A 72089-nucleotide genomic window follows, 5' to 3' on the forward strand; every position below is an offset into this window, starting at 1 on the left:
CATAGAGGAAGAGAAAGAAAAATATAGATGAAAATTGAGAGGGAGGCAAACCATAAGAGACACTAAACTCTAGGAAATAAATAAAGGTTGCTGGAGGGGTGTGGGGGGGGAAGGGATAACTGGGTGATGGGCATTAAGGAGGGCACTTGATGTAATGAGCACTGGGTATTACATGCAACTGATGAATCACTAAATTTTACCTTTGAAGCTAATTACAAAATACCCTCCATTTCAATGAAGATACAGGTCTCTGGATCGCGTTGGCATAGCTGTCTGTTTCCTTTCAGTAACACATCAGTGCCCATGGCAGCCCTGCCATAGCAGAGCCTGCTCAATCCAATATTGTCAAAGGAAGACCAAGTGCCTCAGAAAGGGTGGCATTCTTAATCAGAGAAAATCTCTTTGTTGAATAATCACAAGTCATTTGATTAAGTGCTCTCTCCCCATGACACTAACATTTCAAGTTGAGGTTCAGGGCTGAGTTGTCCCAACACTAATTAGTTGGAAAACAGACTGTGATTAGAGAGCTAAAGAGCCATAGGAGGATAAAACAGAAGTGGCTAGTGGCTAAATTGGTTTCCTACAGAAAGGAATCTTTCTTCAGGAGCCAGCTGTGATGCCCGGAGAGTTATATATCTGATCCCTTCACACAGGAAACTTGAAAGAGTAGCAGATGGGAGAGTCAATTATATAGTCTCCAATAGACTTGGCCAAGGCGAGGCCACTGTGACTCTCCGTGCCAAGGATGTCTAACCACAATAGAGGACATTCCCTCCAAGCATGACTTGTTTCTGTCCTATGCAAACCTAAGTCTAAGAGCTGCCAGATGGGCAGTTTTGCTTACTAATCACTTGAGATTCCAGTCATTAATCAAATGAATTTATTAAGGGTCTTTCAAAAATTAAGACTATTTATTTAAGACCATTGTTTTAGAGTAGTCTTCTATTCAGAACATAATTGATAGGATGGTACAGAGATTTCCCGGACATCCATGTCCCACCACACCCCCAAATAGCATTTTGCGTTATTGGTATCCCCCACTAGAGTGGCACGTTTGTTAAAACTGGTATACCTACATCAACATATCACAATCCCCCAAAGTCTAGAGTTTACATTATGTTTTACTCCTGCTGTTATATATTCTACGCATTTGGACACATGTGTAATGATGTATATCCATAATTATGGTATCATACAGAGTATTTTCCTGCCTGACAAGTCTTCTATGTTTCGCCTAGTTATCCCTCCACTGTTGAACCCCTGACAGTCCCTGAATTTTCTCCTGTGTCTATAGGATTGCCTTCTCCAAAATGTCTTGTAGTTGGAGTAATACCCAATGTACAGTTTTCAGTTTGTAGTGCCAGTCATCCAACTTTCTTCTTCTCCTTCACTATTGTTTGTTATTCTGGGACTTTGGCCTCTCTTTATAAACTTTAGAATAAGTTTGTCAGTATACACAAAAGAAATTGCTGGGATTTTGATTGGAATTGTATTAAAACTATCAATCAAGCTGGGAAGCACTGACACCTTGACAGTACTGAGATTTCCTATCCATGAAGAGAGACATCCCTTCCGTTATTTAGTTCTTTGATTTTGTTCATCAGAGTTTTCATAAATTCTTCTCATACAGATCTTGTACAGATTTTGTTAGATTTAGACCTAAGTATTTCATATTTGTGTCTGCTAATATAAATGGTAATTGTGTTTCAAATGTCAAATTCCACTTGTGCATTACTAGCATATAGGAAATTAATTGATCTTTGTACTTTAGCCTTGTATCTTACAACTTTGGCATAAACACTTATTAGTTCCAGTAGATTTTTTGGTCAATCTTTTAAGATTTTCTATGTAGATAATTGTGTCATCTGTAAACAAAGACAGTTTTATTTCTTCCTTCACAATCTGTATTCCTTTTATTTCTTCTCTTGCCTTACTGCATTAGATAGAACTTCCAGTGCAATGTTGAAAAGGAGTGGAGAGAGGAGATACCCTTGGCCTGTTCCTGATCTTAGGGGAAAGCTTTGAGTTTCTCACCATTACCTATGTTGTTAGTTGTAGGTTTTGATGTAGATATTCTTTATGAAGTTGAGAAAGTTTCCCTCTATTTCTAGTTTACTGGGATTTTTAAATCATGGATGGCATGATAAATTTTGTCAAATGCTTTCCCAAAGGTCAATAGATTTGATGTAATTGTGTGCTTTTTTTCTCTTTTAGCCTATTGATATGATCAATTATTAATGGTCTTTAAAACACATCTTCCAAAACTAAAAATAAAAATAAAGTACGTCTTCCAACTCATCCTCTATATCACTCTTATGGCAATAATTTGAATATGCAAACATAATCATGCTACTTACCATATATTATTCATGAATGATGCCTTATTTCCTACATAATAAAATCAAACATTACTGGCTTGGCAAAGAAGACCTTTCATAATCTGACTTTTGCTGATATCCAGACTTGTACCCTGCCTTTTCTAATATCCTTACATTTTATATTTCAGGTGAACTCAACTCTATATAGTTCATTGAATTCCTGAGCTTAAAATATCTTCTCCAGGGATGCCTGGGTAGCTCAGGCATACCCTTCAGCTCAGGGTATGATCTTGGGGTCCAGAATTGAGTCCCACAGGCATTGGACTCCCCAGAGGGAGCCTGCTTCTCCCTCTGCCTAAGTTTCTGCCTCTCTGTGTGTATCTCTCATGAATAAAAAAATATTTAAAATAAAATAAAATAAAATATCTTCTCCAGACTTGTCCACCTAAAAAAAATTTCTATATAACCCTCAAATCTCAGCTCAAAGTTTTCTCTTCTATAAAAGCTTCCCTGATGCTCCTCAAAAGATTTAGGTTATTTCTCAGTGTTTATAGAACTTATAACAATTGTTACATTGCACTGTAAATATGTTTATTTTCTATTCCCCCTAGTGTACAGAAAATAATTTTATATCTATCTTTCATATTTTGGTATAAAAATACTAGACAACTTATGATTAATATGGAATGCAGAATAGAGGAGGTACCTCATCTACACATAACTAGATACAAAGGAAAAATAAAATAAATGCAAATCTTTGGATCCCATCACATGTATACTGCTTCATTATTTCTACATTAGACCATGTTGTTTATCTTATGTATGACCTTCCTCATTAAATTTGGGTTTCTGTTATATTTGCGTAGCAGTAACAAGAAGAGATAAGTAAGGTTCTAAATCAATCCTTCATTACAATTGAAAACATTTGCCTTTACCCTACTCTCTTTATCCATCAACCACAGACCATTAAAGGTATAAATAAGCTCATGTTTACAGTGACTTGAGTAATTAGTGCTATTTGTCCTTCTCATGTTGGAGCAGAGCAAGAATTCTCTGGATGTTATGACTACTTCACATTTTGATCTTCTTTCAACCTCATATTTTTCCTTTTTTCCTTATCTCTCCCCTTAAATCCAACCTGCTAGTTGGGACAAGATATTCTTTTCCCCTTGCCCAAACTTCTCCCTGAGCCATTTTCACCTGACAGGTAGCATAGCCTGTACCCTGCAGTCAGGGAGCAGGTGGCCAGAAGCAGAGTTGGAAAAAAGGCTCTCAGACTACACCCAGAGTGGAAAAAGTCAATGCATTAGACGTAAGTGATCATCATCAGTTATATTAATCACACATTCTATTAATCTAGAAATCCACAAACTAAATCCATTTACTCATCAATTAATTTGTCACTCATCGGCTTGGTGTCTACTAAGTGTCACACACAAAGTATAGACTGAGCATAAAAACTGAAAACACAGTGCTGAGTCTAGGAGTTAGTGGGTTTTGGTAGCTGCAAAGCAGCTTGTACGGGTCAGACCAGAGGCAAGGAGCTGAAATAAAATTAATTCGTAGATCAGGGTGTCTCTGAGGAGTATCAAGAGAGTAATGAACTTTATAAAACTATATTGCTAAAAACTGTCAGGAAGAATTTGCAGTGATGAGATAAATTATTTCAAAAGGTATTTGGTGTTTATTGGTGCAACTGCATTCCTTCTTTGTCTCACCCCAGTAGCTCCAATGGTCACAGAGTTTTATCTACATAAAAAGATTTTCTTCCCACTGATTGCCACTCTGTCAGTAGATTAACATAAAATAGAATAGAATAAAGTCAAATAAAATAAAAGAGGGAGGACTAAAATGCAGGCCACATAGGCAATTCAATTATCTGAAATTCAAGTATGAACTTTGTTCTCCCCAAGGAGAGAAGAAATGCAAGGATCCTGGTAGGAGTCACCAACAAAGCGACTTAATTGATTTTTTTCATATATATATATATTTTTTCATATATATATATTTCATATATATATATAAATTTTGTGATTCAAAATAGCATTTAGTACTGCAACACTTTAAGTTTTCAAAGCACTTAAATATTTGTTTTATGCTCAATTTCTTAAAATCACTACATGTTTATTTGCTCTAGCCTCTTCCCTCAGGAAGCTCACAGTTCCACGGTACAATGATCGTGCTATCCAGGCTCCTATATAAAGGTGGACTCAGTAATAGTTCTAAAGTACAAAGCAAACAGTGTGGAAGTTTACAGAAAGTGATGAGTAGCACATTGTTAATGGGTTGAATGGTGTCTCCCCCAAATCCCCATGTTGAAGTCCTCACCTGTAGTACCTCAAGCTGTGATCTTATTTGGAAATAAGGTTTTACAGATGTAATTAAAGTGAGGTCATCGCTGTGGACCCTAACCCAGTATTACTAGTGTCCTTGTCAGAAGGGGAAATTTGGACACAGACACAGGTAGATGGAGAATGCCAGGTGAAGATGAGTCAGAGGGGAGTAATCCCTCTGTACCTGAGATTGCCAGCAGACTGCCAGCAGCCAGGGAAGGGGCATGGGACAGGTTCTCCCTTACAGTCTCCGAAGGAACCAACCCTGCCAACATCTGGATGGGACCTCAGACTCTGTCCACCAAACTGTGAGACTGTACATTTTAGTTGTTTAAGCTGCTCAATGTATGGCACTTTGTTACAGTAACCTCAGAAAACCAACACACAGGACGCCTAAGGGGCTCAATGGTTGAGCATCTGCCTTCAGCTCAGGGTGAGATCCAGGGATCCTGGGATTGAGTCCTGCATCAGGCTCCTTACAGGGAGCCTGCATCTATGCCTCTGTGTGTGTGTTTCTCTCAGGAGCAAATAAATAAAAATATTTAAAAGAAAAAGAAAACTAACATTCTTTCTCTCCATATTCTGATCACACTTTTTCTCCTTAACCTCTTGGAGAGTATTTCCATTTCTGCCACTTAACAGTTTTTCAAAGAACCCCAGTAAGGCTCTAATCTTCATACAACTGGGCATGGCCTCTCTCCTCCTCCTTCTGGGCCCTCCGTGGCATATGACTCTGCTTACCATCTGCCCCAGCCCCTGTTAGACAGGTAGGCAGGGGGCCGGTCTCTCTGTGGTGGTGGTGGGGGGGAGGTGCTTAGTGCTCAGGTCCCAATAAATGTCACAATCATGTCTAAAGGTGGCTGCCGAGTTTGAAGAAAATTCCTATGAAAGCATCTTCTTCAGTGAGGGTGGGAAGCCAAGGGTTAAATAGAATAACCTAAGCCTTCTCAATATCAACCTCAGCACTATTAATATTTTTAAGATTTATTTATGAGAGATAGAGATAGAGATGATAGAGATAGAGACAGAGAGACAGAGAGAAAGATAGAGATAGAGATAGAGATAGAGATAGATAGAGATAGAGATAGATAGAGATAGAGATAGAGATGATAGAGATAGAGATAGAGATAGAGATAGAGATAGAGAGATAGAGAATCCTCAAGCAGACTCCTCCCTGAGCATGAAGCCCGTGCTGGACTTGATCCCAGGACTCTGAGATCATGACCTGAGCTGAAATCAAAAGTTGACCACTTAACCAGCTGAGCCACCCGGGAGCCCCATCACTATTAACATTTTGAACTGGATAACTCTCTATATTTTTGCAAAAAAATAAAAAAATATTTGCAACTCTTTACATTTCAAGATGCCCTCCACCATCTAGATACCAGTAACATTTTTTTCTAGTTGTGACAATCAAAAATGTCCAGTGATAAGAGTGGGGGATTAGGGACAAAATCACCCCAAATTGAGAATGGCTTGAATGATAGTACTGAGAGAAACAGACAGGCAGAAGTCAAAGAGCTCCAGCCAAGTTGAGCCAAGAGAGCAGGGTGAAGGGGATAGATACAAGGAGGGCCTAACTGCTTCTGGAGAGCTACGAGGGGACAGTGGATCTGTCAATGCCTCTGGGCCTCTGTTCATATCCTTTCTTCTTCTTGAATACTGTCTTATCAATTGATTCAGTCACTAGCTGTCCTTTGAAGTCCAGATGAAGGCCACCAAGTTTGACCACATCATGGCTCAGAGATCTTTCCCTTTCCTTCTGAGTTCGACCACCCTGGATCATCTCTGTCCCTCTTTGGAAACCCAGCCACTCAGTCTTCTCAAGTTGTTGTTGACTTAAGTATGAAGCTTCCTTTCCAATTACAAGGTAGCTCCAGAAAGGTGGGGTATGGCCCTTGTCTACGGGGCCTTGCACATCAGGGATGTTCCAGACACTGATGAGGAAGGGAGGAATCAGATAATTATGAATGGTTGAATGCTCTCTGATATATATGGGACCTTTTCCAGAGCCACCTCCTTCTGAATTTGCATTGTGCTGCCTTTCAGAAGAGAAAGTAAAAACTACTGGGGTGGAACTCCCCAGCAGTAGTCATCTGAGGATCAGCAATGAGATGTTCAGACTCAAGAGGCCATGGTTCCCCCTTTATCCTATCTAAGTGACAACCCCATCGTGGCAGATTTTGTGCTCCTAGTGTAGCTGAAGACTAGAACATTCTTACAAAGTTCTGTTTCTGAGAGACCTAGTAAATAGGACTACAGGGATCCAGGATCCTCCACCATCTGGTGGCCATTGTTGCTCTGTTCACACAGTTTCCATGCATGGTCATGCACCCATTTACAACAATCTGTCCAAGGCAGATACCTGCATGCCCACACATCTCTATCGGCTATTTGGCATACAGATTTTCTCTGCATCCATAGCACTCCCCCAAAATACCTTTTGACCCACAGCAAGGACTCCTCTATGCCAAACTACTAGTGAACGAGGCACCTGCAGAATTAGTGCCACATTCTTATTATATATTATATGAAGGGCCATTACCATGTGGTCCTTGGGCTTCAGCCCTACCTACTCCTGTTCTGCATCTGAATCCCACTGTATACTTCTTAACCACTTACTGTCCCTCAGACAGACTTGCCCTCTGCCCTCCATTTCTCTCTCCTATTGTTTACTTGGAAAACATCTATCTGCTCACCCTTTGAGACTCAGCCCACTGAAACTTTTCTCAAGCCCCCTAAGCAGAGTAGATTCCTACTGTCTTAGGCCATCTCTTTTCCTCACATCCAACTCCATTATGTATTCATTTTGTCCTATTTTAATTACTTATTTCCCTGGGTCTCTTTCTCATCATTTCTTAACTCAACCAAGTAACATTTTGATTCATCCTCATAAATTTATAGAGATAGGTCAGGCTGTACTAGGGTCTTTTCCTATACCAACTGGCATTTTGTAACTTAAATGGTGATCAATCACTTGAGAACACATTTGACATCTTCTAGATCAAATTAATGGGGGAAATTGACTGACATTAATATAAGGATTTTATTGTCCTTTATTTCTCTATATTTCATGACATCAATAGAACCACTCATGCAAATTTTACATACATAATGTTTACTCAGAAATGATGGATTAACATTCATTTGACTAAAGTGCAAACTGTCTCAATTATATTAAAAATTATTCATTAAAACTGGTATATGTCATATCAATCTTTCCTCAGAAATAGAATTCTGTATTATATAATAAGGGGAAAACTTCTCATTTAGAAGAAATGCATTTAAGCTTTAAAATCTACCTCTAAATGTTCGAGGATTTGGCACTGGCAGTTGAAGTGTTTGTACTTGTCAGGAATTTAATAATTCCCTTTGAAAATGCATTTTTTTCTGATCACAAAATTTTTTTTGACAATTTGTCAAAGTAATAATTGCTAACTTTTATTGAGCAACCCTCAATATTATTATAAACTGCTTTATTTAATTCTCATAGTAGTAGTTTGAGATGGATTGCCCTTCATCTTGCAGATTAAAAATTTACAGCTCAGAGACATAGGTGACTTGTACAAAACCACACAGCTGGGAGGGGTGAAACTGGGATGTGACACCATCTGTCTTGCTCCAGGAGGCCCACTCTTACCCTCTGCTTATGCTGCATTTACCTAGATCAATTTGCAATCCAAGACTTCTGCAATCCAGCTACTAATGATACCTTAATGTACATGATCCTGTACAATTTGCACTTTGGGCACACATGCTAGACAAGTCTGGTAATTCATGTGCTTGTTCTTCCCGTTACAAATAAGTAATCTGTGGCCCAGCTATGTAAAACGACTAAATTTAAAAAGCTAAAAAGTAGCAAAGCTTGGGCATCAGGGCCAGGTAATATTCAGGTATCGTTATTCTCAGGTCAATGCCTAATCCACCCAGCACACCTTGTCCGCATATTTGGACATTTATAAGAATTAGGGAATTATTCACAAGCGGATACACATACACATGCCAGTTTTACCTAATTCTGAGGCCTTTAAAAGTAACATGAAAAAGAGACATTAATGGTAAGAATTCACCACTCATTTAACCCTCCAGCTGGATTAAAACATATGTTAAAAAATTGGCATGAATTCCCCTAACTGCTCCATCCTTCATAGGGATAGGGAGGGTTCATACTTGGCAGCTTGATTGTTGTTAAAAGAATTTGTATAAGGTAATATCAACATATGATTCCTTACATATGATGAAAATGAATCAATAGTTTCTAACTTAAAATTTTTAGAAAGATGCAATTTTCTCTGCAGGTTAGATATGCTCATCATCAAGGTCATTCAAGACTCAAATAGCTCACAGTACAACCAGAACGCTTGCTCAGATTTACTCATAGACTTACAGTCTGTGTTTGCTGGTGAAGAGCATCGGCTGCATACAAATGACTTCACCTCTGCAGCACAGAATTTAAATCAACCAAGCAAGAAGCCAACTAGTCCCTCCACTACATGGTAATCTGCCTCTAGAATAAGGCCACAGACTGACTAAATATTTTGGTTGCATCAGGACTTTACCATATCAAACAGAACTTCATCTAAGGGGACTGCTAAAAGCAATCGATTGTATAAAACTACTCAGCATTTCTTTTTTCTTTCTTTCTAGCATTTCTTATAAGAAGCTCAGCTCTGTTCATCTCTCGTTTACACCCTCACTGAAGAATAATTGACAGCCAACAAAATGCATATATTTAAAGTGTTCAATTTGATATGTTTCACATAAATATACAGGCATGAAACCATCACCACAATCAAGAAAATAAACATATCTGTCACCCCCAAAAGTATCCTGAAGATCCTTTGTAATCACTTGTTCCTGCCTTTCTCTATCTCATTCTTCTCATCCACTGATCTGCTTTCTGTCACTAGAAGTTAATTGGCATTTCCTGAAGTTTTTTTATGAATGGAATCAAACAACATGTACTCTTTTTATCCAACTTCTTCACACAACATAACTGTGTTGTCATATGTGTTTACAGAATACATATTGTCACATGCATTAGTATTTCATTTGTTTTTATCTCTGCATGGTGTCTCATTGAATGAGAACACCACAATTGGTTTAGACATCCATATGTTGATGGACATTTGATTTAGTTCCAGTTTTTTTTGGAGGGGGGGTGTTTGTTTGTTTTTAAGATTTTATTTATTTATTTGAGAGAGAGAGAGAGAGAGAGCAAGACAGAGCATGATCAGGGAGGAGAGGGAGAAGCAGGCTCCCCACTGAGCAGTGAGCCCAATGAGGGGCTCAATCCCAGAACCCTGGGATCATGACCTGACCCGAAGGTAGATGTTTCTGCACCACCCAAGTGCTCCTCCAGTTGTCTTTATAGTTTCTTTCTTTCTTTCTTTCTTTCTTTCTTTCTTCTTTTCTTTGGAGGGGGGAGGGGCTGGAGGGAGGCGGCTTCTTTCTTCTCTTCGGGGGGGATTCTTTCCTTTCCTTCTTTCCCTTGTCTTTCTTTCTTTTATTCTTGTCTTGTTGTCTTTTCTTTTTCTTTTCTTTTGTCTTTTCATGTTCGTTTCTTTTAGTTTTCTTTTCTTTTCTTTTCTTTTCTTTCTTTCTTTTCTTTTTACAAACAAAGCTACAATGAACATTTTCCTGTAAGTTTTCAATGCATGTAGACTTTCTTTCCTCTTAGGAAAATATGGAAAGAGTGGCTGGATCACATTTTGGACATATGTTTACCTTTTTTTAAAGAAACTGCCAAAACATTTACCAAAGGATTTGTATCATCTTAAATTCCCACCAACAGCAGATGAGATTCTTGTTTTCCATATTCTTGCCATCACTTGGTACAGTCTATCTTAAGTTTTAACTGTTCTATTAGAAGTATAGGGCATCTTGTACTTTTAATTTGTATCCCACCAGTGACTGAGAAAGTCAGTTTATACATGCTCATTTTCTATTTATACTTCTTCTTTAGCAAAGCATCTATCCAAATCCTATAAGAAATTTTAACTGGATTGTTTTCTTATTGAGTTCTGAGAAATCTTTATCTAGATACAAGTCTTTCGGCACATCTATGCTTCTAAAATATATTTTCTCTCAAATTGTCTATTGTCTTTTCATTCTCTCAGGAATCCCTCCTGAGAAGCAGCTGTGTTAATTTTGATGTAGTCCAGTTTCCCCATTTTCTCTTTCATGGGTTCAGATTTGGGGAGAAATCATTGCCTAACCCAAGCTCCAAAGATTTCCTACAATTTTTTTCAGAAGTTTTATAGTTTTAGACATTTAGATGTATGATCCATTTTGAGTTAATTTTTGTACGTATATCTGGCACCATTTATTGAAAAGATGATCACTTGTCAGAATGGCTAAAATCAAGAAGACAAGAAACAACAGGTGCTGGAACGGATGTGGAGGAAAAAGAACCCTGGTGCACTGTTGGTGGGAATGCAAACTGGTGCAGCCACTGTGGAGAAAAGATGGAGGTTTCTCAAAAAATTAAAAATAGAAATACCACATGATCCAATAATTCTACTATGAGGTATTTACCCGGGGAAAACAAAACACTAATTCAAAAAGATATATGCATCCCTATGTTTATTGCAGGATTATTTACAATAGCCAAGGCATCAAAGCAATCTAGGTGTCCATCAACAGACAAATGGATAAGAAAAATGTGGTATATATACAATGGGATATTATTACATAGCCATAAAAAAGGATGAGCTTATGCCACTTAAGATGGATGGAACTAGAGGGTATTATACTAAGTGAAATAAGTCAGATAATACCATATGATTCCACTCATAAATAGAATCTAAAAAATGAATAAAACAGGTATGAGGTGATATCTCATTGTGGTTTGGACTTGAGTTCCCTGATGATGAGTGATGTTGAGCATTTTTTTTCATATGCCTGTTAGCCATCTATATGTATTTTTGAAGAAATGTCTGTTCATTCTTCTGTCCACTTTTAATTGGATTGTTTTTTCAGTGTTGAGTTGTATAAATTAATTATATATTTTGGATACTAACCCTTTATTGCATACATCACTTTCAAATCTCTTCTATTCCTTAGGTTGCCTTTTAGTTTTGTTGATTGTTTCCTTCACTATGCAGATTTTTATTTTGATGTAGTCTCAATAGTTTATTTTTGCTTTTGTTTCCTTTGTCTCAAGAGACCTAGAAAAATGCTGATGGATGATGTCAGAGACATAACTGCCTGTGCTCTCTTCTAAAATTTTTATAGTTTTGGGTCTCACATTTAGGTCTTTAATCCATATTTACTTTACTTTTTGTGTATGGTGTAAGAAAGTGGTCCAGTTACATTCTCTTACATGTAGCTGTCCAGTTTTCTTAACACCATTTATTGAAGAGACTATCTCTTTTCCTCCTTTGTCAAACATTAATTGACTATATAATTGTGGGTTTATTTATGGGATCTCTACTTGGTTCTGTTCATCTATTTGTCTACTTTTGTGCCAGTACTATTCTGTTTTCATTTCTTCATCTTTATATTATATCTTGAACACTGGGATTGTGATACTTCCAGTTTTTTTCTTCCTTTTCAAGATTGCTTTGGCTATTTGGGGTCTTTTGTGGTTCCATACAAATTTCAAGATTATTTTTTCTAGTACTGTGAAAAATGCTATTGGTAATTTATATTAGGATTTAATAAGGATTGCATTAAACCTGTAGATTGCTTTGAATAGTATGAAAATTTTAACAATACTTGTTATTCCAATCCATGAGTATGGAATATCTTTCCATTTGCTGAGTCATCTTCAATTTCTTTCATCACTATTTTATAGTTTTCAGAGGTTTCCACCTCCTTGGTTAAGTTTATTCCTAGATATTTTATTATTTTTGGTGCAATTGTAAATGGAATTTGTTTCTTATTTTCCTTCTGCTTCCTCATAGTGTATGGAAATGCAATGGCTTTTCCTTCTGCTTCATAGTGTATGGAAATGCAATGGCTTTTGTATATTGGTTTTGTATCCTGAGACCTTACTGAATTTATGTATCAGTTCTAGAAGTTTTTTGGTGGAGTCTTTAGGGTTTTCTATAGGTAGTATCAGGTCACCTGCTAATAGTGAAAGTTTTGCTTCTTCCTTACTAATTTTGATGCCTTTTATTGCTTTTACCTGTTTGATTGCTATGCCTAGGACTTCCAGTACTATGTTGAATAAAAGTGGAGAAAGTGTTAGTTTCATTTCTACATTTCTAATTTTGTTTTAATCTTTTTTTTTTGATGTCTAGCAAAAGGTTTTTCAATGTTGTTGATCTTTTTAAGAACCAAAAAAATTATCTTGTTTTATTGATCTGTTCTATTGTTTTTTTTAGCTTCTATATCATTTATTTCTGTTTTAATCTTTATTATTTCCTTCATTCTTCTGATTTTCAGTTTTGTTCTTCTTTTTCTAGCTCCACTATGCATAAGGCTAGGTTGTTTGAGATATTCCGGCTTGAGGTAGACCTATATTGCTATAAATCCCTCTTAGAACAGCTTTTACTGCATCCCAGTTGGACTGTTATGTTTTTATTTTCATTTTTCTCCACGTATTTTTTATTTCTTCTTTGATTTCTTCACTGACCCATTTATTATTTAGTAGTATGTTATTTAACTTTCATGTATTTGTGCTCTCTTGAGATTTTTTTTTCTTGTGTTGATTTCTAGTTTCATAGTGTTGTGGTTAGAAGAGATACATGGTATAACTTTGATCTTTTTGAATTTGTTAAGACTTGTTTTCTGTCCTACTATGTTATCTCTTCATGTTCCTTGTGCACTTTAAAGGAATGTGTATTCTGCTCATTTAGGTTGGAATGTTCTGAATATGTCCGTTAGATCCATCAGGTCCAAGGTATCATTCAAAGTCACTGCTGCCTTGTTGATTTTCTGTTTGGATGATTTATCCATTGATTTAAGCAGGGTGTTAAAGTCTCCTACTTTATGTATTACTATGAATTACTTCCTTTATGTTTGTTAATAGCTATTTTATGTATTTTGGTGCTCCCACGTTAGGTCCATAAGTATTTACAATTGGCATATCTTCTCGATGGATTGTTCCCTTTATGATTAGGTAGTGTCCTTCTTTGTCTCTTGTTACAGTCTTTGTTTTAAAAGCCTATTTTGTCTGATAGAAGTATTGCTACCCGGGCTTTTTTCACTTCCATTTGTATGATAAATGCTTTTCCATCCTATCACTTTCAATCCATGTGCCTTTAGTCTAAAATTAATCTCTTATAAGCAGTATATAGATGTATCTTGCTTTTTTTTTAGCCATTCCATCACCCTATGTGTTCTGATTGGCACATTTAGTCCATTTACATTCAAAGTAATTATTGATAGATATGTACTTACTAACATTTTGTTACTTGTTCTATGGTTGTTTTTGTAGTTCTCTGTTCCTTTCTTCTCTTGCTCCCTTCTCTCACAGTTTGCTGGCCCCTTTTAGTGATACAGTTGGATTACTTTCTCTTTATTTTTTTGCAGAGCTATTACTAGTTTTTGATTTGTGGTTATCATTAGGCTTATAACATCTTATGCTTATAGCAGTGTATATTAAGTTGATGGTTGCTTAAGTTTGACCCCGTTTAGAAGCACTATATCTTTACTCCTCTCCCCTCCATGTTTCAGGTAAATGGTGTTATACTTTGCATCCTTTTATTTTGTGATATCCTTGACTGGTTTTTTATAGATATCCTTAATTGCTTTGCTTTTGTGCTTCCAACTGTTCTTAATCCTATGGTCTTTCCACTCAAAGAGTTCCCTTGTTAAAGAAATGTTAATTTCTTGTAAGCCTGGTTTAGTGGTGATGAATTTCTTCAACTTTTGTCTGTGTGGGAGACTCTATCTCTCCTTCTATTCCAAATGATAGGTTTGCTTTATAGAGTATGCTTGGTTACACATTTTTTTTTTCTTTCAGTACTTTGAATATATCATGCCACTCCCTTCTGGCCTGCAGTTTCTGCTAAAAAAAAAAATTATCTGATAGCCTTATGGGGTTTCCCTTAAATGTAACTTTTCTTTTCTGTTGCTGTTTTAAAAATTTCTCTTTATCACCACTTTCTGCCATTTTAATTACTATGTGTCATGGTGTGGACCTCCTTGGGTTGATTTTGTTGGGTGCTCTCTATGACTCCTGGATCTAGATTTCTGCTTTCTTCCCAATATTCAGAAAGATTTCAGATATTATTTCTTCAAATAGATTTTCTGCCTCCCTGAAGATCTCTTCAGGGATCTCTGTGATCCCTATCATGTGAATGTTATTACACCTGATGGTGTTGCTTTGTTCCCTTAATCAAATTTCATGTTTTAATTATTCTTTTATTCTCTCTCCTGTTCCTCTTGTGTGCTTCCTATCACTCTGTCCTCCAGTTCTCTGATCCATTCTTCTTCTTCTTCCTCTGGCTTACTATTTATTCCCTCTAGTGTATTTTTTTATTTCAGTTATTGAGTTCTTCATCTCTGATTGGTTCTTTTTTGTTTTATGTCTCTTTGTTGAGGGTCTCACTGATGTTCTTCCAGTCTTTTTCTGAGTCCAATTTACTTTACTTTAAATTCTCTATCAGATGTATTAATTATCTCCATTTCATTTAGACCTCTTGTTGTGATTTTGTCTTATTCTCTATTAAGGACATAATCCTCTCTCTCTTCTTTTGTCAAGTTCTGTGTCTGTGTCTATGTATTAGGAAAGTCAGCTATGTCCTCTGCAAGATCCTAGGGTGCCCTGTAGTGCAATGTTTCCTGTTCATCAGAACCTGGCAGTTCAGGAAGGTCTTCTTTGCATGCTGCATGTGCCCTACGGTCATGCTGAGCCATGTTTGCCTTCAGTCCAATCATCTGTAATGCTTTCTTTGGTGTGGGCAGGTTTGGTCCCTGTATTGTTAGTGGGCCAGTCAGGCTGTCTTGGACTTGAGGTGAGTCAGACCAGGTATTTGCCAGAGGTATAGTAGCACTGAACCACAGGACACTTTCCCTCTGTTGTCCCCTGAGAAGCTTTTGTTGGTGGGCAGCACCTGCTGTCATACCGGAGGCCCACCCCAGCACATTGCTTGGGCCACAGTCAGACTGGTAGGTGTGGTTATGTTCCCCCCTGGGGCAGGAGTCACTTTGGAGTGGTATTGGTCCCTGTTGAGGCTGTTTGCCTACTGCCAGGCTTGTGGCACTGCTTTAGATGGGCCCAGGCCAAGGCTATATTGGAGGGGGCAAGTCTGCAGGGGAATGTAGGGGCAGAGTACACTCTGTTAGCAAGGTTTACACAGGTCTGCTGTGGGAGGAGACGGATCTGAAGAAGAATATGGGGGTGGGGCACACAGTGTTAGCAAGGTTTTCAGGAATCTGCTGTGGGAGGAGACCTAGAGTGGAGGTCTGGATGGACAGGCATGTCCACAGGAGAATGCCTGTGTGGGGCATACTGTTAGCAAATTAGGTAGAGAGCATTGATGCTGAGCTGGTGCCCAAAGGTGAACCTGTGTTTTAAGTGGAGGTGTGGGAGAGGAAAATGGCACCTCTCAGCTCCTTCATTCCTGGAAAAAATCTAAAGATCCTGGCTCTCTAGCACATGCTCTGAAATTAGTAAATAAACCTTCCTGTATACCCCAGGCATTTCTCAAACTGCTGCTTCTATGTTATGTCTCCTGTTACATCCTGTTATATCTCCTGTTATCTCCAGGCTGTTTGTTGGACTGTTTCTGTAAGGGATGGGACTCAGTTTCCTATTGCTTTCCAGCTCTCCCAGATCCATGCCCACTGATTTTTCAAGTTCCAGGTGTGAAGCCCCACTGACTATAAGAACTTGAAAAGTTAGGCCTCTCTGGTTTTTAAAGTTATGGGTTTAAAGTTACGGGTTTTAAAGTTTTCAAATGTTATGGGGATTCATCTTCCCAATGTAGGTCATTGGTACCAAAGTGCTTGATGTGAGTGTTTGTTTCTCTTCTCTGCTTCCATGGTGTCCCTCCCTCCCAGAGACAGTCCTGTGGGTCAGTTTTGCTTCTGACCAGGTTTCTGCCCTTCCTACCCTCTTTAGTGGGGTCTCCTTACATTTCACTGTGGAGAGTCTGTCCTGACAGGTCTTCAGCTCTTTTTATGGATTTCATGCCAATGTGGGTGTTACCCAGCTATATCCATGGGTTGAGGTGAGCCTAGGATGTTCCTACTCTGCTATTCTCCCCAGAAGTTGATCTTAACTTACCTATCCTGATGTCAGTATCACTCTATCTTGGTGACTCTTGTTTTAACAAGACTTGAAGTCAAGTAGTCACAAACCTTGTCTCACATTTTCAAAGGTGTCTTGGCTATTCTAATTTCTTTGCATTTCAATATAAATTTTACAGTCAACTTGTCAGCCTACCAAAAATTTATAAGAATTTTTATGGCCGTTGAATCTTGAGATAATTTGGAAATAATTAACATCCTAATAATAATGAATCTTCTGCTCTTTGAAAATGTATTTAGGTACATTCTCTTAATCTTTTGTATTTTTCAGTGCACATGTCACTCACACCTTTTGTCAGATTTGACTATAATCATTTCACATAGTTTGACACTATGGTAAATTACATTTTAAAATTTCAACTGAATAATCTTCTAGTCTTTTGGTAGATTCCATTAGATTTTCTAGGTAGATAATAATCTAGTTTAGAAATAATGGCAGTTTAGGAGTACCTGGGTAGCTCAGTGGGTTAAGCATTTGACTCTTGGTTTTGGCTCAGGTTATGATCTCAGGATCATGAGATCAAGTCCCATGTCGGGCCCTCCATGCTGCAAGGAGCTTGCTTAAGATTCTCTCTCTCCCTCTCCTTCTGTCTCTCCTCCCCACCATGTGCTCTCTTTCTCACTCTCAGAAAAAAGGAACAAAGGAAGGATAGAAGAAAAAGAGAAAAAGGAAAGAAAGAAAAAAGAAAGAAGGAAAGAATGAAAAAGGATGAAAGAAAAAAACAGTTTTTTAAATTCTTTCAATCCAAATGCTTTCAATTTACTTTATTCATTTTTCTTGCCTCATTGTATTTAGCGCCTCCAATGTAATGTTGAATAGAATTGATAAAAAGTGGACATCCTTGTCTTATTCCTGACCTTAGGAGAAAGTGTTTAGGCATTAGGTATGATGTTAACTGTAGTGTTTTCCTAGATGCCCTTTATTAGAGTGAGAAAGTTTCCTGATATCCTTAATTCACTGAGAATAGATGTTGGATATTGCCAAACATTTTTTTTTCTGCATTTATTAATATGGTAAATCACATTGCTTGGTTTTTTGAAGGTTAAATCAACCCTGCATTCTTGAGATAGACAACACTTGATCATGATGTATTAAGCTTTGTATAGATTTTTAAAGTCTTGTTTGGAACATTTTCCTCTATGTTCATGACAGATATTTTTCTTTATTGGAACATTTCCTGAAATATGTATGCCTGGCTTGTGTGTCAGATAATGTCAGTCTCATAGAATGAATTAGGAAGTATTTCCTCTTTTTGAATATTCTGGGATACTATGTGTAGAAAATTATAGTTGGTAGAACTTACCAGTGAAACCACTTAGACCTGGGATTTCCCTTCTGGAAAGGTTTGTAACCACATATTTAATTTTCTCAATGCATATAGGTTATCTATTTCTTCTTGAATAAGCTTTTGCAGTTTGTGTTTTTCAAGGAATTTGCCCATTTCATCTGAGTTTTCAAATGTATAGACATATTATCTTTAATAACATTGCCTTTTAATATCTAATAATATAGTGATTTCAGCTCTCTGATTCATAACTCTGGTAAATGATGTCTTCTATCTTCTCTAATCAAACTCTAGAGGCTTATTAATTTTACTGATTTTCTCAAAGATCCAGTTTGAAATCTTGATGTATGGGAAGAAATATTGAAGTATGTGAGGGAGATAAAAGGATAAGTAGAATATTGATAGAGTCTTACAGCCTTAAATAACCTTAAGTCAAAATATTTTTAATATCAAAAGCAAAGAACACCTTTTCAAGGAGCCTTGATCTTAACTAATAGGAGGTGGCTGAGTATAATGGTTACAGGCAATGGATTCTGAAACCAGGCTGCCTGCATTTGTGTCCTGGCTCTGCCTCTTCTTAGCAGTATGAGTTTGCACGAGTTACTTAGCCTCTCCATGCCTCGGTTTTCTTATCCATAAAACACTGGGAATAATAGTACCCATTGCATAAGATTGTTTTGTGAGTCAGTGTAGTGAGTATATGTGAAATGATCCTAAAACTTCTGGAATATGACGAATACTACAGGAATGATAGCTGTTAGGATAAGACAAAAAAATCGAGAAATTATTTGCCATACCTTGGAATTACAAAATGAAAATATTTCATATTACAGATAAACATTTTTTTTTCTTCCAAGGAAGCAAACTAAAAGCCCAAAGAGATAAGCCGGCCCCAAAGGAAAAATTAATATGTGAGAAGAATAAATTCAGATCCTAAATTATGCCTATCTTTTTCTTGGATACATTTGTAGAATGCTTCTGGGCATTGTTTAAAGTTAGAAATTCTTATATCTAGTAGGGTCTGAACATTGTTCTAACTATCCTTCCTAGGCTCACAGAACCAGATATAATTTCAAATGCTATGTCACTATGTTCTCTGTCCTTATAAACCACCAACATGTCTCTCATATGTCAACATTTCAACATCCACAGTGCATTTCCTAGATTGTCATACCACCCAAGATTGGCATCAAAGTCCATGCTCAATTTCTTGGCTCAAAATGTGTGGTTCTCTGGTTCAAAAATCTCGTTACATAGATGATAAAAAAATGAGTCCTCAAGAAGTGACATACTGACAGGTAGACTCTTTCCCTTTCACAAAGTAGAACTTACTAAATTTGAGCTTTCCATGGAACAAATACCCTCTTATAAATAATTAATGGAAATTTAAAAATGGAGTGTTGATCGATTTCACAAAATTCAAAGCATCGAATAAGAAAGCAGTGAATATTATCAATATTTTAGCATTTTCACAGCTATCTAGGTGATAGATGCCAGGCAGGAATGAAGAATATTCACATCTGTAATCCCAAAAAAGCATACCATTCTGATTTTTCAAGGCCTCAGTTTATGTTGGAGAATATCATATACCTTGGACTCTGGCCCTATTTAAGCAGGAGCGGAGATGTACAACATACCAGCTGTCACAAAAGCTCTTTTTTATGAGGTATTTTTACCACTTGAAGTTTAAAGCTATTCAGTAAAAGTGAAAATAAAATACCCAAGGATTAGAAGCCTCTCCTGTTGGTACTTTCCATGTTTAGTGATCCCTTGGATTAAAGTGGACCGTTCAATCTGTCTAGGAAGTTGGAAATCTGAAAAGGAATATAGAAGCTGAGTAGAAGCACATGAAGTTAATAAATAGAACTATCCTTGCTCTCACTTAACTGCTGACACTGAAATCCATTCATTCTGTAAGCACAGGGGAGGTCTACAGGGCAAATCTCCCCAAGGAAGAAAACATATAGGCTTGTTCACACTATTATGATCTTGGGAATTGGAAACAGTCTCCATGAGCTTCTATAAACTTTTATATCACATCTCAAAATATAGTCATCATTTCTTCCTTGTTTCTGAGAAAAAGGAAGTATTTTTTTAATTGCTAGAAGAATGTATAGATTCTACAAACACAATGGCTGAGGTCTATATCCTGAAACTCCCATTTGACACTTAGTTGTCTTAAAGTGAATGCTTTGAGGATATAGTTCTCTCTCTAGTGGATGAGAGTTTTTACATCTAAATGTTATTTTTTTTTAGAGAGTTAAGAGAGAGTGGAGATTAATGACTGACAGGCCAAGTCCTCAAAATTGAAGAGGTACATTCAGTCCAGGTGATTTGCTCAAACTCCCATCAAACATACGTCATTCAAACCTGTTCCCACCTCACCTGCAGATAACCTACCTTCTCTCTCTCCTGCCAAAAACTCAAAACACATCTGTTCTACCCCAAACTTTAATTACATAATCTTTCCCAGAACTACATGTTATTATTTGTCCCTCCCATCTAGGTAAGTATTTTTATGTTACCTGTCTCATCTTCATAACAAGATAAGAAAAAACCCGAGATCTGGTGGTATACCTTCATCATTTGCAATGTCCCAAGACAACTTTCCATTCATTTATTAGTGAATATGCATAATCATTGTCCCTTAATAGGCACTGAGATAAGCCTAGACAATGAAAAATATTATAGGATATCCTCTCCTGGTCAGGGGCTTACATAACAGAGCTCATAATATTATGGGTCAAGTTCGACTCTAGATGCTGGGGAGTTGGCAGTGAACACAAGATATAAAATCCCTACTCTTGTACAGTTTATATCATAGTGAAAAGCTTTAAAAATAAATTATACAGTATTTTAGAAAATATTAAGTTCTATGGAGAAAAAAAAAAGGAGGGAAGCCAGAAGAGTACAAACTTAAATAAGACCTGGAGAATGAAGCTTCATTGATGTGGTCACGTTGAAGCAAATATCTAAAAGGAGAGCAAGCTAAGGGCATCTACAGGTGAAGAGTGTTTTGGGAAGAGAAAACATTGAGTGCAAAGGCCCTGAGGCTGGAGCATAATTAGTGCATTTGATGAACAAAAAGAGAGCCAGTGGGGTTGCATCAGAGTGAGCCAAGGAAGAGAACAGATTATGTATGGTTTTTAGTCATTACAAGTGACTTTTAGACTAAGATGAGGCTTCACTGGGATAATTTGAGCAGAGGAGTAGCAAGATCTGTCTTTGGCTTTGAAAGGCTCACTTTAGTTGCTCTGCTGAGTAGAAACTATAGGGCAGGGGTAAAAGCAGAAAGTGTTAAGGAGAGGATTGCAACAATCTAGGCAAGTGGGGATAAAGGCTAGGATTTGAATTGAATGGAGGTAGAGAGAAATAAATTCTGGATATATTTTGCAGATGGAACCAACATGATTTCAATATAGATTGGATGTGGAGTGTGAGAAGAAAAGGAAGAGTCAAGGATGACTCTGAGCGTTTGGCCTGAGCCAGTAGAAAGATGGTATTTCCGTTTACTGAGATGACACAGCTTGTAAGCAGAGCATCTTGGGTGGGGATGAGGGAAGATCAGGAGTTCCATTTTGGATTTGTTACTCATCCTGATGGAAATGTCAAGTAGGCAATTGGACAGGCTGAGTTCAGGGGAGAGGTCTGGGCTGAAGAGATACATTTAGAAGTTGTTGGCATTTGGATGGAATTTAAGGACGTGAATCTTGATGATATCATGAGAGTGAGCATACTTAGAGAAGAAAGGATTTGTCCAGCTCCAGGAGCTGCACTGCCTCTGAGACGTATATATATATATATATATGTTTGTGTGTGTTTCTATATATATCTTATGTTCTATATATATATGTTTCTAACATATATCTTATGTTCTAATCCATTGCAAACTGGTATTTTGATAAAAACAAATAAAAGAAAATTACTAGAAAAGGGAAACCAAGGAAAAATAAAGGCATACATAAGACAAGCCTATAGTTTTATTATTAAATTCAAAAAACATAAGAGTACATTTCAATAATATAATCAGAAGAAAACGCAATCAATAAAAATTGACCAAAAACTACCCACTGCTCATTGAAATTATGCATATAGTGATTAATAGGAGCATTGCATTTGTAACTTTTTATCCTTTTGCAATTATAGTTAAACAAAACATGAATTAGTGATTCCCCATTTTCAAAGTCTGAACATATGCTGCAGATATGATACCTAACTTTTTAAAATGATAAATGAGCTTGTTTCTTGCTTGCTGATTTATCCACTCTCGGATGGATTGATGACGAGCACTTATTCAGGGTAATGTATACCTAAACTGTTTCTATGTTTTGTTTACATATTACTCATGGTAGATAGGCGGGCTGATGGGAATGGAAAAAGAAATTTTAAAGCACTCTCTGGGTCTCAGAATATTCTTTCTTTTTTTTTTTTTACTTTTACACAAAATGAAATAAAGGACATCATATTTTTAACATTCATCTTCAATCCTTCATTAGTAGTCACTTTCAACAATTTATCTGATGTTTCAAGGATTTAAATTATCTTTCAATAAAAGAAATAAATTCATATTTTATGAAGTTTTCAGTTGACCAATTCAACTTAAAATACCACACGTTGCAATGTGATCCTATTGTTCATACCTAGGATTCAGATTGCATCAGCTGTGACTTACTGCTTGAGACCAACAATGCTGAAACTATCCCCTATTAGGTGGTAAACAATGAGACAAGTCTATGACTGCAGGTGTAGATGTAACAACAATGTCACATTGTTCTAAATGTTTCTAGATGTGTTCTGTCAATATCTGTCCTAATCTTAGCATGAACTAGTAAGAGTGTACAGACCAACATCATCCATTCTATGATCATGCTACAGTACGTACTGGTCTATGTGACTAGCTGGGCACTGCACAACTCCAAGGAGTACTGAGGATACGGAGATCTCTGTGAAAGCGCCCTCTGGTGTTCATCGGTGTAGCACCTAACAAAACTAAGAACCAAACACTGGTGGAGGATATTGTTTAGAGCTCAGGTTGATGAGAAAGAACTCCGTGAAGCAGAGCAACATATGTAGGATGAGTCAATCCAGGAGACTATTGTGTCCTAGAAGGCAAGTAATCTACTAGGTCAAATGCTACTGATAGGTCAAGTAGGACAAGCCCAGAAATGATATATAGAATTTGCATCATGGTCATTGAACCTAATAAAAGATGCACAGCATGATTAGGAAGCTCAGAGAAGGGCACCACCAACAAGATCAGTTCCACACTATCTTCTTCAACAGAAGCTATTTTTATGGACTTTATGAACCTTCACTATTTTGACAATGGAAGGATGAAAAATCTCCCAAAAGGAAGTAACATCATGTCATCATGTCCAAGGCTATAAAGACACAGAACATAGACAGCCTACTCCATCCCTAGTTTGCACTGATCACCAGGCTCAGATTTCACTCTCCATCATTGTCCTCTGCAGTGAGGGTTTTCACTGCCAACATGCCACTGGCTCACAGGTACCCTGCAATGTTCTTATTCTGAGACAATGAGAGTGCTGTTCTATCACTGCACCCAGCATGGAGCTTGGCATCTAACATCTATTTAATTTATATCAACTTCCATGATGATACAACCATATGTATTGTGGGGGGTTGTTTTTGCTTTTAATTATCAGGATAAGGACAACTATTTGAAATGAAATTAATTGGGAGAATACCTCTCTGAAATAGAAACGGCTCTGGGGAATTAAGCTCTTTCAATCACAGTGTTACACCCACCTATTAATCATGTTCAAACATTCCCCCAGCCTGTGTGTAAGCATCCATTGTCTCATCCTGCTACTTCTCCACCCTCTCAAAACTCCTAGCTGCTGCTGCCACTGCCACATGAAAAAAATAAATCCAGAAAACATTTCATTGATTGAGTCAGGTCTCCTAGTTCACTAGAAACACAGTGAAGGCCTTCCTAGAAGAGTGTGCCTGCCTGAAGGGTGCTGCTCTCCACGACCCACTTCAAGATGGCTTTAAACAGCTGTATGTTATCTTGCTACCTCCCACCAGCAAGAAGTGAATTAGGGTGTGTCTGGTTTGACTGGACCCAAGACAGTGTTTCCTCAAGACTCAACATCTTTTCATCTTAGCAGATGGAAGATGTAAGAATATTTCGAAAATAAAACAAATTAAGATTGGCGGTTTCACGAAGATAAGATGTTGGGTATGAGTGCTTATTGGTCCTAGATGTTACCTCATGAGAGGTCATTGGGAGCTGACATATGGAGCCATGCAACCCAGCACTGCTCCCTCTCTGCTCTTCACCTAAGAAAGATGTAGGCTGGACTCCATGGCCCTGGAGGTCCCTTGCAGCATGGGCAGTGGTGATGCCTCATTTCTGTCCTTTACATAATTATTTATGGGGGTGTGGGCTCGATTATCCTGACATTTAAATGCTGAGTAATTTTCTCAAAATACACACACTCTCGGAGGGATGCAGGCAGTTTGTGTTGTGTTCTAGACAGCAGTGTAAATGAGGTGACAACAGCATGTGGGGGCCTGGACTGGGTATGAGGGAGGTCTGGGAGGCCTTTGGGGCCTCAGAAGGCAAAGGTAAATAGCTCCTTTGATAAACTCAAATGTTTTGTGAACCCCAAAGTGAGAAAACTGGAGATCATTCCATGGTGGAAACTGAAGAGAGAATAAGCAGAAAGGTTCTGAAGGGAGCAGGGCTGTCAGGAGAGCCCCCTAGGAAAACCTACCACTACCTTGAATGAAGGAGAAGGAGGGCAAGCAAATCTCTCTCTGTTCTGGATTCTGAGGTTAAATACAAACCCATCTGTTTGACTTGAGAAGTGTGTCTTGTTTTCAAGAAAAAAGTAGAAAACGGCAGTCTCACTGACAAAACTTCTCAGCAGGGGATCCCTGGGTGGTGCAGCGGTTTAGCGCCTGCCTTTGGCCCAGGGCGCGATCCTGGAGACCCGGGATCGAATCCCACGTCGGGCTCCGGTGCATGGAGCCTGCTTCTCCCTCTGCCTGTGTCTCTGCCTCTCTCTCTCTCTCCCTCCCTCTCTGTCGATCATGAATAAATAAATAAAAATATTAAAAAAAAAAAAAAAAAAGACTTCTCAGCAGCCCTAACCCTGGTGCCAGCCCAAGCCTGCTGGAACTAGTGTAAGAGTCAGCGTCAAGGCTGACTGCTAGAAACACAACCCTGAAAGAGCACAGTGTTGGAGGGATGGACGTGTCCTTGCAGCAGCAAGTCTGGACACAGCTATGCTTGGAGTACTCAGGCATCTCATCATCATGCCAGGGCCTAGAAGTGAAGGACAGGAGAAGATAGTGGTGCAGTGCCCTAAGATCACTTTGCATCTGAATCAGGGGGAGGGATTTCAACGAAGTCAGAGTTCTAATCAACAGGGAGCATGGAAAGAAAACAGGCACCAAAAAGTGTCCCACATTGTTGAAGAAATCCTTATCATGCAAGTCTGGGAGTTCACTTTGAAGAGCTCAATGAAATCTAGTGGGAGAGGCTTTAGAAAGAACAAGTCTATTCAACTCAGGGCCCATTGTCAGATCTGGGTTTGTATCACAGGAACCAGCCAACTCTGGGGAACCAAAATGGCATCTAGTGGAATCCAGAGGTTCCTCTTATTTACCCACATAATCTGCCTAGAGGTCCTCACAGGGAAATAGCTACCAGCATTCTCTGTTGATTTCAAAGGTTCTGATTTATTGTGATGCCTTGTGATTCTATTTGAAATGCCTTTGTCAATATAGTTAGACAATAGGACAAATTAATTCCATTATTTTCTTCCAAGTAGGTAAGCACTTTATCTCCCAAACAATGACTCCATAGAAGGCACCAGATCAGACACTAATGACATCAATGACTGAGACTTAGGGATGCCTGTGGAGACTTCAGTCAAGTGCAGGAGAGAGAAACAGATATGAAGATGGTCTTCAGTGTGCATCATGTTAACTACAATGCTAGAGGGATCTACGTGGTACTCTGTGAGATTTGAGGAAGTAATGAACTGTCCTTGAGGAGGACAAGTGTGAAAGAATGCACAGAGAAGGAAATATGTGAGCTGGATCTTGAAGCAAGAGGAAGATTTCACCAGGTCCTGAATTGGGAAAAGAGGGCATAGAGTTGGGAGAAAATTCTATGCATAGAGATTTGAACATGCAAAGTAACATTGGCCTGAGATCTTAATATTTACCTGTGCTCATTAACAAGAAGTAACCACCATGAGCTCAGATTGACCAATTGCCAATCAGCAGGAACCAGGGTTCTAGCTCCTAAGAAATGACAAAACAAAAGGAGTGAATGGGAGCAGCTAGGCTCCAGGCCTAGAATCCACTTGTGTCTTCACTGTCAATCCTCCAGTCCACAAATTCCCCCTTCTGGACAGTAGGGGCAAGAATAGAGAAGTATAAATAACCAAGGACATCAAAAACAGAAACATTTTTCATCCTGATGTAAATTATAGACTGATTACATTCCAGAGGATCTGAATTGCTACTTTGCTTTTGGTAAATCTATAAGAGGAAATGAAACACTTATGGATTGGAGAGATGAGAATAAGAAAAAAAAGAGACTTGGCTTTTCTCAAGCCATAGAGCACACAGCCGAGAGTGAGGGGCTTGGCAGAAAATGAAGTTGGAGGCATAAGCTAAAGCCAGATTAAGGCTGAATGTTCTATGCTAAGGAGCACAGACTTCACACTGTACAACTGAGAGCTTTTGAAGAATTTTAAGCAAGGAATTGGCATTACCACCTTTGTGTTTCAGAAAGATTACCTTGGCTTCAGTGCAGTTGGATGGATATGAGGGCAAAGACTGAAATCAATAAAATGAGACTGCTCAGTGTTGTTTCTATAATCCAGGCAAGGCACAACTGGTAGCTAAAAAAGGAATGGGGACTTCGAAAGGCAAAATTTGGTGCCTGACCTGATGTCTGGGGTGAACATGAAGAAATCATGGATGCCTCTGAGGTTTCTGGACTGAGCAACTGGATACAAGCTGGCGTCATCCACTGAGCTAAGGAGCACAGGGGGAGGAAAAGGTGTGGTAAGCCAATGTGCCATGGACAAGAGCAGGTCAGTCATGTTGATTTGAGAGACCCATGTGGTATTCATGTTGGAAGTCCAGATGTCCAGAGTTAGACACATGTGGCCGGTGCTCAGAAGAGACATGTGGAGTGAACAAAGGAGATTTGGGAGAAGTCAGAAGATGGAATAGTGACAGCACCAAGTGAAGAGGCAATCATGTAAGATATCACGGTAAGGAGAACAGCAGAGAAGAACCCAAAGTGGTGCCCAGAAGTCAAGGAGGAGTTAGGTTTGGGACTCTGGGAGTGGTTCAAAGTATCAAGAGTAGCAGCAAGGATAGGAAGGTTGGAGGTGAAAAGTGCTGTTGGCAAAGCTATGGTTATCTCTGACCTTGGTATGGGACGTCTGAACCAGGCCGTGAGGACAGGAGAGCCAGACTGAAGTGAACTGAGGAGTGACCAGGAGGGGAGGAAGTGACTCTGAGGGAGGGAAGAGATGGAGCTGTGACTAGTGCCAGCTATTGAGCTGCAGGAGACATTGGTGACTATTGTTTCTCTTTTTTTTAAGTGGGAGAGATTTGTCCATATTAACAGATATAACAGACATATTAACATATAAATAGGTCATATTTGTGGACTTTCTTAGGTGGAGCTTTGGACAGATCCAAGTCCTGCAGGAGCATATTCCAGAGTACAGGCAGGGAGACTTCCCTTGTGAGGGAGAGAAGGAAGAGAAGGGTGGCCATGTGTACTGGTAGTTGAGTTTAACAAAGTGGGAGACAGAAGGCTGAGGGATGCCCAGCCTGACTTTCTTGAATTTTTAAATTAGTCACAAATTTGCCATATAACGAAAAGGTTTCATTTCCCACTAACTTTTATTTTTTAAAGATTTTATTTATTTATTCATGAGAGACACAGAGAGAAAGAGGCAGAGACACAGGCAGAGGGAGAAGCAGGCTCCACACAGGGAGCCCAATGTGGGACTCAATCCCAGGACTCTGGGATCACGCCCTAAGCCGAAGGCTGAAGCTCAACCATTGAGCCACCCAGGCGTCCCTTTCCCACTAACTTTTATCCAGATCTTATAAAGGTATCACAAAATGTCACAAAACCCTTGGCAATCTACTTTTTATTTAATTGTATCTGAGGAGGCCTTGTCATGAATAGCAGGTTGGTATGAGTAAGTAAAAGAACTATTTCAGGTATTTGAGAAAGCCAAACTCCATATCCTAATATCAACCCAAAGCAAACACATGCACACACACACAACTCTAAGACACTGCAGAAACTACAGGAATCATAATTAAGTGATAAGAACTACCAACCACTATCAAAAATGAATCTGATCATACCAATGCAGTCCCCATTCACGCAGAGCCTTAGCCTGTGGTTCTCTCAAAAACTCTTCCCGTTAACAGGGAATAAGTAATAATCAAAAAATGAGAAAAGAGTCCAGCAGAGCCTTTCCTATGCCGGAAGTATGTCTTTTCCTTTCCCTCATTCCAGGGGCAACACAACATGAATGTGTTTTTTTGATGTTCATTCACTGAAGAATGAATAATTTATAAAACTGGTTTTCCACCAATGCAGCTAAGAAATGATAAAGTCTATTTACGTGAAGAAGTGGCCACATATTTCAGAAATATTGAAGAGAAGATATATATATATATATATATATATATATATATATATATATATATATAAATGTAGGCTCCACGGTGGGGCTTGAACTCACATCCCTGAGATCAAGACCTGAGCTGAGATCAAGAGTCAGATGCTTAACTGACTAAGCCACCTAAGCACCTCAGGAGAATTGATATTCTGGGGACATTTTCCAGCTTAGGATCTTTGAAGTACTCCGAATGTATGCTGTATGGTTACAAAATCCAAGGACATAATAACATTCCATAAGCCAGCATGAACCCTTCCAGCAATGGCAAGCTCATTACCTCATAAAGCAGTTCATTTCCTTAAGTGAGACAACACACTGCCTTCCAATAACATCCTTTAATTCATAAATTTAGAAACATTAAACAAAAAGGACCATACATTTTTAAGAATTAAAGTTAATTGTTCCATCAAAAAACTATTTCTGGAGTACAATTCAAAGACAGTAACTCCAACAGCATTGATTTGAAGTTTACATGTGTAATTATTTATTCAATATGTCTCCTTCATAAGACTGCAGAAGCTCTGTCTAAATTGGTAGATCTCATGCATCTCTCTTTTTTAATCATAATTCAAAAATTAAATATTAGTCACAACCAGAATTCCAAGAGTAACATTACAAAAATCTTTTCTAAGGTATTTTAGAGCAAGAGCATCATAGTAGATATGGATATGAATTCATTTTAATATGTTTGATATGATGAAAGATTGGAGCCTCCAAAAATAAGAAAGTCCAGCATGTAAGGGAGTCCTTAAAATGCTTTGGGTAGAAGGAGGTTCTATTCTTTGTTCATCAACAATGTCCACACAAATTGGTGTGACCTTCAGAAGTCAATACTGGGTGAGAACAGAACAATCAGAAAAACTTAGCCTGAGTTTTTTTTCCTGGCTGAGGGAAAAGCTCATGATGTCCAGAAGCAGAAAGCAAAGGCACCCCAGCTATATAAAGGCTGGTGAGGACCCAGGGGGAGGAGAAGCCCAGCACGGTGCCTGATAATTTGCCCCAAACCTTATGGCTACAGCATGAGTTAAGTCTGACTGTTGTTGGGAGGGTGACATTCTCCTCAATTATTTATTTTTTCATGGACATTTAAGATAAATGCATCCATGCAGCTACTGTTCATTTATTGTACACACTACGTGCCAGATAACATGCTGAGTATGGCATATTATTTGTTCCCACATAGAATTTACAGTTTGAGAGGATACAGAGTATAAGGAAGTCCACAAATAATCCCACAGTTCATTGTGGTGAGGGTTCCGAAGGTAATAAACCCAGTACAGTAATAGAAAATATGCAGTGTCAGGTAAAACATTTCCAAGGAAGAAATACCTAAGATGAGAAGCAAACAGCCATAAAAGCAGGCATAGAGTGGCCTGGACAAGAGGGGCCATCTGGCATAAGAACTTCTGCTCTAGAACCCAAAGGTAGCTGAATGGGCAAGGCAGGCAGAGGTCAGATCACTGAGACCTTGGCAGGAAGTTTGAACTTTATTCTAAATACAGCAGGAGACTGTGTCTCTCTTGCACATAAGTTGCTCAATAAGTATTTGTTAAATGGTGATCACGTCAATGAAATTGTTTTCTTGACCTATATTAGCTACCCCCCAAAATGGGACTTGGTCCATGTCTCAGAAGCCTGAAAGGAATGGAGAAGGCAAAACAAAACATCTGGATGTGGAGCAATCATGTTGGGCACCAATATAAAGCACTAGGAGTGAAGAATCAACAGTCCAGGAACAAAAAGGCAGCTTATAAAGCCATAAAGGGAGGGCTACTCACATTTATGGACACCCTCTCTTCATGACTCTTCTAAACACGACTTCCATGAACATATTCAATTATCACAACAACTATGATAGGTAGGTATTATGGTATCCATATGTTACTAAGGCTTAAAGAATTTACGTAATGTCACTGTCAGGATTTGAAGCCAGGATCATCAGCTTCTAACCACTTGATCTTCCCATGCACCAGAGAAAATTAATGAATATGGAACAAAGTCATCAAGAGGTAAAGGACAGCTTAGAGCAGGTTTGACAAAACCAGGCATTAATAATGACTACCACTGAGTGCATATTATGTACTAGGCCCTGTTCTATGGGCTTCATATGTGTTCACTCAATTGATTATTATAACAGCACAGTAGAGCCCTGGAATATAAGTGCTGTTATTACTCCTTTTTTATATGTGAGGAAATTGAGGCACAGGCAGGATAAATAACTTTAAGGCTACAGAGCTGGAAAATGATGGATCAGGATTTGAGCACAGACTGTTTATGCCAGAGCATGTACTCTCCACCATGATGCAACACTCCTTTTAGTAAGTACCTACTGACAGCTAGTTTGTAGACACATCTGTTATACCAGGAGAGCTTTCTAATTTATATTTCAGTAAACTCCAAACATTCATACTCAAATATGAACCTAAGAAGATATTCCCCAAATCAACAAACTATGTCAAAAGAGTTTGATAAAAGGATGCCATGTCTCTGCGTGATCCATCTGCCCAGAAACTCCAGCCAAGAAATCAATCATGGCCATGACATTAATCTACTCTAAGAAAAACTTTTGTTCCAAATGCTATGCCATTTGTTAGTCAAATATTCACAAGAAAATGGTCCATTCCTCAGTGATGGGAACATTAATATCCTCTGGTTTTTCTTTAGGGTTGAGATTTTCACTAAAACGAATCACAATTGTCCTGTGAGAATGAACAATTCGACGGTACTTATTAATGAATATTGGTGCCTCAGCTTTTCTGAGAAACATAAAAATTTAACACAGTTAAAAAAAAGAGATAGTCAAGGGCAGAGGATTCAGAGCGCCCACATCAACCATCTAAGCAAGGGAGATGCTAAGTGGATAAACCCAGAGAAAGGGACAAGCCCCCCTTTCTTCTATAAATCATCACATTCATATCCTGAACCATAGATTTTATAGGACATTAAACATAATCAATAGGACTCCAGAACAAATTTTTATTTACCATAAACTAAGGAGCAAAATACATGTTTTCACCATTCCTACCCATCTTCAATCCCTACCCATGTTACCATAATTAGTTTCATAAAATTACTGCCTGGGTGTAAAATGAATTTTGTCCATTTCCTGGTGAGAACAGCTGAGATTTGCTATAAACATTCTTATCACAAAAATATATCTAGATGTTTCATTAATAAACAATAAGGAAGTATAAAGATCATAAACTGCATATAAATCATAACATCCGTCAGCAGCCTCAAATTTCAAAACTCATTTCCCTGACTCATTCTCATTAAAATTTACTTATTTTTCCTAGAAGTGGAGATTCTAGAGAGCAGCTTCTCAGATTTTCTATGCCAGTGCGATGCTGATCCTTAGAAGTTAGAATATTTTTCTCAGTACCACCGCAGTTCAATGACTACCTTATCTATGGCAACTTCATTACATATCATAATCTTTATTCTAGAAAACTTTACATGTATAAATAACCACTTCCCATGTACACATCACCACCTGATCATTGTTGTCTAAGTTAGCACAGATTGCAATAACAAATTCCCATAGACTGGGTGGCTTAAACAATAAGCATTTATTTCTCTAAAGTCCCTCAAATCTCTTCCTCTAAGGCTTTGATCCCATTCACACAATCCAGCCTCATGACTTAATTGCTTTCCAAAGGCCTCACCTCCCAGTACCCTCACTCTAGGGGTTAAGATTTCAGCATGTCAATTTGAGGGTACACAAACATTCAGACTATAGAAATTATGAATTTATTTTTTAATCTTATCACTCCTGCCTGTCCCCTCTGTATTAGTGTGAAGCAAATTCCAGATTGCTTTAACAAAAGAAATACTATGAAACATAGCCACAATACCAGTAGCATAGTATAAAACATCAACAGTTCTTCAATACCATCTAATATTTTCAGTGTTCAAATTCCCAATTGCCTCATAAATGTCGTACATTTATTTTAAAGTTTGTTTGCAAAAGGATCTAAATTTGGATCCACATATTACGATTGGGTTATACAAACTTTAAATCTCTTGTACTCTATAAGTTTCTTTTCCATCTCTGTCTTTCTTTTTCCTTATAATTATTTTCTGGAATAAGTCAAGTTATTGATCCTGCAGTCACCTGTTCAGATTTTATTGATTGTATTCCTGATTAGTTTAACACATTCCTCCTTTCTTTGATTTCTTGTAATTAGGATTAGGATCTCAAGACTTATTCATAATCAGTATCCATTTTATGGTAAAACAGATAGCAGTATGTTCTCCCACCAGGAGGAATATAATTGTTGGCTCTCTTTCAGTGATATTAGCAGCCGTTGATGTGCAATGTCTAGCTCCATTAATTATGGCACTAGTTCTTCCAGGATTAGCTGGAGAAAGTGTAGGGAGAAACTTCCTTTATCTACTATTTGATTGGCCAATAGTGTAATTTACATAGAAAAACAGGATAAACATTTTACTCTTTTCCTTTTTTTATTCAATTTGATGCTACCAAAAATCCTTTTTTTTTTTTTTTCAAAAATCCTTTTTAAGGAGAACTTAATGACTTCTTCTTGTGGTTGCCATCCTGTTTCTTTTGCCATTTTGCTTTTCCTGCTTAGACTAGAAAGTCATTTTCTATCTTCATGAGGTTATGCAGCACTTTTGCTAAATCATTCCCACATCCCTCCCCCTTTCTATTGAAACTCTGTGTTATTATTGTACACCTGTATCACAGTCTTATTTGACCATGCTGATGTTAGAAATAAGAGGCCACAGTGCATTTCCTTATTCCTTCAATTCTAAGACTTTATAACATTATAAATATCACTGAAAGAGAGAGACTATGAAAGAAAGTATGCAGTCCCCAAGATAGTTGAAATAAACAAGTCTAGTCTATTTTGTTTGTCTAAAACAAAGAAACTGCAATTTCTTTGTCTTTAAAGGAAATCAAATTTATTGTATCTAATAGAATAGAATGTAAAACAATGACTGCTATTTGCATTGTCTGTGAAAAGCAGGGGTCCTATGTTTTGGTTGGCATTGCTGACTTCCCTGGATGCTTCTTCTGTCACTAGGCAGCTACTCACAGTTGGTTGCCCCATTGTCTAAGATAGAGCCAATTCTGGTATCAGAGTGAACTCAAGGGAAATGTTTTACATAAACCCAATTTATAATTTCAGCTTTATCCTGTGGTTTGAAATTGTCACTATTTAAAATCTGAGTATTCTCTTCTGTAGAATGAGAAGTAACACATGCTTTCAAAGATATTATCAAGATTAAATGAGATAATAATGGTACAATGCCATTAAGTATTTATCAAGAGCTGCCATTAAGCAGTAGTTGTAAATACTATTGTATTCCTAGCTTGTAAAAAAGTAAAAGTTTCAGAAAGCAGATAAAATATTCACTTCCCTTAGGTCTTCAAGATCCAGCGAATATAATAATCATTCACTTTGCTAAAACAAATTCTAAAATCTCTCCTACAGAGGACACTCACTAGGCTAAAGACTCCTCCCTCAGATTGTAAACTTCCTGAAGACAGGCACTCTTTGTATCTTTGAGTCCTAAACTTATGGCACCTGACATATGCCACATGTTCCATGAGTAGCTTTGAATTGAAGTGATCCAGCTTTAATGACAATACTAGAGTGCCTCACAAAGCTACAGCATTAAATAAATATAATATTCCTTTCCTTGGAAGGTTATGAGAATTCTAGAAGACGTCTTATGGGACCCTGCTCTATTTCACACAGCTAACATATGGTGGGCACTCAAACAACACCAGCGGTCATTCTGAGAGTTTCATGAATTCTAGCTCCTGCTCTTATCACACCTTCAGGCCATAGGAATTCGGCATGCTTCTGCCTGCCTGTCCTCAATAGGATAAAATGCTTCATCTGTCCTAATCTAACTACAAGGCCATAAAAATCTGTGACTTCTCTCTCCAAACATATCACCAAACCCAGAACCAATTCATCCTGGTTTGCCTGGGATAGTCTTGGTTATGTCTGTTACTCATTGCATTTATTCATGGTGCTTCTTTCATTCTCAGAAATGCCCTAATTCGATCATCCTAATGACAATTGGTGAGGCATGCCCTGGGTCTCCGTGGTATCCCCAAGTGCATGATTTACTCTCAACAGATGTTTTCTGGTTGAAACAAAGATAGTGCTTTGCTAACCAGTGTAAGAAGAAGCAGGTGTTCCCGTCTCTGTGTGCATTTTCCCCAAAGAAATTCTGAATGGAATTTCTTCTCCAAAAGACTTTATTTTTGACATATTAATAATGCTTCCTTTGCCCCTAAATAATTGATGGGTTTAAAAATATCAGTCAATAAAAACAGAGTGATCTGGAGTGGAAGAAAACAACATTCTGGCAGGAAAATAAAAGCTGCATTACTGAGTATATGAAGTAAACTTCACTAATGGGACTTATTGGCATTTTCACAGAGTTTTCATTTTCTTTGTTACCAGAACCAATAAATCCATCACATGACTTGTCCAACTGCATATTCAAGACTGACACTATTATTCCTATGGAAATTCATGCTTCTTCAACTTGTGCTGGCAGAAATGTGGGTGACATGGACTGCCTCAGAAAAGAATGCAGAGCATGAGGGCCCCTGGGTAGCTCAGTGGTTGAGCATCTGCTTTTAGCTCAGGTAGTGATCCCAGGGTCCTGGGATGAAGTCCTACATCAGCCCCTCCCCAGGGAGCCTGCTTCTCCCTCTGCCTATGTCTCCACCTCTCCCTCTGTGTCTCTCATGAAAAAATAAATAAAATCTTAAAAAAAAAAAAAAAAGAATGCTGAGCATGGCAAGACTCAGCCATCACTGGACAGGAAAGCTTTCTAAATGAATTGGCCTCGATTATAGCCACACAGAGAAAAGTGTATTTCCTAATGCTCACTGGCCTGTTTTTATCACTTGCAAGGGATTCAGCTACTTAGCATAGCTACTTCTTAATGAAGAGTCAAGGAGAGACTCAATCAAGTCAAGAACTAATTGCAGGCAATTTCATTTTATCATAAACATCAATCATGTTGACTAAAACTCTAGTATTCAAAGTATGAGAATATTGCTATTATTGACATAACAAAATGCTGTCTCATATAGTCCAATATTAGTGGATCTCTTCTGGGAGGGATTTCTCTCCCCAAGGACATTTGACAACAATGTCTGGAAACAAATTTTAATGCCATGACTGGGCCTCTGGCATGCAGTAATCAGAGGCCAGACACATATGCTCCTAACCATTCTATAATGCGAAAGACAGCCCCTAAAACAAAAGAATTATTCCACTCAAAATATCAATAGTATCATTATTGAGAAACCTTGGCTTTATCAATGAAAACACATGGTATTAGAGAGGGGACAATCATATTCAATGGCCACTTACTAAGAAACTAAGTTTGTCTTAGATTCTGATAGAGATAAACAGAACACAGTTCTGAGAGATCCTACTCTGGCAATTAGAGATCTGGAAAGCCTCCTGTAATACAATTATGGGAATTCTCCAGGTACTATTAAGAATATTCTTGTAAAAAATGGAATGGGGCTGTAAGGGGAAAAAAAGAATTCTGTTCTTGTCAAGAAGTCAGAATACTGAGACCAAGAAGGTAGCCACAGACGGCACCACCTCTCATCCTGAGAGTTAATGGAATTCTGTGCACTGAGCTTCTGCAAACTTGGGGAAAGGGGCAACAGTTCTGCCTTTTGAATCATATCAGTGTTTTATATATTCAGAAAATAAAATTAGCTTTACAAGAAGAAAATGCAAACCCTAAAAATGAAAACAAGCAGAAACAGAAGTATATCAAATACATAAGAGTATATCAAACTAGTAACAAAATTCACAAATAAACATTTCAGGTGATTTTGAAAATGAAACTACATTCTGAGGGGGATATATGTTATAAGCAAAATAACTTAAAAATCTTAAACAATGATCAGTGATTTATTTCTGCTGGTAGAAATGTCAGTCTTGTTCATATTAAGACTTTTTTATGTGTTGCAGATAGAGGTTGCCCAGGAAACAAAAAGTACATTGTAGGATACAGAAAATTAAACAATGTTCAAGCTATTAGGAATCAAATGTGCAGTGTAAGAGAATAGGAAATATAATTTAAGAAATCTGACAAAGGGTGCCTAAGGTGAACTTGAATTGAGAATATCAATACAAACACATGATCCTTAAAAATGCCTTTATTACTTTCCTCCAAAAGGGGCTAGAAGCCATGATACCCTGACAGCATTAAATACAAGTTATTTTATCAGAACCCAGCAGTGGAGCCATGAACAGGAGAGAAAACAAAATTGGAGTGCCCTGTGTGAGCTGGGACTACAGAGGGATGTCTGGAGAGAGCTGAAGTCATGATGAGAGGCCACCACCATTAGAAGGGGCAGACCAAGAGGGAGGTGGGTCCTGGTTTCATGCTGTCTTGCCCTCTCGCCTTCCAACAGTCCCTCCTCCTGGCTGACCTTCCCTGGAGGCCACTTGGTAAGGAAGCCTGGGAAATTGAGTTCATCGTACACTACAGTGAAGATCAGAGCAAAGGAATGGTTGGAGAAGGCACATGATGAGCACAGTAACACTTGCCTCCATTGGAGATAACTCTTACACCAACTCCTTACTCCGAAAATCAGTAGATACAGGGAAAGAATTATCCTGTCTTCGTAAGAGAATCTGTAGTTGATCCTCGGTTATAAAGCTCTTCTTTACAAAAGAATGCCAAGTAAATAATGAAAGAAACTAATAAAATCAATCAATTACCATTTTTGCCACATTCAATGAATATTTGATTTTGACTAGACTCATGAGTAAATGTTAAAATCATTAACTACAATGTTGGGAAACAGAATTTTTACACAGTGGCAAAACATCACAACACAGAACACTTGCTCTTTGTTAAAGGGAAAATGTTCTCTGACAATGGAGCCACACTCCTGTTGGTAATAACCATACAATAATCACCACTTGAATCAAGTGATCACACTCAGCACTACCGAGATCAGCAGCCTTAACTGTGCTTCTTGAAATAAGATGAAATACAAAACATTGCCTTTGGAATATTATTGCCAAAAATAACCTACATACTAAAATCTTTAGGCATAATATCCAATTTACAGGAAATTCAAGGAAGAAGTTAACCACCATAAAGAAATAATCAGGTTAATTCAGAAAATGAGATATTCTATTAGACTACTACATTCTATGAGAAAAATTGGAATATAATAAAACAAAAGAGACATATCTCTTTTTTAAAATATTTTTTAAATTTATTTATTCATGAGACACGAGAGAGAGACAGAGAGAGAGGCAGAGACACAGGCAGAGGGAGAAGCAGGCTCCATGCAGGGAGCCCGATGTGGGACTCAATCCCGGGACTCCAGGATCACGCCCTGGACTGAAGGCGGTGCTAAACCGCTGAGCCACCCAGGCACCCCAAAAGAGATATATCTCAATAAAAAGCATGAACATTGATTTGAAACTGGCTTTCAAAAAGTTATTGAATAATGCCATGTAATTACTGTGAAATCTCATGTGTGACATAATAGAGTTGCAATAATATAAAATAATATCTTTATTCTTGGGAGATTATGTTGAAATATATAGGGATGAATCATCATGATATCTGCAACTTGCTTTCAGATACATGAAAAGACATATATGTATGTAAATATGTATGTGTGTACAAATATATATGTGTAAGCAAATGTGTGTATGTGTGTGAGGTCAATAGTAAATAATTACTGAACATAAGCAGTGAGTATATGACTGTTCATTGTAAATTTTTCAACTTTTCTTTGTTTGAAGCTATCATAGTAAAAATGTGCAAAACCCACCACATTTATAAAGGACAGTGTAATCACTAGCACATATTTAGGCTTTTATAATTATCATATTTTTAAAAAGAGATTTACTAATGAGTAAACTAACCCTCAGAATGTGAACTTACATGCCTATATTACAGGGTGAACTGTTCCCCTGGCTGAGAAATCATCAATGGCAAACCTGCTTTTTCTGTTTTCTACACATTAACATGTTAAAATACTGCTCTGCAATTGAAAGCTTCTTCCTTATTGTTTCTTAGTAGCTAAGAGCAACTACTTCTGCATTCCTTTGTTGTGGAATCTTAAACTGTTAGTTATGACTTTAGATATTAATTTTTCCAGGAACTGGTTTTATGACTATTTTTAGAAATCAAACCAGAAAAAATAAAATTCATTTTAGTATTCACATGATAGCAAGTCATCATTCTGGAATTCTTGCTTAGCCAAGGGCACATTCTAGAATAGTTTTTGTATCTGCAGCTATCTCCTAGAGTCTCACTCTTACCAAATTCTCAGGAAATAGTGAGTAAGTGTCTGAATCAGTATGAATTGAGGAATGAGTCTGCTAAGCTTATTTACTTACTTATTTGCCACCTGACAAGCAATTATTTGTAATCCTTTTTTATTTTTAATAAGCTACCATTTTAATGTGCAGGGGAAATCAGTATTTTCTTTGCTGTTTGTCTCTTTGAAATTGAAATAATTATATTTGGTAGCTATTCTATTTTCACATCATGCCATCTTAAATAATAATTTGATTTTATTAAGAAAATTTTGTGTTATTTTTATGGATACGTGTGAGATGTGAGAAAGCACTAATACATGCATTAAAATGTTAAATAGTAACTATCAAACTAGATATTTTCATTCCTCAGAATCTTTTTTTATTGAAGTACAACTGACCTATAATTATTTCTATTGTTCTATTTGTTCCATGAGTACAACATAGTGATTCAACATTTGTAGACATTGCAAACCAATTACCCCAATAGTCTAGTTACCATGTGTCACCATATTGATTGTATTCCCTGTACTATATATCACAAAATTACAATTTATATACTACGCAAAATATCTTTCAAAAATTAGAATAAAACAAAAACATTTCCAATTTAAAAAATAAGATATTAACTCTGAACAGTGTCAACTAAGGGAATTTCTCTTTTTTTAGCAACGTGAATTTTCATAGTTTTATTTAGAAACAAGGAAATAGCAAATTGTCTGATTTGAAGTATAGAGCTCCTACTTCAATAGTCAGAAGGCAGGGATTTCATGTCCACATACAAGGTTGTTAGTGAAGCTAACTTGGCTCTTCCAGCTAACCTACTAGGTTTTAAACTTTAGCTAAAGCCCTTAGTCACGTGATTGATTAAATAACCTTCATGCATAGATCATGCATTCTTTCTTAGAGCACTCTTGCATGTCACAGAATAGGAAACAACCATGGGACTTTCTAAAGGATGAGTGAAAATAACCACAGAGGGAATAAATTAAAAAATGAATAAAATGAATTAAACTTCTAGATTTTTATGCATAAAAAATAATCTTAAAACATAGTAAAAGTCAACAGGATTATACAAGGAAATTACTTGATAAGCATATGATAAAATCCTAATTTTGGAATAATTAGTAGAAAAAACTAAGACTATAATAGATTTCTATGTGTTTAACAACATTAGCCTAATGGATAAATGCTGAATATTTCACAATACTATGTACCAACATTCAAATAACCACAAAGCCTGAAAGAAAAAATATATTTTAAAAAAGATAACATTAAAACTATGCCGTCTATTCTCTGATGAGTAGGTCATTAAAAAAATAAGTAATACAAAGATGACTAGAAAATGTTACACTTATTTTTTTTTTATATATTAGAAATAATTCATGGGTTAGAAAACATTAATTATTGTGGTATTAAGAACTTTTTTAACTGAATTATTGTTAAATATGAGAGGTTGTGTAATGAACCCAAAACAGTATTTTGAGGGAAAATGATAGCTTTAAAGCTCATGTGATATCATAATGATAGCTTTATTCCTCATGTGAGAAAAGAGTGACTGAATAATTAACAAGCTAAGAATTCATCTACAAAATGTAGAAAAGGAACAGCGAAACAAATCCAAAAAAAATGAAATGGAAATAATTTGACAAAACCAAAAGTATTTATTTAAAAAGAGTAATAAATTGGCTGTTTATAAGACAGATGAAGAAACAAAGGAAGGTACAAAAATAGCATTATGACAAAAGAGACATATCTAAGATCCAGAAAATTTTTGAAATGATAAAGAGGATACTGTGAACAATTTAGAGACATTCTATGCTGATTAGGAGACTTTGGTTGTATAAGATCTCTCCATTCCAATCATGAGATCTCATCATTCCTCCCATGTACTTAATTCTATCCCTGGCTCTATTTATTGCCCACCACTATGTTTTGTCTTTTTTTTTTTTTAAAGATTTTATTTATTTATTCAGGAGAGACACACACACAGAGAGGCAGAGCCACAGGTAGAGGGAGAAGCAGGCTCCATGCAGGGGCCCAATGTGAGACTGGGTCCTGGGACTCTGGGATCACGCTCTGAAGCCAAAAGCAGGTGCTCAACTGCTGAGCCACCCAGGCGTCCCATGTTTCATCTTTAGGTCACTAATTCCTCATTTGGTTTCAGAAAACAGTATAAAATATGGAAGAGTATTTTGTCAAATATCAACCTTGGCACGTGAAGTCCCTGGTCCCACTTGCAAACAAACACTTGCTTAAGGGACAAATTAACCTCCAAGAATCCTCAGAGATGAATGTACGTTTCAGAAAGAGCTAAGGAACATATTTAAACAAGTGAATCAGACTATACTCACTATTTAGAAACTCTTTTCACATAAATTATCATTTACAGGAATGTTCATCTTACTAAATTAGGTCTATCTCCTTTCGTATGAGCATAATGTTAACAAACATGTCATAGTTGGGACTGTTTACATTCTGTGTACACAGTGTGTGTGTACGTGTATGTATATGTATGATTCCTCTGTTATGCTCTCGCATGGCATTCTACACTTCAAGGAACCAACAGTCATGGTTTCATTGTGCACGGCATTTGGCTATTGGGATTCTTATTTAATATCTGTCTGGCCAAGGAAAGCAGAGTATTGATAAGATAAGGAATTTATTTTGACTGCTATTTTATACCTTTTAGACCAGTGCCTAGTACAAGGTGCATATTTGACGATTTCAAAGTAAATTCTAAAACTGTAAATGCTAGATTAAAATATATTATGCACTTAAATTGTTAGATACTGTGAAATTGCCTTCTAAAGGTTTTATTCCAAGTTAAAGTTTAATAATAGAGGATGAGTGAGTCATATTTTATTTTTTATGTGAACTTTCTGTTCATATACTTTTTTTTTACCCTATCTAATCCTTTTTGCATGAGGATTAGAATTTGTCGTTTCAAACTACGTTTTTGAATTACTTAGCAATAATGGTTCATAATATTCTCTTTTCATCTTTTTAATTCCTCCAGGATTTGCATTTTCCCATATTGGTAGTTTCTGCTTTCTCTTTTTCTCTCTTATTTTTTTCTTAATTAATCTGGCCTAAAGTTTATCTATTTTATTGATCTTTCAAAAAGTCATCTTTTGTATTGTTCATCAAGTCTTTCTCTTGTTTTATTTTTTTGTTTGTTTGTTTTGTTTTTTTCTATTTTCTATCTAGTTGATAGGATTCCCTCTTCCTGTAATACAAGCTGGAAACTCTAGATGATAAGATGGTCAATTGTGGGTCTCCCCTTGCTTATTTTCCTTTTCTCAGGGATCATAGTCTTGTACTGCCTGTTGTTCAATATCTAAGAATATTTCTCTATATATTTTGTCCAGGAATTTAGTTATTAAAGGTAGAAACGTAATTCAGTACCTGTTAATCCATTATGAGAAAAGTGAGAAATCTTTTTGTTTTGTTTTAAATTAAAAAAAAATTATACTTTTCTCCCTCTGAGTGCAAATTATATTAACAGATTTCCTGAAGTTTAAATATCTTAGCATTGCTGACATGGCTTAGTTGTTCAATTATATTTATGTCACTTTAAGGCCCTGTTAAACAACATGCAAATGCACTGCCAAACAATATTTTATGTACATATTTGCATATATATTCAAATTATAAGTAGTCTAAAAACTTTCCCCTTTTGTTAATCTACTTTGTGTATCAAAAGGTTATAGCTTGGGCTCTATTTAATAAAATGAGAAGTTCATCTTTTTTTCATGCATGGAACAAATTTAAATATATCTGTTTATAATATTTCCCCGCAGTCAACCTTTAAAAAACCCTGGGCTGCATTTATTTATGAGGGATAGATCTTTTGAAAAACACTGCAATTTTTTTAAACCAGGTAATACTGTTTTGTATGACTTCTTGGGTTAATTTATATTTTCCTAAAAAACACTGATTTTATCTACATTTTCCAACATATTGTATGATATCATACAAAATATTCTACTTTTTTTTATTCCCTAACTGTAAGTATACTATCTTCCTCATTCCTGATACTGTTATTTATGTTTTATTTTTTATTTTTTTAGACTTGCCAGCTTTTAGTTACTTTATCGGTATTATTGATGAAGTTTTGAAATATAGGTGAGGTCTGTAGCCCATGACCACAAAAAGGATTCTTGAGATGTCTTTGATGCAAAATGGTGGTTTTATTAAAGCAGGAGGACAGGACCCAAGGGCGGGAAGAGCTGCTGCCCCGGGCTTGTGAGGGATGGCTGATTATATACCTGTAGAGTAGGGGGAGGTAAGGAAAAGGGAGGTTTCAAAAGGATTTTCATATGCTAAGGAAGACCTACAAGATACTAGAGGCCTTGCTATTGTCAAGTTAAAGATTGTTTTTCCCTCCAGCAAGACATTAAGACAATTGGAAACTTTCTGAAGAAGATGACACAAATCCCACCCCACACAGGGGTCCTTTGTAGGATATCAGCTGTACTTTGTTCTCAGCTAGCCCTCTATTCCCCATCATTATCAAATAATTGGCTTTGATTTTATTTTTCTTAAACCGTATTGTTTTATATCACTCTTATTCATTTCTTTGTACATTTTTAGTCTTTGTTGCTATTTTTCTTTTCCTTAGTACAGTATCCGGATGCTTTGAATTTTTCTGTTAACTGGATGAAAGCACTTTACATTCTTAATGTAAATTTCCTCTAAGTACTGCCTTGGCCACAGCATGAATTCTTTAAATGAATTCTATTTGTTAGGAAACCCTGATAGAAACATTTAACAAAGCATTAAGCTGATAATTCAAATGACAACATAAACAAATCTATTCATTTTCTGACTGCTCGGTTCAGCAATTCTTTCCTATTATCTGCACTTCTACTAGGCATTAGGTGCAAACATGGACTCAAAAAAATTGTTTAAAATCTACCATAATAGATCATTACCCACAGAAGTCTCTTATAATATTAGTTACTCTAGATCCTGTATCTGATCCCTACTTCACTCTTGCAGCCTTTGTTTTTGTTGGTTTGGCTTCATAGTACAACTTTTCTTTTAATTGATTTTTTAATTTAAATTTTAGGCAGTTATCATACAGTGCAATATTGGTTTCTGGAGTAGAATTCAGAGATGCATCACTTACATCCAATACCTAGTGCTCATCATAACAAGTGTCCTCCTTAATCCCCATCACCCGTCTTGCAGCCTTTCATTTCTGATTCGACAATAGACTAATGTTACCCACTCAGATGTGGAGCTCCAGTTGAGCAGTATTATGGCCTGGGTTGAGTCAATGAGTCTGCTTTGGCTTCTTTCTCTGGCATCTTGTCAATGATATCTTGACAGTAAATCCTTAGCCTGCTTCTAAAATTTTCTGCACAACTCCTGTCTTCATTACAGATTATATAGCCTTCCACTTGGTTACACAGCCTTAAACACACACGCGCCACTGATTTCAAAATTACTACTACATTTAACTAAACTTTGCTGAGAGCTAGACCCCAAGCCCACCAGAGGCTGTTTTTATAAACGTCTTCCCATGCCCAGAGTTATAGAGCTTGCACAGCCAAACCTGGCTCAGTAAATCCCTCATCCATTTCCTAACTCCTTTCTGTGTAACAGAGGAACAACATTCTTAAAGTTCTGCTACATTTTGATTAAGTCTCTCTAGTCTCTCCTGGGTTTGCACTATGAAAATGTTATTCCTGCCCTACAATCTCATTTACTTCTCTTCTTTACACTTATGTTCTCTTCTTTTAAATGTTCAAAAATTATTAAAGTCATACTTTAACAGTAAATGTTATTTGAAAACATTCATAACAGATGAGTAATGAATACATATTTATAATGGATGACTGTACTCTAAATAAACAACTTTTATATTGTTTAGAATATCCCTTTTCATTTCACTGTACATTCATTTTTTTCTTACTCTGAATAATACTGTGTAATATATTACCTGAGGTAAAAATTATAGGCAAAAATATGGATATTTTAAGGCTCAATCCATAGTACTACACACTTCCATTGAAATGTTATAGTATTTACAGCAACAATTATATATGTTATATTCCTCTTATTGCACTTTTAAAATCATTGCTCTCTTTTTTTACTTCTTCTGTTAAATAAGTAAAAGTAGTATCATTTCTTTTAAATTTGCATCTGTAATAACTAATAATTTTTTAGATTTTAAATTGTGCTTATTATCAACCTGTATTTCTCCTTCAGTAAATTGTTTGATATTTTTTTTTAGTTTTAGTTCTTATTAGTTCATAAGAATGCTTCACAAAATGTATCGACTTTCATTTTATGTGATACAAATATTTTTAATATATTAAAGTTAAATTTTAATGTAGTCAAATACACCAGGCTTTGCCTTTTTTTTACCGTTTATATCCTTTTTCTAATTGTTTATATCCTTATGCAGTTCATGTTCTTTGCAAAATCAATTAATAATCATGTATATATTTTACAGCTTATAATTTCACCTTGTTAAAAACACTTTTACAACTGAAATTAATTATGGTGCATTATAAATTATAATGACTTGTGGAGAATTTTTTTCCACTAATCAAACTCTTTTAATATAATTTGTTGAATAATTTTCATAATACCCATGGGTTTGTGACTCCATAGTTTAATTGGTCAAAATGATTCACTCAAAAAATTTTTAGTCTAGATTTGGTCATATTTTCAAGTATATACCTGAAGAATGGATAACTGAATTCTTTTATGGATTCCCATGGATAGTTTTGCTATTATTTTCCAAAGTTCAACATTTCATAAAATGAGGAATACATGCTCCCCAGTCTTTTTTCTATGTTCAAAATTCAAAAAGGGTGTTGCCTGTGTTCTTCTCTAGGATTTTGATGGAATCTTGTCTCACATTTAGATCTTTCATCCATTTTGAGTTTATCTTTGTGTATGGTGAAAGAGAGTGGTCTAGTTTCATTCTTCTGCATGTGGATGTCCAATTTTCCCAGCACCATTTATTGAAGAGACTGTCTTTCTTCCAATGGATAGTCTTTCCTCCTTTATCGAATATTAGTTGACCATAAAGTTCAGGGTCCACTTCTGGGTTCTCTATTCTGTTCCATTGATCTATGTGTGTGTTTTTGTGCCAGTACCACACTGTCTTGATGACCACAGCTTTGTAGTACAACCTGAAATCTGGCATTGTGATGCCCCCAGATATGGTTTTCTTTTTTAAAATTCCCCTGGCTATTCGGGGTCTTTTCTGATTCCACACAAATCTTAAAATAATTTGTTCTAACTCTCTGAAGAAAGTCCATGGTATTTTGATAGGGATTGCATTAAACGTGTATATTGCCCTGGGTAACATTGACATTTTCACAAAATAAGAGAAATTCATTGAACATCTCTTCTACTCTCAAATTCCAAAAAATAAAACAAAACAAAAAAACTTCTAGAGATGAGAATTTGAGTAAGTTGTAGTTGAATTCTCAATCTCCACCTCCCAATTAAGAGTCTTGTATTTGATAGATTTTGAATGCATAATGCCCCAAATACCGTCATTAGAGCTATGGTGGGTTTATAAACTTAGCTTCTCTGTGACTTTGATGAAGTTTTGGAATATAGGTGAGGTCCAGAGCTGACAACCAATAATGAATTCTTGAGACATCTTTGGTGCAAAATGGTGGTTTTATTAAAGCACAGGGACAGGACCCGTGGGCAGGAAGAGCTGCTGACCTGGGCCTGTGAGGGGTGACTGATTATATACCTGGGAGTTGGGAGAGGTTTGAGGATAGCGCACTCTCTAAGGAATGTTGGAAGCAAGGTTTCCAGGACCTTGAGGGGGCTAGCTATTGTTGGGAAAAGGTCACTTATTACCATCTAATAAAACCTGAATCATGAGAGGTGCCTGGGTGGCTCAGCAGTTGAGTGTCTGCCTTAAGCTCAGGGCACGATCCCGCGGTCCTGGGATTGAGTCCCACATTGGCTCCCTGCATGGAGCCTGCTTCTCCCTCTGCCTGTGTCTCTGACTCTCCCTCTTTGTGTGTTTCTCATGAATAAATAAATAAAATCTTAAAAAAAAAAAAAAAAAAACCCTGAGTCATGAGACCCTTCAGATGTGTATCAGTGGGCCATGTGCTTGGAGGATGATTACTAACATGTATCTTGGGGGTTTAGAGATAAAGGAAATTTCTAAAGGAATTTTTATATGTTAAAGTAGACTTACAGCCTCCTGGAGGTTGGGCTAAGATTACCTTCTGCCCTTAGCAAAGTATGAACATCGAGGCAGTTGAGTCCGTAGAGGAATGTCCCTTTGCCTGTTTCAAGGACTTGTCAATATGGTGACCCATGCTCATGCCTTGCCCTCAGTTAGCCTTGTGTTCTCCCATTAACTTGAATCATGGAGTAAGAGATTTTTATCTCTCATCAATAGAGACTGGGAACAATGAACCCATAATATTTTTCGTGTTACTCCACCCAAGCCCTCCCCGATGCCATCTTCAGAGCAACAGTACACTATCTTATAAGATCAAGGTACCGATACAACCAAAAGTAAGTGATCTAGCCTCCACCTCAGCTCTCACCAGTAGACTGGAAGAAAAGTTTCATTTATTGATCAGAATTGCTATAATTTTGAAGTATATATTTTAAGTTTTCAAGTTGTGAAATATGTGCATATGCAATTATATTGTAAAAGATCCCATGGACACCAAAGGGAGGAGCTTTTTAATTTAATTAATCTTTTTAAATTAATTAATCTTTTTAGATTAATTCCTGTTTGTTTGTTTGTTTGTTTTCCTAATCCAAATTACCATTCTTAGACTGATTGAAAGGATCTATTGGATGAAGAGAATTCACATAAAAACTCAATGGCCTTCTACATGATTATTTTACATTCTACAGAAAGGAGGGACCTAAATATAATTACATTTTCCACTGATTTTGTAGGTCTATCTTACACTTTCATGCTATTTAAGACAAATGCACATGTATGTTCCTGAGCTTCAAAGTTATTACGTACGGGATCTTGCAAACGAACTTCACACTATGTCACTATAAAGGAAAATCTAGACTCCTTAGGATGTCAATTACCTAGTCTGATACTGGCATCCTGGAGATTTATGAAGACTAGATGGAAATTTGAACATTTTTGTTCATTTGCCTTCATATTTCATTCCTGTTCTGCCATCACTGTCAAAGCGTATGGTATCTAAATGTACAAAGCCTGGTCCTTTTGTAGGCCAGTGAGTTGGTGAGTTGTTTAGTTAGTTGCCAAGTTTCATGGAGCAAATTACATTCCTCACGCTCCCCAAAGTGATAAAGTATCAGAATTTACATTGATATCAGCTCTGCTCTGCTATCCATAAATGCTTGTCTTATGAGGCAGCATTTCCAACCAACATGTTTACATATATAGCTGACATCATATTGAGGAGCAATAAAAGTGTTCACATTGTAATTGCAGGCATGCCCAAGGTGAAAACATGGTGGTCATTGGCTAGTCCTGCTCCCAACACACATTAAAATTAGGAGAAGGAAGACTGGTTAGATTAGCCAGAGTCAAGTTGCCCATATATGAGATGAGGTTATATATCTGGACCCTCATGTCTCCATTCTATCTCCTCACTGCTTTTATCCTGAACTATAAATCCAGACTCTCATCTGGTAACTTAATCTCAATTCTAGATTATGCTCTTTGCTGCTTGTAAGATTTCAACCTTATCTGGTCTTGACCCTGAGCTCTGCAGTAGACTAATCTCCTTACCCTACAAATCAATTATATTATATCTAGTATGTTCCAAAAAAGTTAATCAGAATGCTATTTTGCTTCCAACAGAATCTCTTGTAAACAATAAAATAGCACAAAGATTGATTTGATCAATATTTTGAGTTAGAATGAGCTGTCAGAGTGCTCAACACTATTTTCGGTCTTCTAATTTTCATTAATTTTAAGGAAGATAAATCATATTAACTAAATATGCTGTTCTAAATTGGATGGTGTTATAGACTAGGGAGAAAGGACTCAAAGAATGCAATTGGAAATGACTGGGTAGCAGTGGTAAACAAAACACACAGGATTCATCTCAGAAAAGAAAAACAAACCTCCTAAAAGAGAGTTTATCTGTGTATTTTGGCTGCACTTTAAAGAGAAACTACACAAATATAGTAGACCCAGAAACTGACATTGGTGAATCTATAATTTACACAGCCTACCAAAGGGAAGCTACAATTTGGAAGGAAAAACTCAGTTCATTAAATCCATCAAATCATGCTTGATCATCGGCTCTCCAAATTGTAGAACTTAGAAAATGGGGAAACTCAGGTGTGAACAATTCAAGCAACTGTGTTAGACACACTGTTCATGCTCAAGTTCACTACTCTGGGCCCCAGGAAACATGTCACTTTGCCAGTTACTATCTGTGTGACTTTGGGCAGGTACAGGTACTCAAATTCTCTAAATTGCAAGTGCCTTATCTGTACAATGAGGATAATACTAATTTCTACTTTATAGGGTTAAGAATTAGATTTAAAAATGCATGTAAAAGCCTGAAACTTTTCTTGTTATTTAGTAAGTGCTTGATATCTGTTCATAATTTTTAAAGGCTTGTGAGTTTTGGTTTTTTTGTTTTGTTTTATTTTGTTTACCAGACCCCACAAGTTGTGTATGGTACTGTTTGAAGGTAAGAAAAATACACTATTAAAAATGATAAGAAATATATAGACAAAATAAGATCTAAATCTGTCAATCCAGATGTAACACTATAAATCTACATAGCAGGAAGGGTGAAGAGGCCATGTCATAGGCAAAGAGGACTAGAAAAATAGGAATACCTGACCTCTATAAGTTCACAGACTAGAGAAAAATACAATTAAGTATAAGGGAATGCATCGATTTCAACAACAGAAACACATGTTAAGTGCTATGAAATTCCCAGGGAAACTATCACTAAATCTGTATTGAGGAATTAGAAAAGCTTTCAGAGGGGAAATAACATTTGAGTTGTTGCTTTAAAGATGAGTAGGAGTTTTGCAAGTGGAGAACAGTATTGGAGCATCTTGAAGATTGGGAGCAATGTTTCTGAGGCCAGAAAGTTAAAAAAAGAAAATAAGGCAGAAAAAAAAGGCATGGGTGAGTTGTTTGATACAGCTAACACAGAGAGAAGTAAAGCAAGAAGTAGAAGGAAGAGAGAGAAAAGATTCAGCAGAGATAAAGAGAAGTCCAGTTGGCCAAAAACAGAGTGACATGCTAGGAGTTTAGACATCATCCTGAAGATGATGGTGAGTTGGAGGACAAGACATTACTCTAGGGAAAGATAAGTCTTCAGGTGCAACCATGAAAAGGACTGCAAGAAACCTGTAGGGCAGAAATGAGGTGGATGTTTATCCTGGTCAAGAATATCTCCAAAGGAAGAAAATCTCCACAGAAGATATGTAAATGTTCAATTGGGAGCATCACAGTTCCTGGAGCTAGGCTCTGAGGAAAGAGAGAGAACCTACCAATGACAGATCCTAGAGTTTATTGTGCTGTATTCTTTGAGAATTTGTCCAGATAAGAAGCCTACTTGTTATAGTGAAATGCTGACTCTCTGATCCATTGGTCAAGAAGAGTTTGTATAGAGTTTTCCAAGGATCCACAAAGCCAGGGCCACTATGGTCTAGGAGCTGAATCACCCTTGAAAGATCAAAGTTGCTGAGAAGTAACTTTGGAAAGGAAAACTAGAGCCAGTAAGAAGTACTGCCTTTATGACCCACAGAAGAGTTCTCTTTCTTGAAAAATGTCTGCGAGGGGTTCATGAGGAAAAGGAAAAACACATCTATCCAGGACCAAGTTTGGAAGGACTAAGCTTGGAATAGGCAGGACAACAAAAATGGGCTTCGCATACTTAATACTTGAATTTGAACTCCAACTCCATTATTTAGTGACTACATGATATTGAATCTATTATTTAAATTGTCTTAGGTTCTGGTTCCTCAGCAGTAATGTTGGGATCATGGCTGCCCATACCACAAGGCTGTTGTGATGATGAAGCATGACAGAGTATGTCAAGCACGTAGCAATAATAGATGCATACACCGAGGCCCAGACACATTAGTTCCTCTCCCTCACCTCCACCCCTGACCAACGCTAGCAGCCTACAGGTATCAAACACACATATCTTGATAATTTTATCCCAGCTCTTGGCAACATTCAAAAGCACAGGAGAATTGAGGCATCTAGGCCTCAGACATGAAGAAGACCACCAAAACTTGCCCTGGTTCTCTCAGTTGCCCTTCTAGTGGTTTTTGTTTTGATCATTATTTTCTGTATCTTTAGAAGAAGAGTTTGTGCTTATGTTTAGTGCAAGTGCTTTTTGATTAGCTGCTAATTCCATGGGGCTCATCATCTATGGCTTTAAAGGAGCAACAGTATAATATAGATTCAAAAATTACTCTCTGGTTGTTTTATTAAAACAATACTGGTAGGGGCACTGAGGTGCCTCAGTGGTTGAGCATCTGCTTTTGGCTCAGGTTGTGATCCCAGGGTCCTGGGATGGAGTCCTACATCTGGCTCCCCAAGAGTAGCTTCTCCCTCTTTCTGTGTCTCTGCCTCTCTGTGTCTCTCATGAATGAGTAAATAAAATCTTCAAAATTAAAAATAAATAAATAAATAAATAAATAAATAAATAAATAAATAAATAAAACCGTATTGGTAATGGATAGCTACAATCTTGTTTTATAGCCTTTGACCATCAGATTTCTCAAGGGGCAGTTCAAGCAAATATATGAATAATCCATTTTAGTCAACAGGTATTGGGAAATTGCAGCACCATTTAAAAGCCACTGGAAAAACAAAACTCACTGTCATTATTTCCTGAGTTCCAGACTATACTATCAATAAGAGATGAGTAATTTTCCACCTCTATTGGACCTCAACTATACCCTGATTTCCCATCAGCTTATTAGTCTAGCATTCTTAATAAGAAAAAAAGGTGTTATCATCTAAATTTTCAGAATTTATCTAATATCTTCTAGAACACAGACCTGCGGCATTATGAAGAATCATAAATTATTAAAATTAAACTATGGTCAAGTCTTGATTTGCTCGCTGAATACATAATAAAAGTGCTCTCATCGTTATTAAGGGGACTGAAAATGCTTTAATGCAAAGAGCTGATAAGAGTCAAGTGAGTTGGGCTCTTTGTTAGTTTCTCTGGGGCTTTGAAAAAAGTCACTTCACCCTCCATTGCCTCAGCTTACCCGCCATAAAGCCAGAGAGATGGTTGCCCTGGTAACACTCTGAATTCTTGAGAATATATTTTTTTAAATGTTATTGAAAATTATAACACACAATGTAAAAGTCTGCTGGAATTATTGGTATTGGAAATGGTACAATTTATGTTGAATTTTAAACTGTCAGTTTATCAAAGACTTGTTTCCAGCATTGAGTTCACTAATGCCTGACTCTCTCTAAAAATAACCAGCAATTTCAGTAAATTGTGAAAGGGGAACATTTGCACGGCTTCCTGTCAGTAAAGACCATTTATGTGCTTGAAAGAAATGCCATTTAGATATGACAAATATAAACCCTGAAATTCTCTATAACTAACCTTGCTCAGCAGAGAGAATATTCCCTTAGAAACTTACCATGTCAACAGGATCTCCTGGCAAAAGGGAGACTTTATTCCAACATGGTGATGTTGAAGACAGTTTATAATGCTCACTATAGTTTTAAAACTTTTCTTCAAAGTCTATTTATTACCACCTTTTAATTTATAAATGTTATCCATATGGTGATGATTCCTCAAACTATTTATCTCTAACTCCGGTGACTCTATTGACCTTAAGCTCCATTCATTCAACAGCTAACCAGACATTTTATGCTCAACATATTCTTGACTCAACTTTTCAGCCTCTACATTAAACCTAGTCTTTCTCCATTCATCACATGGTCATGACTGATTTCCTTTTGCACATGTCAAAACCTGTTCAGCCAACTGAAGCAAGGTTCTATGCCACCCAGAACCTGATTGACCTTTATACATAAAACATCCATCTTTCATACTGTGTCTAATTCCACATGTGCCTAAAACTATCTTGCTCCACCATTTCCACACTCCAGGTAGAGAAAGAGCATGGAGTAGGGAAATAGAAAAGAGGCCGGCAATATTTTTGCTTGATCCTAGGACTAAGAAGTTATGTTTGATATGTGTACAGATGTTGAATTTGACTATCTTTCCTGGCATTGAGAGAAGAGATTTATCTTATTATTATTTTTTTATTGGAGTTCAATTTGCCAACATATAGCATAACACCCAGTGCTCATCCCATCAAGTGCCCCCCTCAGTGCCCGTCACCCAGTCACCCCCACCCTGCCCACCTCCCTTTCCACCACCCCTTGTTCGTTTCCCAGAGTTAGGAGTCTGAGAGAAGAGATTTAAACTGAGTTCAGGGGGATCCCTGGATGGCTCAGAGGTTTAGCGCCTGCCTTCGGCCCAGGGCCTGGTTCTGGAGTCCCAGGATCGAGTCCCACATCGGGTTCCCTGCATGGAGCCTGCTTCTCCCTCTGCCTGTGTCTCTGCCTCTCTCTGTGTGTCTCTCATGAATAAGTGAATAAAATCTTTAAATAAATAAAAAAACAAACAGAGTTCAAATGCTGACTCATCACTTACTAGCTTATTACCAGGAGAAGGTCATTTGGCCTATCTGATTTCATCTCTGCTATAACCGATCAACCAAACAAATGAGCATATCCATCTATGTCTGTATCCCCACCCAGTTCCAGGACTCTCATCAAAGCCACTATAATGAGTGGTACCAACTACCATAAAAACCCTCTAAGTTGTCTCATTTCTATCACTTTTCCCCACTTCAACCCATTATCCGCAGAACAAAGCGATCATTTCAAAGATCTGCTACATGTCATTCCTTTTCTAGGTTATAGCTTATAAGTAGCTCCCCATTATTGAAACTGAAATCCAGATCCGGGGAAGGCCTGCCAGACCTCAGTTTTTGTGCATCAACACTCTTGTTCACTACGCTGCAGGAGCACTGACTTTCTCCTTGTTCCTTAGGCATAAACACTTTCTTCCCACAGGTGCTTTGATTAAGTACCCTTTCTACCTGGAATGCCATTGAATGGATGGCTCCTTCTCCACAGTCAAGGTTTCACAGTAGATATATTTTTTCTAGAGAGAACTTACTTCTCTGATCACCCAGTATAAAACAGGTGCTAGTCAATATGTTTGTTTTATATCTTCTCATTAGAATGTAAAGTCTAAGAGGATATAGACTTCATCTATTTTTGTAGACAAACACCTATACAACACATGTGCATTCTGTTTTGAATGCAGGTATCAGCACCATGATAATTATATTTTTTTGCTCATTTGCCTTGTTTATTTGTTTAAAGGAACTCTCTGTTCCTCCAATTTTGTTTATTAGCTGTGAGTTTTAAAATGATATTACATTTAGATGTAGAAGAACCTCGATTTTAAATAAATTAGTTTTTTGTTTTTCTCCCAATTCATTACCAATTTCTTTATGATATCATGTATTTGTTTATAAATATATAGAGAGAGACATAGGGAGATGAACTAAAATGGCAGATTTTTTTTTTTTAAGATTTTATTTATTTATTCATGAGAGACAGACAGACAGAGGAGAGAGAGAGAGAGAGAAGCAGAGACACAGGCAGAGGGAGAAGCAGGCTCCATGCACCGGGAGCCCGACGTGGGATTCGATCCCGGATCTCCAAGGTTGCGCCCTGGGCCAAAGGCAGGCGCCAAACCACTGAGCCACCCAGGGATCCCTAAAATGGCAGATATTTATCTAGTGCTATCTTTGGATTCAGTATTTTTATTTTTTAAAAAAATGTTGAACTAGCCTCATAAAATGATCTGGGTTGCTCTCCATCTTATTTTATATCTGTCCTGGATGTAGACAGTCTATCCATTTATTTCGTGGGAATTTTGTCCTGTGATCATCCACAAAATCTTTAATACCTGCTGCACTCTCTCATAGTTTTAGAAGCCTATTCTTTTTTTTTTTCAGATATTGGTCGAGTTGAGCTTCTGCATTTTTTTCTCCATCGAGGTAAATTTTACATAATGTTCCCAGTTAAAAATACACTCATTATTGGGATCCCTGGGTGGCGCAGCGGTTTGGCGCCTGCCTTTGGCCCAGGGCGCGATCCTGGAGACCCGGGATCGAATCCCACGTCGGGCTCCCGGTGCATGGAGCCTGCTTCTCCCTCTGCCTGTGTCTCTGCCTCTCTCCCTCTCTCTTGGTGACTATCATAAATAAATAAAAATTAAAAAAAAATACACTCATTATTAAGATATAATGTTAATACATTGGAAACTACAGTTTCTAATGTACAGTTCTACAAATTTTGACAAATGCATACAGTTGTGTGACCACCATGACTAGAACATAGCATAGTTCCAGCCCAAGGAACTCCTCTGCCCAGTGTTGCCAAGTTCTCTCCTAGTCCCCAGTTCTGAGCAACCACTGGTGTGTTTTCTATATCTGGAGTCTTGTCCTTTGTAGAGTGTCAAATAAATGGAGTAATACAATATGCATCCTCTTGAATCTGGCTTCCTTAGCAAAAACTTTTAAAATGTATTCCTGTTGTTGTATCAATTCATTTCTTCTTATTTTCTGAGTAACATTCCATTCCATGGATTTATTACATTGTATTTATTCATTCACCAATTATGGCAGGCAAATTAGTGACCTCTAAAAGTAACCATGCACCTAATCCTTAAAAACTGAGTATGTTATGTTAGGTGGTAAAAAGAGACTTTGCTAATGCGATTAAGTTACAGGCCTTGAGATGGGAAGGTAATCCTGGGACAAAATATCATATGGATTGGAGAGACAGCAGTGTCAGAAGGATCTGCTGCCCTTTTGCAGGCTCTGGAATGCAGGGTCCAAAGGCCTTTTAGGAACTAAAGTGGAACCCAGCTGACTGTCAGCCAGAAAACTAGACCCACTCTTATATCACATGGAGCTGGGTTCTGCCAACACCTGAATAACTAAGGAAATACATTTTCACCTAGAATCTCCAGAAAGGAATATAGCACTGCCAACACTTTGATCTTAGCCTGAAGGATAGGTAAGCAGACTTCTATCCACCAGAAGTGTAAGATCCTGTAAGATCAATTTGTGTTATTTTAGGTCACTAAGACTTTGGCAATTTTTTTGCAGCACCAGTAGAAACCTAATAGACCAGCTGAAGGACATTTGTTTTTTTTTTTCCAATTTTTGGTAATATTGAGAAAAGCCACTATTAACCATGGAGTACAGTTTTTTACGTAAACTTAAGCTTTCATTTCCCTTGAGTAGATTTCTGGGTCCTATGATAAGCACACAATTATTAGAAATCGCAAAACTGCTGTCCAAGTGACTAAATCATTTTTTATTTTCACAATCCATGTATGTGTGTTCCCACTGTTCTGAGCCTTCACCACCACTTGGTATTTATAGGAAGTTTTTCATTTGTTGGTTTGATAAATATTTGGTGGTAACTCCTTCACTGGTGATTTTAATTTGCATTCTTAATGATTAGTGATGTTGACTTTAGTAGAGTATTTGTTCAAATCTTTTGCCAAACCTTAATTAGGTTATTTTATTATTGGGTTTTGTGCATTTTTCATATATTCTAGTGTATTAATTTCCTAGTGCTGTGTATATTACCACTAACTTGGTGACAACACCCATTTATTACCACTCAGTTTCTATGTCTCAAAAGTCTGGGTTCTCTGATCATAGTCCTACAAGTTAATTCAAGGTGTCAGCTGCTGCATTCTAATCTGGTCTCATCTGGAGCTCAGGATCAACCTCCAAGCTCATTCAGGTTGTTGGCAAAATTCAGTTTCTTGCTGCTGTAAGTGGGGCTGAGATCCTGGTTCTCTGCTGGCTCCTCGCTGGAGTTCTCTCAGCTCCTAAAAGCCACTCTGAAGTCCTAGCCAAGCAGGATCCTAACAACCTGGCTGCTTACTCAGAATCCCTCTCTATTCTCTGTAGTGGGTTCTTAGCCCTAAAGTGATTGTCCTATCACATTTCCCTTATAATGTCATCTAATCCAGGAGTGTTCCATTATATTAAGAGGCTCTACCCAAGGTAGCTGGGTGGCTCAGCTAAGCACCTGCCTTCAGCTCAGGTCATGATCTCAGGGTCCAGGGATAGAGCCCTGCATTGGGCTCTCTGCTCAGTTGCGAGTCTGCTTCTCCCTCCCCCTTCCCCTCTCCCTGCTTGTGCTTTCTCTCTCTCATTCTCTCTCTCAAATAAATAAATAAAATCTTTAAAAATTAAATAAATAAATAAATAAATAAATAAATAAATAAATAGCTCTTCCCATACTGAAGGGAAGAGATTATATAGTGCAAGACATCTTGGGACCATCTTAGAATTTTCCTACTACATCTGGATATAGATCTGCCTTAGAATTTTGCCTACTACATCTGAATATAGCAGAATATGTGTTTTACAAATGTTTTCTTTTGGTCTTTCACTTCTCATTCTCTTTTAAAAATATTTTTTGAAGAATAGAAGTGTTTAATAATGAAGAAGCCAATTTTTTTATTTTGTTCCTTTTCATGTATTGTGGTTTTGGTGGCGTACCTAAGAAAGCTTTACCTAACCCAAGGCACAATGATTTTTATCCTATTTTCTTCTTGAAGCTTTATACTTTTCCATTTTCCATTTGAATATATGATCGATCTTGAGTTAATTTTTGCATATGGTACATGGGTATGGGTCAACATTTTGTGGGGTTTTTTTCCTCTTTTTTGCATATCAATATGTAATTAATACCATTTGTGAAAACATCATCTTCTCTCTATTGAGTCTCCTTTGCACCTTTGTCAAATATCATATATATATACATGCATATATATACACACACACATATATGTGTGTATGCACACACACATACACACACATATATGTCTGTTTCTGGACTCTGTATTTGCCACTGTTTTGGATTACTGCAGCTTTATACTGAGTTTTAAAAGCAGAGTGAAGCCTCTAAATTTGTTCTCCTTCAAAACATTGTGACTTTACATTTTGTATTATGTTATATTTATAAGACAGAATATATTGCCCTACCAGATACATTTTAGAATCAGGTTCTCAGTTTCAACACTAACAAAAAAATCTTGCTGGGATTTTGGTTGTGTTGAATCTACAAATAAGCTTGAGGAAAACTGATATAGTAACAGTAATGAGCCCTCTATAAATAAACATGATATACCTCAACATCTATTTAGATATTCTTTTCATTCCTTTTCCAGGGTTTTGTAGTTATCAGTATATAACCCCTACATGTATTTTGTTAGATATATACCTGAGTATTTCATGTTCATTGGTGCTATTGTAAATGATATTTTCAAAATTCAATTTCTGATTGCTCATTACTAGTATATAGAATGACTTACAGGTTGACTTTCTGGCTTGAAACCTTACATTTGTTAGTTCTTGTAGATCTTTGAGAATTCTTTGGGATTTTTCTATATAGATAATCATGTCTATGGAATTTTTTATTAGTCTATTTAATTTAATCTCTACTATTGGTTTCATTTCATACATTTTTAAATGTTTTAGTTGTTGCCCTTGAGTTTATGTCATCAGTTAGTCATAATAACTTCAAATAATATCATATCAGTCTATATAATTATAAGAACTTTACAATACAATGATTCTGTCTTGCCTTCTGGGATGCTTTTATCCTATATTTTGCTTCTGAATATAGCATAAATCCAAATACATTTCTATTATTTTTCCTTTGGAGAGAATCACTGTTAAAGCAAGTACAAAATAAATAAATAAATAAATAAATAAATAAATAAAGTACAAATAAGAAAGAAAACATTCGCTCTTATTTTAATTATTTATAGGGAACTTTGTAACTTTTCTATAGAGACAGGTTTCTATGTATTACTGTATTCTTCTGCCTAAACAATTTCTTTTAATATGTCTTCTAGTGTAGGTCTGTTGATCAAGAATTATATCTTTTTTTTTTTTTAAGAATTATATCTTTTTTAGGTCCTATCTGTGGAAGATATTTTCGTTGGATGTAGGAATCTGTGTTGGCCTTTTTCTTCTCAGTACTTTGAAGACATCCCTTCTTGTCTTCTAGTTTGCATAATTTTTAATGAAAAGTCTATCATAATTCTATCTTTGCTTTTCTGTGTACGTTTTGGTTTTGGAAGGTTGTTTGTGTTTGTTATTGCTTTATTGCTGTTGTTGTTGTTGTTGTTGTTGAGCTTCCTTAAGGATTGCCTCTTTTCTTTGTTTTTTTAGCATTTTGAATATGATGTGTGTGTGTGTGTGTTGATTTTATCACACTTGGTGTTCAAATTTTCTAGATTTGGGGTTTATTTTTTATGTTATTTTTAGAAAATTATCAATCATTATATCTTCAAGTAATTCTTAAGTTTCATTATCTCTCTTCTTGCATTCTAGTATTCAAATCACACATATGATACTTAGACCTTTGGATGATATTCTATAGTGCTTGTATGCTTTGTCTTATTTTTATTTTTCTATCTTATTATGTTTCAGTTGATTTCTATGGACCAATTCATTGATGTTTATATTCCTTAGGATTGTTTTGTCTACTAATGAATTAGTCAATACAATGCTTCAGTTTTGTTACTATAGTTTATTCTAGTCTCCAATATAATCCTTTTTTTTATAGTTTTCCCCTCTGCTGAAATTCCCCATGTGTTCATACATGTTTTCCACAAAATTTTTTAACATATTAATTATAGTAATTTTTAATTCCCTGTTTCATAGTTCCAATATCTGGTTCTTACCTGAGTCTGGTTCTGTGGACTATTTTGACTCTTAATAGTGGGAGTTGGCTTGTGTTTCTTTTTTCCCTGACTTTGTGTGTGTGTGTGTGATAGATAGTCTTTGTTGGAAAGCCACACATAAGGTATGGGACTGTAGACACTGAAGTAAACAGCATTTATGCCTGACATATGAATCAGAACCTCTTATTCTGTTTGGTCATTAGTTAAAAGTGTTTGTGTCTTCCAGGCCTGCACTGCAAGGTAGGCTTTCTATGATCCCTTGCCCAGTGGTTAATGTTTTCCATGATTTCTTGGTGAAAATCCAGGAAGAAGGACCTATGAAAGGTTGAAAACCTCCTTTGTGTCTAGAACTCCAGAAACCTTGCATTATCTTATATAGAGACTAACAATTCATTAAACATGTTAGCTAAATTTTTCCTTCCCACTTAAATGAAGGACCAGTCTTCCTCCCCTGCTTTGTAAAAGGTAGTCATTTCCTGTTCTATTTCTCCTTGAATATACCTGCCTTTCCTTAGGTCTAAGGCTAGGTGCTTACTTTGTAACTTCACCTCTTTGAATTTGATAAAATTATGATTATTTTAATATGACATCGGTTTTCCTTGTTGTGATGGGAATCATCATCTATCTAACATTCTGTACTCTAAGTGAAAGCTAGAAGTCCGCAATTTCTTAAGACAAGAAAAAATCATGTGTATTTGTACTACATACTAATCAAACCAATCTAGAAATCAATGGGAACTTTAGTTGTACATAAATGAATTCACCTTAAATGATTCTAGAAATTAAATATGTCCAAGTCAATTAAGGAATTACAAGTAAGAGTCAAAATCCATTCATGTTTTTAAAGAGCTTACAATCTATTGGGAGAGAATAGAATGATAAGGAGAAAAGTATAAAAATTCAGTGTCAAATTCTTTCTGCTATTCCCTTCTATTACCTTTAAACAATAATGATAAAATGAGTTTTCTGCTATCAGAGATTGAGGTCTGGGTCTAATCTCATGAGAACTCGGACAGCCATCTCTGAGAGGCATTAAGAAGCTTGTGGGGAGCACAGAGCCACCTGACTATAAGTGTCTTGTCTTAATAAATCACTGTAACAACTGATTATACAAAACTTGACTATTAAATGTGGCTCAAAAGCAATGCTGAGGTGTGCCTGGGTGGCTCAGTCTGTTAAGTGTCTGCCTTGAGCTCAGGTCATGACCCCAGGATCCTGGGATTTAGCCCTCACTACAGGCTGGGGACTCCCCACAGGGAACCTGCTTCTCTTTCTCCCTCTACCACTCCCCCTGCTTTGTTCTCTTGCTCTCTCTCTCTCTATCAAATAAATAAATAAAATTTTTTTTAAAAATGCTGAAAATGATAGTCTGATCCCTATTTGTCTTCTTTGATGGCATTTGTATATATTTTCGCAATTAATTACTACTTTTCATTGATCATGCCAAGGTGGGGAAAAAAAGATAAAAAGGAAGTAGAAGTAGATAGGAACAAGGAAAGTGTGAGATCATAAGAACCCAAGAGGTAGTTCATATTCAAATATATATATGGAAATAGAGTTTTAAAATCCTCTGCAAAACCAGTCTTAATCTTGGGTTATATAACATGGTATAAGGACAAACTTGGCTTTTGAAGCAGAGCAAAGAAGAGAATAGAATCAACCAGATGTTCAGACAAATTGCTGAGGCCTCACAGCAAGTTTTACTTAATGCCACCCTATCATCCGCTTTAGACAATTTAAGATCGAGAGCACAGTCAGACTGACAAATACATTTGCTCAAGACCTTCTCCTTTATAATTCCATTAATATCTCTGGGCCCAGAGCCAGAGAAAAACATCTGGTAGGGATTATATTTTTGCAGAGATAAACTTGCAGATGTTCAAAATCATTTTTAAGAAAATTTATCTATAAAATATTGTGATAGACAAGATGAAAAAAATGGCAAAAATGAGATTGGGAATTATATATTATAGAAGTATTTTGGAGTTTTAAAATATTTTAATATAATAAAATCAATATATTCACACATTAAAAATAAATCCATAAAGATGATAAGAGGGTATTTAAAATATTTCAGTCCAATTCCTTACACTGTCACTCCCTATTTAATTTCCCTTACAACAGTCTTTATTTTTATAAAGTTGATAGCTCTCACAATTCCAAAGAGTATACTCAATCAGCGCCCATTTCTTAAGCTAGAAGCATTGTTTAAATATTGGCTGCCTATGTAAAATGGGAAAAAACTAGTTTATTTCATATTATTCCTCCTCCATCTACTCTTCATATTTATGTTACTAATTTAAATCTTCCAGTTACTATTTCACAGTTAAAAATAAAATCCTTGGAGGACACCTGGGTGGTTCAGTAGATTAAGTGTCTGACTCTTGGTTTCAGCTCAGATCATGATCTCAGGGTCCTGGGATCCAGCCCTGAGTTGGGCTCCACATTCAGTGGGGAGTCTGCTTGAGGTTTTTTTTTTTTTCCTCTCTCTCTCTCCCTCTACCCCTCCCCTTACTTGCACTCTCTATCTCTCTCAAATAAATAAATAAATCTTTAGGAAAAAAAAATAAACAAGATTCTTAAACTTATATTTCTTCATCCATTATATCATTAGCTATTAGATTAAATATAATACCTTTCTAGTGCATAGAACAAGGAAAGGAAAGTCCTTTACTTCTTCTCCCACACTAGTTCCACTTACTGGCTATTGTAGGCTCTAATATTATTCCTATATTCATGCATTTATAACATTCAAATTCTGCTTCCTAACTATTGTTAAGACATCCAGGTATTATCTATAGGAGAATAATAAGATTGAAAACTGAATAATTTAAAATATTATAATTTTTCAATATTATATACTACATATTCAGTAGTGATTGATTCCTGGAGAAAGATATGGAAGCGTATTTTAAACTCTTGCCACTCAAAGACTTAATGCTTCAAGGTCAAAAGATTCTTAATATTTTTTTTCTACAGCAATTGATAAAATACATGGCACAACTCTATTTTGTCCATAATTGGATGACTTTTTATGTAGTGTCATGGGTACTATTAAATAAATCATCCTTTACATTTTTAATTATGATTATTAAAATTCTCTATTGATCTGTTTCTGGAGCCTGAGATTTCCATTGCCCAAGAGGGGAGGATAAAAGAGTTCACAATATGAGTGTTTTATTTTTTAATCTTAAAGACAAGCTTTTAAGCTTATTTGAGGAAAAACAGTTGGTTATGAGAATTTCATATCCCAAATCTTTATTTTATGAGAGTAGAAAAAAAATATTAGTGAATAGGAAGAAATAGTAGCCCAAAATAGGGCCCTTTGCCAAAACATGAGGTCATGAAGGTGCAGAAGTTGCCAGACAGGTCAAAAGAATTGAGAGACTGAAAGAGGTACAGCAATAAGACAGGGAGTGAAAGAGCAACCACAGCAAAGAGGCAGCAGCAGCCTCTTCTAGCACATCTCCTGAAACAGTTTTCACACATTGCATCACAAATGACATGGCTGACACCCAAAAAACAGATAGGATGAGGTATCTCAGTGAAAGGCCATTGAGAATACATTGGATAACAAGAGGATCTGAGTAATTAGTAAGAAGTAGGAAAAAAAAAATGACTATAGGAAATTTTTAAAATGCAGCATGACTTGACCTGATGCATTTAGAGCACAATGCACAAAACAACTGTTAAACACATTTCCTTTTTAAGTGCATATACCAAGATAGTCCACATAGTCCATTAATTATAAATATATTTCAAAAATTAAAATCCTACAAGCGGAGCACTTGGATAGCTCAATTATCTGACTTTTGATTTCAGCTCAGGTCACAATCTCAGGGTCATGAGATTGAGCCCCTAGTCAAACTCTGCATTGGCTGGGGAGCCTGCCTCAGATTCTCTCTCCTTTTCCCCTTCCACCCTCCACCCTTAAAAGGAAAAAAAAATCTTACAAAGCATATAGTGTGAATACATCAGCATTAAATGAGAAGCCAATATAAATAAGATATATAAAAAAAGTCCACACATTTAGAAGTTGAACACACTTCTAAGGAACCATGATGAAAATAGTAATTTAAACTGAAAAAATAAAAATAAACATATCAAAATTTGTAGATACAGCTAGCAGAGTTCAGTGGGAAATTTATAAATGAAATGTTTGTATTAGAAAAGAGAAAAGATTTGTAAAAAAATTTTTCATTTTAAGAAGCTAGAGAAAAACAAATTTACCCTAAAGGAGGAAGGGAGGAATTAAAAGACGTGGTAATTAATGAACTAGAAAACAAAGAATAAAGATATAAACAAATAATAACAAGATTATTAAATAACAATATATAAAATATATTGCTAAATCTCAGCAAGACAGATTAGGATTAATAAAAATGAAAAAATACAAGTTATTAATGACCAGGGGATAGTAACATATAATTGTAGCTATAAAGAGACCTTAAAATGATGGTAGAGGCTATTATGAATAATTTTATGCCAATAAATTTTATATATTAAGTAAAATAATCTTTTTTAAAAATATTTTAATATTTATTCATGAGAGAGAGGCAGAGACATAGGCAGAGGAAGAAGCAGGCTCCCTGCAGGGAGCCTGATGTGGGACTTGATCCCAGGACCCTGGGATCATGACCTGAGCCAAAGGCGAGTGCTCAACCATTGAGCCACCCAGATGCCCCCTTAAATAAAATAATCTAATTAGTAAACGATTTATAAGAAGCAATAGAAAATATAAATAGCACTAGATTTAATAAAAAGTTTATAATAACTTTCTCATGAAGAAAAATTCAGGCCCTGATGTTGTCCTGGTTAAACTCTATAAAATACTTAAAGAAAAAAAATAATACCAAATACTTAAGAAAATATCCCAAGAAATATAGAAACTTTCATCCTAATAAATAAATTTAGCAATGTCAAATGATAAAAGGAAAAAATTAAAAATTCACTGTATTTACATATTCAAGTATCAATTTGAAAATGAATTTTAGAACAATTTAAACATCAGAAAAACATATAAAACCTCTAATACAAACTATACAATGTTACAAGAAATGGAAGAAGATTGAAGTATGTTGAGGGATACACTATTCTCATAAATTAAAAAATTCAATATTACCAAAGTGTCCATAGATTCAACAAAACCTCAGTTGTCTTTTTGGTACAAACTGGCTATTCTGAAATTTCCATGGAAACGAAAAGTATTTACCTTAGACAAAATAATATTTAAAAAGAAGAATAAATTTAGAGGACTCACTCTTTAGTGTTAAAATTTACTGCAAAGTTACATTATCAAGACAATGTGATATGGTTAAAAGGTAGAGAAAAAGCTCAATGGAACAGAAAAGAGTCTAAAAAAGACACATGCACATATGATTAAATGATTTTGAAGAATTAAAAATACCAGGGAAATTAAGTTGGAAAATGCAAGTTTTTTTCAAAAACTTCTATTGAAATAACTTGATAAATTTATGGGGAAAAAAATCCCAACTTCTCCTCAACATTACGCACAACAATCAATTTGGGATGAGGGTAGATCTAAATTGTAAAAGCTAATGTTGTGGTAATTTTAGAAGAAAATGTAGACTATCTTCCCAAGTTGGGGAAGGTAGAGATTTCCCAGAGAGTACACAGAAAGGTCCAAATGGAAAGTTAAATAGTGGTAAGTTGGACATCATTAAAACTGAAAACTTCTTGCAAGTTTGAAACCAAGTGCTTGCAAAACAAAGTTGTGATAATCACAGTTATAATGGGTATAGGAATTGTCCAAAGGATATAAATGCTAAACAAATGTATTTGCCTGCAATGAACACTCTTTATACCCTTGCATTTATAGTTATTCAGTCAACAAACCTTTATTAGTACCTACAATGTCCAAGCACTAAGCTAGGCTCTAGGAATAAAAAATTGAGCAAGTCATTGTCCCTGCCATCAAAGAATTTGCTATCTAGTAATTTACATTGACAACTGGATGTAAGAGGAGCTGTTCTGGGGGTAAGTAGAGGATGTGCCTGCTATTAATTGAAGGTTACATAAGTCTATTTTAAGACTCAAGGACTGGCATCCAAAGGAAACCTAGAGGCTAAGGAGAAATTACCCAGTTGAAGAAATGAGCAGTCGTGCTTGGGAGGTGGGGGACTTCACAGAGGTTGAAATGGAGAGGAGATGTTTGAGGCAGGAGGAACAAAGACTTGTACAGAGGTTCTGGGGAGAGAGAAAGATGGAGTATATTGTGGAAGCCAAGTGGCCTTTAAGATGACTGAGTGCCCAGCACAAGAATGGAATGGGGGTGGGATAAAGCTGCATATAAGAGCAGGGATTTCATCTTTGTCAATTATACTGAGGGGATGCGATTTTATTCTGAGGGCAATGAGAAGAGAGTCAGGTGTTTTGTTCGCTTGCTTTTATCAGGGAATGACTGGATGTGCTAGGAATTCTCTAGCTGTGGTGTGTGCAACAATTGGGTGGGTTGGCAGGGTTGTGGTAGACTAAACTGGCATTGCAGATTCCACAGAAACTGATGAGCACACTCTGAAGTGGCAGCAGATAGGCTGGCCAGAAATGGGCAGGATAGGTTTGAGAGAGATTTGAGAAAATGTGGCTCTAGACATAGAGACAGGGGAAGGATGCAGAGTTAGAGAGGTCATCTATGGCTCCATGTGCTTCAGGTTGGAGAGGCTGCCCCGTCTTATCCTACTCTGTGGAATGGTCAACAAACACTAGCTGTCAAAAGTGTCCATGAGTATGAGCGAGAAGGAGGTCTCTGGTGAAGATGAGATTTCCAGTGTCACAAAGGGGCACAAGATGAATTCCAGGAGTTTCAAAGAGTGAGTAGGAGAAGAACAGGTCACTAATCTTAATGATATTTTTTTAATAAACAACTATGAAGAGAAGGGGGGAAAGTCTGCTTCTGAGAGAAGCAAGGATAGAGATTTTTTTTAAGTTGAGATTTGAGCACATTTAAATATATTGTAATGTATAGAATTGAATCACTATATTGTACACATGAAACTAATATAACACTATATGTTAACTATACTGGAATTAAAATAAACAATATAATGAGGAAAAGAAGAGAAGGAAGAGACTAAAGTTACAAAGAGGAAGGGAATGATCCACATGGTGATTTCCAAAGGAGTGTGTGCAGGAAGTAGAGAGAGAGAAAGAACAGGGAGATGAAAGCAAAGTCAAGGTGAAGGTTAGCTTAACCCTGAAGAAAGGACATCTTTCCACTTTATTCAGAAGGAGTGTTTGCAGGTATGGAGGACAACAGTTGAAGGAGTTGCTGCAAGGCCCCATTTGTGTGTGTGTGTGTGTGTGTGTGTGTTGGTGTTTGTCTAATAAGAGTTGATACCACCTACTGACAGTCTCTGAAGAGAATTAATGAATTATAGGAGGAAATTTTGAAATAACTATCTTAAAAATGTTAAGGGCAACTGGAAGCATAGAAATTTGTTAAGAGTCTTTGAGGTCCTATTTTGTATTGGTGACCTTGCATATGTGAGGCATTGAACTACATGGCTGTGTATTTTGATTCAGTAGTTTTCACAGACATAAGCTCATGCACAAAGAAGTTGGACCATTGCTTCATTTTAGTGATTTTTCAAGTAAATATGCCAGGATATAGGGAGGGAAGCCCACGCTATTGGCAAGGGTGATTGATGTGAAAGACTCTGGTGCATAATAAGCTGGATACAGAAAAAAAAAATTGGATAAAGCTGAGAAATAAAGAACATGTATGGAAGTTTGCAGACCATAGATCTTGATAAGGTCTAGGATTCAGTTACTCAGTGAGAGTCATTGATGGGATGCACTAGGAATGGTAGGAGATTCTTGTTAGAGAATAGCAGGTTTAAACATAAAATCTTAAAAGTTGGATCATTCCTAGGGGGTCCCAAGTACTGGAAGGGCATGATTGAAGTAGGGTGGACATACAGGGCATTTAGAACCAATAAGGTCAAGGTTTGGAACAGCTGTCAAAGTAAACATGGAAATGACTCATCATAGCTTGAGTGGGAATGAAGAGAAGGATTCAATAATGATAAGATGAATAGTAGTGAAGAAAGCAAAAGTAATGATGCATTGAGGTTATTAAAAGCAGACAGAAACCTGTGCAAGGTCACAGATAGCCAGAAGAATGTAGCAAATGTCACAAGTCCAAATGGTATTGTCTTGAGTCCCGGGCAAAGGAGAAAGGGAGAATGGGGCAGCAGAGGTCTTGGATTCATATTTTACTAGAAGGAACTTAGGAAGGTCTGTTTATTTACCAACAGATAAAGAGAATAAATATGTTTACAAACACATCTGTTCAACCTTTACAGATTTAAGTAGCAGGTTGGATGACAACAGGGAAATGAAATGACACTGTCATTATATCTGAATTGAAAAAGTCACAGAAAGCTGTAAATAGTAGTTATTATCTTTCCAAAATTTACTCTCAGTCTCTAGAAATCTTCTAGAACCTGGAAATTTGATGAGGAGGTGACTTAAAAAGAATAAAGGTGTTTGTGGGAAGAAAAAAAATACATAAAAGAGCTTCTGGTGGAGAGAGACAGAGATGGTCCATAATTAATATGAACATCAATCTTTTTGAAATGTCAGGGTGAAAGCCTATTCTTGCTGAAATAATTTGATTCACTATCTCTTAAAATAGCACAGAAAGCAAGGGAAAAGGGGCATTGGCAAAGAAGAAGTTGATGAAAACAATAGTACCTGGCTTCTTCTCATCTTTCCTTGGTGTGCAAGGTCCCAGGGGAAAGGGGTGGGGGGGGGGGTTAGCTGATGTTACTTGCTGGGTCCTGGCACTGCTCCTGGCCTCCAGTTACTGGTTTGAGCAGTAGAGATAACTGCAGAGTATGGGAAGTTCCTTGATTTATGCTGCAATTTATACTCTAAATGAAGTCAAGTTCCAGAGGTATTTTAGCCTAAAGTATAAGCTTTCCTCATCATTCATTCCAGAAACATCCCCTCCAAACTGCTGACACTGTTTTATATAACACCAGTATGACAATAAAGCATTATCATTCCTTTTTTTTTTATCATTCCCTTTTATTAAGTGGCTTCTGTGGGGCAAGCATGCACTTTCAATGTATGGCTTCTTCCAGTTCTTACATTGGCCCTGTGTGGTTAACACGATCCCCATCTTGGAGAGAGGAGAAGAGAGACTCAGAAAGGTTAAGAGTGACATAATACATTTTTAGATACAAGTTGTTGGCTCTGTAACTGCCCCCCACCCCCACCCGATGACCTTTCCTCCGTGTCACACAGCCTTCTGAACAAGTTTCTCTGGCCACTGGCTTTTTCTCAGAAAAGGTCTGGAAAAGACATAACAAATTACAGCCTGTTGCTCCTCAGACCACTACTTGTTTCAGCTCAGTGGCTCCAAGGTGATCAGGGATCAGATCCAAGACCCCATGAGAATATGATGAATCCATGCCATCCTTTATGTCCACACCTCACCTCTGTAGGAAGCACAGATTTTTGCCCTTCCCTAATGCTGGAAGGGGCTCAGTCCCTACAAGAGAGAGCCAACACATTCTGGTGATGATCTTAATTTAGGCATTTTTTTTCATCCAACATGCATTTACTGAGTATCATCCACGGACTCTATTCTGTGATGGGCATTTGGAATATATATATCAATAAAACATTGCCCTTACCCTCAGTGAGCTCACAGACCCATGAGGGCAAAGCCATGAGGGTAAATGGTTACAAGGCAACAAGGCATGGGTAAAGATAGGATTATGCAAGCAAACTCCAAAGTAGGCAAATGGAGAGAGGCAAAGATGAGCAACCACACCATGGTATTCTCAATGGAACTGTGAACCACACTCAGGCTTACACTCACTGCCCCCAGGGATATTTAGTTTTGTCAGTATTACCACCTTAGCCATATCAAAAAGAAACAGAATCAGGGTCTTGAAGTTAATTCAGTTTTTCAGCCATAAGTCAACCCAGGACCAAAGGAAAACTAAATAAAAATTGAAAAACTTACTTCCGAAAAAGGCTAAATGACATTTTTTTAATAATGAAAATGTGTTTCTTCTTAAAAAAAAAAAAAAAACTGTGACTGTAAGACCAAAATATACTGGCTCGTGCATTGCTGGTTTCCAGACGTCAATCTTTTTCCAGATTTCTGAAGATATTTTTATCTAGAGATACATTTTATCAATTAGTTTGCTCCCTCTGGGTAACAGAAATCCTGGCAAGTAGAAGAAAGGTAGCTTTAGTCCCTTTTTGCCTCATGAAACTACAAACTCTGGTAGCAAGCTGTGGTTAGTATTGGTTCAGAGGCTCGTCAAAGTCTCTGGGACTCTCTGCTTTTTCCTTCCAGGCTGTGTTAAGAGAGCTACTGCTGTTCCCTAGCTGCTGCTGTATTCATGGAAAACTTAGTTGATGTGTGTCCTAGTCAAGGAAAAGGGGCATGAGCCAACTAAGTTTGCCTTTCGTTTCTGGAAGCCCTACCCAGTAACTTCTGTTTATATTGCAAAGAGCACCGTTCCACCACAGTGGATGTCACATGTGTTATATCTCAAAGACAAACACCACTGCTGTGTCATCATCCCATCTGCAAGGGAGGCTGGGATTTTTCATATACACACATACACACATGTATAAATATATTATATAAATATGTATTTGTACTGGTTCCATCATTGCTTCTTCCCTTGTAGGGCTCTGTTAATAAGAAAGATGGAAGAGTGTCTATCGAGGATGCAAATATTAATCTCCACCATAATCTTTAACATTTATTTGTAGAAAACAGTATGGCTTTGGTCTTTCAGGAAAACTTTTATAAATCACTCTCCCTTAATAAATTCTAATGGGGCAGGAAGAGAAACAAGTTAGTGTGCTCAGCTACACTACCAGTACCACCGAAATATTTATAGCTCTCAAAACACAGATCTGCACACAGGCCGTTAAGGTACTCCTGATTCATTTGTATCAACTGGTTGAGTCTATATACCTGAATTCTTTTTTTGGTTCTAATTATTGCTTCGTAACTTTATATTAATATGTTTAAACACTGGTTCATAAATTATGTCTTCCTTAGGAAAGAGATGCAAACTGTCAAAAGGAAGAGTCTTACATTTTTTCTGCTTTGATATCTTGAGGCTTAGGGAAAGAGAAAATAGAGCATGAAGCAAAAATGCAATGTGATTTGAGGTTGGTATTCTTGGCTCAGAAATTCCAGCTAGCAAAGCAGTTAGCTGATTCAAAATAGTACCCTTCTTAAAAGACAAAACTAGTATCTGTATATATGCATATGCACATATATGTGTATATATACATATTTAATAGGTGCATCCTTGCACATATGTGTATTTAACATCTCAAACACATATTTTCTTCTGAAATGGGACTCACATATTTTAGGTTATTTTATTTGTTTATTTTAGTGTTGCCAAAGAACAAAACCACTCCCCAGAGCAAATCCTGCCTTCTACCAGGGGATTTCTTAATGTTTCCTGTTGCGAAAAACTTAAAAGACGTCTCCTAATTGCAAGGACTATATTAGCTGACCAGCTTATTCTGCTCCCTGTCATCTTTTTAACATCTCAGCAGCTCTAGCAGGTTAATTTATTAACTTCTGAGTCACTACTATGTCCTGGATAAATATTACCAGGCATATTAAAATACATTAGTAAATCAAGTAGTCTTGTCAGCTGAATAACTAATTAATCATATGATAAAACATGTACTTACATCTATTATGAATCAGGACCTCTGCTGGACCCTAGCAATACTAGTAGGATCTCAGATGTCATGTCTCCAGTACTGTGGCCAGGCAGTTACAACAGCATACAATGAGTTCCATGGAAAAGCATGTGATCTTTAGAATGTTTTTCCAAAATATTAGTTGAATAGAGAGAGCTAAGGGGAAATATTTTTAACCAAACCCAATATCTTTATCTTATACTGGTACATAAATACATAAATATACTTTTTTTTGTAAGAATGCAATACTCTAGCATCTACTCAAGTGGATGACAATTACTATTTTTCCTAAACTAAGCACCCTTTATATGCTTTAGTAAGTACTTATGTGAATTATACTCATATTCTTTTTCAAAAGGATTTATCTAATTATTTAAGAAAGAGAGAGAGAGAGAAAGAGAATGCATCCATGAGCAGAGGGAGGGGTAGAGAGGAAGGAGAGGGAG

Source organism: Canis lupus, chromosome 17 (genome assembly GCF_011100685.1).
Source record: "Canis lupus familiaris isolate Mischka breed German Shepherd chromosome 17, alternate assembly UU_Cfam_GSD_1.0, whole genome shotgun sequence".
In the NCBI taxonomy this organism is placed as follows: Eukaryota; Metazoa; Chordata; class Mammalia; order Carnivora; family Canidae; genus Canis; species Canis lupus.